Source organism: Chaetodon trifascialis, chromosome 12 (assembly GCF_039877785.1).
Source record: "Chaetodon trifascialis isolate fChaTrf1 chromosome 12, fChaTrf1.hap1, whole genome shotgun sequence".
Taxonomy (NCBI): domain Eukaryota; kingdom Metazoa; phylum Chordata; class Actinopteri; order Chaetodontiformes; family Chaetodontidae; genus Chaetodon; species Chaetodon trifascialis.
This window is the reverse complement of record NC_092067.1, coordinates 16,890,178-16,952,868: the sequence shown is the minus strand read 5'-3', so window position 1 is coordinate 16,952,868 and position 62,691 is coordinate 16,890,178. Positions and strand designations below refer to the sequence as shown.

The following is a 62,691-nucleotide window of genomic DNA, read 5'->3' as shown; positions in this document are numbered from 1 at the left end:
AAGATAGCCCTTACCAGCTCTCTTACAATGCTTTTTTATATTAAGAAACACACTTTCCTTGGAAAACAGGACTCAAGGAGCATAGGGATGGTTATCAAATCCTAGTACTTTGTAAGCCCTCACTAAATTGTAACTGTGTACAAAATGTACCAGAAGTTGGAACTGAATTCTGGTCAGGTCTGCCACGTCTCCAAACCTTTTGGCAAATCATTACATTTCGTCTTACAGCTCCAAAAGTCTGAATTCACTGAGGGATGGTTCGGTCATTCGATAAGAGAAATAACACTTTTTCTTTCAAGGTCTTCTGTGAAAAATCAAGGAGTTGTTATTCCAGCTAACCTTGAAAGGTCCCATGCTTCTGTTTAATTTACATATCAAAACCTCCCTTCACACATTTTTACCTTGTTTCACCTTCAACTTGACAACAACAGACATATTTTCTACACATGCTACAAGATTAGTTTCATCCTGTGGTCAGACAGAAAGTGAAATACATGTACTGGAAGCACATTGCGAGGAGATAAATGAAGCAAAAAGGGGAGAAACTTTAGTGAGCAACATACCGACCCCATACTTATGAATGAATTTACTGACTGAAGATTGTTGGGGTTCGCTGAATGTGTTGACTTGTTAACTGCGTGCATGCTGCATGTTTACTCTGTGAGCCAGCGGTAAAGGAGTGGAACCTACATGACCTGTGTGTGTATTTGCAAGTGTGTGTGTAGAGGTGCTGAAAACATCTGATGGATTTCCCTCATATAACATGTGTATGTGTAGAATAAAGACGACAGTGTTATCCTCTGATTTCCATTGAACCAGGAGTTGAAGCAAAATCACTGATGATCTCTAAACCCTCCACAATCCCTGGTGGAGCTAGAAAGTAAAAATGTTTAGTCCAGCGTTAGCAAGGATACCTTTATTTATATTCTACACTAGTCACTCATCTTCTGTAGTGTGCGCACGTGCATTTATAAATGAACGTGGGAAATGTTGTGTGTTCATGTCAGAGTAGAGTTCATACATGTAGCACTGCCCCTGCTTCTGTGCAAAAACATGTCTGCGTTGCACACATACACAGGCCTCACTGAAAATAACACCCCAGTCAACGTCTTCATTTGACTTCATTCACCATCAACAGCCTCATTTTACCTTACCATAATTATACCTCAACCAGCCTCCATTCCCCAGCAACAACATCTGCACTCCATTTCCATCAAGCATCTCAGCATTAACATTACATTGTCAGTGAACAAAACATCCATCGTGGGACTAATTTAGACATCTATATCATATTTCAATTTACCATGCTGACACCTGGAAATGACAGATTTCCTTGTGTTTTAATGTTGCTTTAAATAGAAAAAAAAGAGTTTATTGCAGCACAAGTATAGCACAGTTCTAAGAAACCTTGGGAACCCTACTTTTGGTCCAATTTTTGCTTGATCAGACAAAGTACAGTCACAGCATTGTAATGTATGCAGCCAAACGCGGCAGTGGCCCAAAAGGCAGAAGGAAATCAGCATAGCTGCTGCAGTGAACCGCAAAGCCTCATGGTGGGTAGCGTGAACTCAAAACATTTCCCACTTTCACTCCAAGCAGAAACACCCACTTATTTGTCCTGCAAAAATAATATCTTGGATTCAAGATTTTGTCTTTACAACTCCTTCAAAAATGTCAGGAAACAAGAGTGAAATCCATCACTTCATCAATACACCTTGACTGAGAAGAGGACCAAGCAATTTCTCATTTAAAATGTCATTTTCAAACTTCTGAGAGATGAAAGAAAAAGAAAAACAGGGAGCAAAATGTTGGCCCTTGTTAGGGATGGAAATTGAGCCGTAGACACAAATTACGCAGTAATATGTGTACGTACATGTAATTTAGTGCATATAGTAGTTTCCTGTAATGCACATTTAAGATTTGTGAATGCATACACTTTTGGCTCAGGTCAGCACATTGACCTGGATGAGAGGGCAGCAGTTTTTAGATGTGTGAGAGAAAGCAGAGTGAGATGATGTGAGAGCAAGAGAGGTTAAAAGAGAGACAGAAACAGGGAGACAGCGACGGACAGACCGAGAAATTAGGGGCTCTACTGACCAGAAACTGCTCTGACTCAGACAAAGTCAACATCTTTGCTGACATCACTGACCATCAGCTCCATCATTTCAACTTTAAATGCTTTGATGGCCCAAACAACCTTCATTTGTCTAAACCCACAAGGGTTTTACTACTGCCAGTGAGACAGGGGTAGCCCTGTAGCACTGTAAAAAAAAAAAAAAAAAAGCCATACAGTACCAGGTTTATGCTGCATCCAAACACATTAAAGGTTTTCAAGTCAAAAGATTTCACTGCACTGCAGAATTCTAATTTCAAGATATAGATATTGATCAACTCAAACAGTGAGTTTGGTATCTCTAAAAGATGGAAAAACATTTGCTAAATGTGTCATTTTTTTAGCAGTGGTTGCCTACTTGGAGAGCGGTGTTCTGAATAAGAGGACTGTAGTGTGAGATGAGAGGTAGACAACTGACCACAGGCGTCCTGCAGGCACCAGTCAAATATACACTGACTTAATTAACACTTGTAAACTCCTTTAACAAGGCTAACAATGTGATCCATGATAGGTTTCATATGAAATGTAACACTATGGAGAGAAGTAATTACGAACAGTATGGGTCTATGGATGTACAGACACATGGTTTTTCTGTTAGCAGTTGGTAGGAAAAACACCGAAGATGCAGCATGTTATGAGTGCAAGTTAGGTGATACTGAAGAATCAGAATCGGCTTTACTGTCCAAGTACGTGTGCACATACAAGGAATTTGACTCCACTTTAAAAGTCAGGGAGTATTTGATTTTGATTGCTAAATGCTGAGAAACTGCATCAAAATTAATAGGAAATAGTAAAACATGTTAGCAAGGAGCATGTTAACTAATGAAGACTGATCGCTGAGTCACACTGGACAGTGAACTATGTGTACATAGAATCTATTAGCCTTTAATGATATTCCCTTTTTAATCCCAACACATGTAATACAAGGAGGATGAAGACGGGTAAGAGGGAGTTTAGGATTTAAGGATGTGGCTTTCTGTATTGGGGGACGGGCAGGCAAGGGGAAAAAGGTGGGGGGTTCGGGGTTTCAAACCAGCAGCTTCTAATCCTGACACGCTGCCTCTGCCAATTATAAGGGCTTTAAACACGGCCGGTGGGAGGAAAAAACATGACCAGGGAGACCAGACTAGCGCCGGGGCGTATTTAGCAACATACAGGCAGACTGTAATTACATATATGGCCAACAGAGAGATTTAATGACTTTTTCCTCCTTCTAGTGATTGACAAGGCAGAAGGTGGGGGTGAGGGGGTGGTGTTGGATAAGAGATGGCAACAAGGGAGAAAGAGCAGGAGTCTGACTGTTTGATTTTGTTAAACAGGGTTTATTATTATATGATAGAAATTTATTGTAGCATGTGATCGATGAAAAAGAGTTTGCTATGAACTGATGGAGTATTTTTTTTTTCATGACCGCATCAACCCTGCTTTGATTCAAAATGATAGCAGTCAGCAGAAAAAGAGCAAATATGGCTATTTATGCAGACAAGACCGACGTTCCACATGCAGGTCGCCTGGTGACACCTGCCAGCTCCGTTCACTGATGAAGACCATGCACCAGCTGAACCATGCAAAAAGTTAGACAGTTGGACATGTGTAAACCTAAAGTCATCATAATATTCTAATTGTTTGGGTTCAAATCCAAAGACCACCTGACGTTGACAACCCAAAGACATCAGCAGAAAGTTGGTAGCTTCTCTGCTGATGCTCTGTCAGGTCTATGTGGATCTTGATTAGTAACGTGAACGTGGACACATCAGTGCAGTCTTGAATGTGTTTCGGGAGAGGGTTCCAGAGGGAGGGGGCAGCTAACGGAGAAGGCTGTCGCCCCAGGTCGGCTCCTAGGTTCTGTGTGGTGGAGACAAGAGGTGGGCATCAGACGAGTGGAAGCTACAGTATGGGAACCAGTGTGGTGGTGGTGGAGCAGGTCGGTGAGGTAGGAGGGAAGCCTGGTTACAGAGGGCTTTGTGAGTGAGAAGATGTGCTTTGATTTGGATCTGCTGCGGGACAGGGAGCCATTAGCGGTTCTGGAGGACAGGGGTGATGTGGTCAGGGGAGCTGGAGTGGGTGAGGAGGCGGACGATGTGTCATTAAGACTGCTGTTGCAGTGTGAGGAAGGCATGGATCAAAGCAGAGATGGAGAGTGATTTTCACCCTCAGGGGACCATGATGATCTATCTAATAGTTGTAGATTGTAGGTGTAGATGTCTACAAAAAAAAACAAAACATGCTAACATGCTCATAGTGACAGCGTTTAAATGCTGAGGTTTAACAGATAGGATGTCATCATGTTCAAGATCTTAGTTTAGCATGTTAGTATGCGTTTGCTAAATAGCACTAAACATGAAGTATGGCTGAGGCTGATGGAATATCATCAGGTTTTCTAGTATTTAAATCAATTTTGAACAAATTCCAATTTTTACGTGATAATGGCACTAGATGAAAAGTCAGGGGATCACCAAAGTTATTACAATCAGTCCTGAGGGCAACATGAGTGTCCGTACCACATTTTATTGCAACTCATCTGCTAATTGTTTAGACCTTTCAGTCAAAATCACAAATGTCAATGTCATGGTGCCACTACAGGAAAACTTTTGCCTCTCCATGTAATGAAGGCTGAGAACGAGGCTGAGTGAAAACTTTGATCTGCGAGAGGGTCTCAGGGTCTGTTGTACACTGGACATATCATAAAGCCCCCTTTTGCAAAATTTTGAGTTGTGATATTGGGCTGATATATCACAACTGTGATATATTCTATTCCATGAATAGAATTTACTTGACCAGTCGGTGGTGGTGCTACATTGGTCTTACAGAAGATTGAAAGTCTGGGGATCATCAAAGTAATGAGGAGTCATCCTCTGTGCACCGCCTGTATGAAATTTCATGGCAATCCATTGTTGTTTAGACATTTCATTAATGTGAACCTCATGGTGATGCTTGAAGAGAAGTCTGAGGAAATTCAGTTGCCTTCGCTCACTCTTTTTTCTTGTAGAAATGGTGCCTGAAATCTTTATATGATTGCTTTTATCTCTTGACTATAAAGATTTCTTAATCATTTAAGACCCACAGAAACATGATGTTTTCGTATGTAGTTTGTAGATAGCGTGCTGCTCTTGTTTACTCCCTTGCAAGCATCTTACATCATTACAACCGCAGCAACATAATAATAGCGTGCACTGCAGACACACACACACACACACACACACACACACACACACACACACACAAGAGCAGACATCCACACACACATACACCTCATCCCATCCTTTCATCGCACACCACATTCACACTTCCCATAAAAGCCTGGCTTCTTAAACGATGGGTCGGAAGCCAAGATAGGTCACAGCCCTACTTCCGGTGGGTTGCCACATGATTAAGAGCCCTCACATCATTTAATGAGGCTGCATCCTGGGCTATATTTCTCCTTTTGGCTTTAAAGGCAGAGGATGTGAAAGAAGTAGCCATAAACATCCCTTTATTGGTGATAGATCTCTCCAACCCCCCCATCTTTCCTCTATCCATCAAAACGTTCTGGTCTCCACCTTTAATTTCTGTCTTCGAATCTCTTTAATCTGTCTCTCCCAATACAACCACAACCTGTTACCATGGAGATGACTCAATCATTGTTCATTACACCAGGTAGGGTGTTACTGGACTGTGCACACCACAATTTCTCCCTTTTTCCATATATATATTTAAATTTACCAGCATATTATCCAGGTTTAGTCAGACAGGGTTTAGTTTGTCATTCGGCATTTTTTGGTGAACCAACAGGAATAATATTTCATCTGGTAACGTTTCCAATCAAGGAAGCGCTGCTTCTGAATCACTGGTTGAAAATGACTCAGGCTATGAGAAGTCCCTCTTGGTCCTTCTCTGAAAATGAGATAAGTAGATCAAAAGGATCTCAAGACCGCAGTATGTTAGCAGTGCAGTCAAACAGAACGAATGTGTGACTCTGTATTGTATAAATTTGTAAATATTTAGTCTGGCAAAAGGAAAATCATCCTAAAACGGTTTACAGGGAACGTATGTTATAAGGAAACACAACAAAGCCCTCACACAAACGTACACAACAAATGCATCCGTGGTAAGATGAGGACTCGAGCACAGTTTGATCTGTTATAAAAGTGAAGATTTGCTTTGACAAGCAGAACCTCAAAATGATTCAATTTAAAATGTCAGCACTGCTCAGTCTGAAGTCTCTTTTTCCCAAATGCTGCTTTTGTCCACACAAATTTGTCAAAATGATCTGAACAGGAATCACGCCCTGGGCAGAGCAACACTGTGGCTTTATATTGATAAAGTCAAGCGTTTAAAGGTGTCCTGAAGGGCAAGTAAAAAATGGAAGATCATGCGCCTTCAACTTACATTGAAACCACATCCTTTGTTTTAATGTATAACACTTAACCATGCAGCACTTGCGCTCCTGCCAATTACTGTCCAACAAGGCATATATCACTGCCTTCACCGCATCAGTTCCCGTCACTCGTCTCTTTGAAAGCTTTCTAGACAGATGAAGCTGCTCCAGCTCTGTACATCTGTAATTCTCCACATTCCCAGCCCCTCCGAATTATCCACCGTGCGCTCTGAACTAATTCAAAACATGGGGGCAGCATTCAAGAGATGGAGGAAGCTTTTCACTGTGAAAAGCTTTGCACAGAAACTTCAATATTACTGCAGAGTAGTCATTGGACAGGTAGGTGGGTAGTAACACTACTTCCAATGCAGCATCTTATCTTCTGTTTGTCAGCTACGTCAGTAGCAGTATATGTAGGAATGACGAAGCTTTCAATGTTAGACATGCTAACCTTAGCTTTTACTGCTAGCTCAATCAGCGGTAGGCTACTGCCTTATCTGAGATGAAGGCTAATTATTGAAAATGTGAACACGTAACAGAAATTTGTACCTTTGGGTACATACATCAAACATAGCGGCCTCAGGCATATTTCTTAATTGCTGTGTCAGTTATCTGAAGGAAAACTCAACGTAGAATTCACATAAAAGATATTTTTGAGCATTTTTTCAACATCAGCAGATAAGATATTATTCAAAAAACCAAACGTTACACTGCACCTTAGAAACTGTCTTTCAAGCTCTCATATTGAATATTTTTTCTCACTATCTCCTGCTATTTTGCTAACACTCAAACAGATCTGTAAACTTAAACAGGATGCCAGGGCAGTGTCCCTACATGCACATACTCTCTCTCTCTCTCTCACTCTCTCTCTCTCACACACACACACACACACTTACATACATCTTGCTCCCAGCAGATGTTTCGTCCACCGCTGCCTTCCCAGAAACCCACAAGTGAGCGTATTTTCCCGCCGCAGGGTCGGGGAGCAAAACCACTGAAGAAGACCGCTGCACCCCAACATAAAACAAAACACCAGAGGGAAAAAAATGTACAGAAAACCTTTCAAAAAGGAAAGGAAGGGAAAAAAGCAAAGGATTTTCTAATCCATCCTTTATTGAGGTGGCTGGTTTTCGGCAGCGCAACCTTTTTTATGTGTGAGAAGCCTGGCCTGTAATTTGGGTAGCCACGACGACCAGAGGGACTTGTAATAAAACGAGACTCTATTCTGGGATGCTCTGTAATAATGGACGCCACCATCCACTCCTCTTGTTAGAGATGGAAGGATGGATGGAGGGATGGAGATGGATGGACAGATGGATGGCAGCATCACATATGGACAGACTGAAAGGCAGATGGACAGTGGATGGACACGAGCGCTTTGTGAGTGAAGAAATCGGAATTAAATGCAAAAAGCTTAATTGATAGCCAGATAGAGTCCTGTCAGACAAATCAAACGATGGACTGGATGGACAGAATAGTGGACAAATGGATAGGTGGCTCAATGGATAAGCAAACTACCAAACAAAATCACTCACTCAAGCTCACACTAACTCCTTCACTCTCAGCTTCCTTCTCAAACACACCAATCTACCTGTTGTGATCAATACCTGCCAGAATATCTGAATGGCCAGTATGCCCTTCAGCACTGTTACAAGTCCCTGTGGTTGAATTTCTGCATTCAGACACCTCTCTATAATCTCCACGCCATGTTAACAGTCACCCATTATGCAAAGGCCATAATTAGGAAATCACATTGGCATATACATCCTGTCATTAGAAGTGTCTATTGCTATTGCATTGTAATTACATTTTAGTAGGTTGTTATTACACCATTTAGAAGCTGTCCGTCTTACCTCAATCTCCTCCTTAATTGGTTATGCTGGTCTGTCCCGCCCCCCGGGTCCGCCCACCTCTTTGACGGAACATTCCAGTGGTCTAAGCATTTTAAGCTGGAGAGTATTACAACTGAGTCTAATATGCCACAGAATGAAAGAAATGAAGGAGGAGAAAAAAAAGTGGGCATAGCGAGAGAGAGAGAGAGAGAGAGAGAGAGAGAGAGAGAGAGAGAGAGAGAGAGAGAGAGAATTTGGTGAAAGACAGAACTTGGGAAGAGGGGTAAAGAAAAAAGGGATGGAGAAGAAATGAGAGAGGGAAAAAAGGGTGAAAAACACAGTTTTCTTGTTGCATGACAGATTCCCTCCCAGCCAACCAAGGCTTGTCCTTTAATACCCAGAAGCCTTCATGTGGCTTCTCAACGATTGCACATGGGGCAAAGCTGACCACATCGCTGCCACGCTGCTTATTATACTACATTGCTCACACTCTGCATGTGCGTTTGCATGTGTGTGTGTGTGAGACAAAGTGGCCATATACAGTAAATGCGTACACATGCAAGTGTGCATGTGTAAGCTTGTTGGAAAGCAGCATCAGTCATGCAGAGAAGCATTCAATGAGACTTGCATGTCTTAATTTGTCAACACCCCGGTGATGGATGGCGGACAGGAAACCGAAATTTTAAAATGTGTGGGGAAACGGGAACGAGGAGACATAAGTGAGGAAAATTCATATTCAGTATTTCAACAGAAGGAAAGCTTCTAAAAATTAAAAGGATATGTGATCTGCTCTGTCATGCACTGTTGTTGACTGAGTCTTCCAATTCACATTTCACAAACTTGTAAAGCTGCTATGAGGGTAGAAATATCTAATGTGTTCATTGATGTGGGTGCTAGTGGAGGTTAGAATGAGGTCAGTTTGTGCAACATTAAGTTAAAATTCTCAAACGTAATCAGGTTGCTTATATTATAAAAACACGTAGAACTGTTCAAATAGAGGTTATTTGTCATTTTTTAAAAGATACAAATTCAAATGTACATACTCTCTGTGGTAAATTGGATGATTCCCATCATAAGTAAAAATAAACAATATCACACAGTACCAATGAGGCTTCACTTTATTACATACACATGTGTATACTGTACAGGCTCACCCACACAAATACAGGCCCACTGGACACACTGCATGAGTTTTCCACCAATGTCAAAGGCAAGAATAGATGGATGAATGAGAGGAAAATGAAGGACGGAGACTATGACATGAAGCAAAACATGTGTTCCTTTCTACTGACCGCAAGGACTTCCTCTTTATGACCTTCGTGACCAGCCTTGTACACAGCATGCACACACATACACACATAAACACGCATACAAAGTTCAACTTTCGGAAACGTACTGTGCGATCGGATATTTGATTTAAAAAATTGCATATTTGAATGTAGCTAATGCAATGATGGTGATTTTAAAAATGTAAAAAAAAATTTCAACCTGAAGAAAAAAAAGGAAAAAGAAAAAAAAAAAAGTTACACGGCAGGTTAGTTGGTTGCAAGGAGAAGGTATGAATAAAGTCTTCTAGTTTGCCCCTGAAAACTAGCCCTGAAGACATGACAAGACAGAAAGGTGTTAATCAGCAGCAATGAGACTCAACTTCAAAGAAAAAAAAAAGTTTTGTGCTCTTTTTCAAGTATTAAACTGTAAAACTGATGTTGAGTTAAGTCACACACGCAAATTACAGTACGTTCATTTGTATATTGTTAGTTATATTTACTAAAACAGGTTAATTGGTAATAGGTGATAGTATCATGATTGAGTGTGAAAGGGGCATCCTGGAAAGGTTCAGTTGTTCACAAGCAAGGATGGAGCGAGGTTCACCACTTTGTGAACACATGATTGCATAAAGTATTTTACTACATGGACTCAAGAACATTTTGTAAAACAGATGTTCGCAAACACAGTTTGTATGCAAATGACTTAATTCTGTTTTACCTACTTTTTGCACAGCGCCCCAACTTTTTGGGAATCGTGGTTGTACACTAAACCCACATATACTCAGAAGTGTTAACTTTATGCATTAATAATCATTTTAAACATTCATGTTAACATTAACAGCATATTTAATATTAGAATGGACCTCATTGCTGGATCTTGTCAAGCATATAATAATAAATAATAACATACAATAGCAGAAAGCCTTTCTCATGGAAGACATTTGACATGTCACAGATGGAAATGTTAATTAATAATGGCTGAATTCCATGCAGCTGCCTCAGTTTCATGCTCCTGGTACTGTAAATGCTGGCTTAGCGTCGCACTGTCGAGGCTTCTGGAAGCACTTTTATAGAGAGAGACATCGTTAATGTTATTATTTATGGTTGACTCCATTCTATTATAGTAACACGTGTGTTTTTCTTGCTATAATGAGTCAAAATGTCTGCTGTGAAAGAGACCTCTTATACCCATTCATATTCATATAGCGCTGTGCAGACTGATTCTGATTTTCAAACTGATGCCCTTGAGAGTGTTCAACATTTTTTGATGTTTGCTACCCTCTGCTGTTCGGCTGTCAAACTTCCACACACAGGGTAATCACTTTTGCCAACTAACAATAAAGGAAATAAATGATTAATTAAAAACAAACAAACAAAAAAAAACACATAATAATCAAATAAATAGTGAAGTGAAATATTTTTTGAGACAACAGGCTTGAGAAAACATGCATTAAAAGGACAGTCACATGTTTGAATATCTTTTGTAACACCAGTTTATTTGCGATTTTTTAAATGGTCTTTTTGTATGTAATATCCAGTTGATCAGTATTATTAGCAACAATCATTATTATTTGTTTGGTTTTTTTACAGGACTTATACATTAGATATCATGACTCAGTACATAATGTACACTTACCCATTTGAAATGTTGTCACTCAGCAGCTTCAGGTCAGAACTTCCAAATATAGACAAGACAGGAAGACACACACACACACACACACACACACACACACACACACACACACACACACACACACACACACACACACACACACACACACACTGCAGGCTGCATTATAGTAGCTCAGTGTTCAAGAACGTTTGTCAGAGAGTTCTAAAAAAGTTGTCAAATGGCCAATTACAGTCAGCCAAATAGGGTTAGAGGTGTGTGTGTGTGTGCATTTGTGTGTGTGTCTATGTGCCCGTGTGTGCGGACAGGAAGTGGTGGTGGCTGGTCTGAGGTCTGTGGCAGGAAAGAATGGTAACTATGCTGTTGCTGTGACTACGGCTGGTCACAGCGCAGGCTTTGGGTTTCCTGACACGCTGCAGCCCGAAACCGCATCCCACCATCAGTCCATTCATCCATCCATACCTGCTTCATCTGACTCATTGATCGTTTTATAATGAATCATTAGGCTAATTCATCTCACATTTAACCTTCTCTCCCCTTGTGTGCTGTGTTTTTGGCCTTTCTTTTTCTTATCCACCCTGCATCCCACAACACTCCGACACTCTACTCCATGCCCAGTGGCATCTATATAAAATGCTTCCTTACTAAATGCTGCTCCACCCTTCTCTTTAAACATTAAACGCTGCACAACAGCGTGACCACAGGAACTAAAAGGCCGTGTTTCTGTGCTGTTTACTAGCCTGAGGCATACCGCATCCCTCTCATTCACATCTGGGCCCACAACCATCTACAACCAATGAGAGAGGGACCAATGATATCAGTGAGGAAGTTCATCACTTATGGCACCTTTTCCTGAATTTTGTTTCCATTGATAAACGGTCATGCAATTTTGAATTTGTGTTATGTCTTTAATTCATGGTGTAAAGTCAAACACTTTTTTAATGATAAAACCCATATGGTCTTCATTTAACAGGGTATCTACGAGTGTATTCAAGCATCAATCTAGGATAAATGTTTATGCAGGGTATCACACTGTCTCCTGCTGTAAAAACTTGATGCTCTTAAGTGGAGAAAACACTTCGACTTCAGATTCTGCAAACTGAATCAATTGGCAGCAGGCATTTTCCGAATATTCAAGGCTCATTATTTTTTCCCAAAGTTGCCAAGAATAAGGAATCAAACAATATGAATGAAAGCATGGGCTCTGGGGACGCAATGGAAATAAACACATTCCAAACCAAGCTCCCACCAGCAGATGTCAGCCTTGCCAAAGGAAGGCATCAAAGAAGGTTGCAAAAGATAGAGGGTAATGGGTTCACCAATTCAGCACAGCTACATGGAAACTTTCAGAAGCCATCGTTTGAATAGCTTCAAATGCGCTCCAGTTTGACCCACCACCATGTTGCTTATCCCATGCATTCTGTCATACCTGCACAGGGGTATTACAATTTTGTTTATATGGTCACTTGCAATTTTAGAAGTAATGTTTCATTATTTGCACTCAGTTCATGTTACCTTTTAACTGCACTGTTGTATTTTACACAATTCAATTATAATGTAATTATATTATTGTATTTCATTTCAAATATTTGCAATTATATTGCATTGCATTTACTCTTCTTGAGAGCAGCACTTCTTCCTTTTTTTTAAATATCATTTTCTTATTTATTATTTTATTATACATTTTTATTCGTCCAGTCATTTATGATCTAATGAGCGTTGACCAATCTGCAATGCGCATGCGCAAAGCAGAGGAAACGCTCTGCCAGCTCAGCTGACAACAGCAGCTCCTCTGCAGCAGCCAGATGATGATGATGGCAGACTCTGGGAGTAGCGAAGAAGTAGCTGTGATCGGTAACACCGATATCACTTCAGCGGAATCCGAGAACAACATTATAAACACGGTCGTACTTTTTGTTATTCTCTACGACAAACATTTCTGGAGTTTACAAGCCTGCTTTCACTTGTGAAAACTTTCCCAATCAGGCCCAACGTTAATGTTATGTTAGCTAGTTAGGTGGAGGAAGTGTCATATGAGGCAGCGGGGACTTTTCCACTCATCTTTTCAAAAAGTTGCGGTCTGTTTTTTAGACTGTTAACCTGTTTTATAGTGTTAATGAAGTTTTCTGCACGACAACATGTCGTTAAAGTTGCAAAGTTAGCTAAAGTCGCTTTTGCTAACAGTGGTCCGAAGCTAGCTCACTTCGTAAACTTTGCTCCTGACGTTAGCTTACAAGCTAGCAAGTCTGAACGCTAAGCCTAAAGTTTGGTTTAAAGTCCTCTCTCTACCCCGCTAGTCCAGTCTTACTAACCGTGGTCTGTAGTGAGATTAGACAGCTTCTTTATACTTAGGCAACGATTTTGTAATACTTTGTTGGTGCTCGTACTGTCTAGTCTTGTGACCTGCACCCTCCTGTTATGAACCTGTGTAAAGGTTTGGTGTTACAGCAAAGCTATCTGTCTACCTGTCCTTCAATGTTCGTCTGGTTTCATGCTTATTGTCTGTCTTCTTGGCATAGACTTGGATATAATACACACTTATTGTCCACCAGAGGGGAAATGTTTCTTTATTATTGTTGTTTTTGTACTTGTATCTGCACCGCCCTGTCACCTGATGTCATTTTGTGTCCTTCTGATACCCCTCTTACATTTGTCTCATATGTTTTGTCTCTTTTCTTGTCCTCACACCTTATTTTTTCTTGGCGGTGCAGATGGTGGAGAGAGGGACAGCCTTGCTGAGGAAAATGGAGATAAGTGTGGCGGAGGCAGAGAAGAGAACAGGGAAGAACACGGTTAACATGCAGGAAACCTACACAGTCTACCTCATAGAAACACGGTAGGTCAGAAACTGGAGCATCAGTCACGCCTCATGCAAATAACTTAATGTTGGTGCAAATAAAAGAGCAGTGAGGTGGGGCCCCTCACACTTACATTCAGTATTAAAACCACACAGGACATATTTACTTTCTTATGCGAAATTTAGGATTTTGATTACTCATCACTAAACAAGACGTCAGCCGCTTTTCTTGACAATATTTTGAACCTTGACCAACGGATATTTGCAGTTGTCATATATTTGTGAGATAGAGTTTGTCCATAATGTCAAGTCCATTAACAGTACACTGAGCTCAGATATTGTCAGGGTTGATTAAAGATTTGCACACTTATTAGGATTGCATATTTAACCTGTGATGAGATTATTTTCCCCTCCCCTACTCAGAAAGGGTCATTTGCAAAGTTGGAGTTGGGTGTGATATGTTGCTCATTCTGTCTCAAGTTGCTTTGAACAAGAAGAACACCTTGAATGTCTCACCGCTGCTATGATAACATCTGAAAATTTCTTTTATTCCCATTCTTCTGTCTGCAGGCCAGCTGAAACTGTCCCAGAGGGAGGCATGCCTGCCACACCCGACACTTTGTGGAGACGCTACAGTGAGTTTGAACTCCTCAGAACATACCTCATGGTCGCCTTCCCCTACATCATCATCCCTCCACTGCCAGAGAAAAGGGTGAGTGACACACAGGTGGAAGGGGAAATATTAAGAATAGACTCATTACATGTAATTAATTTGCTGGGTTTAACTAAACCCTGTGATTGAGGAACAGACTTTTTGTGATAGAACGTCTTAATTTGTACTTGATTAATGACATTTTTTTAGTCTTTTTTTTTGTTTGTTTAGTAGATGATGTACACCTTTGTCTTTGTAGGTGGTACTCACTTTTCTAACTCCTTGTGTTGTGCCTCTTGTAGGCAGAGTTTGTGTGGCACAAGCTGTCAGCAGACAACCTCGACCCGGACTTTGTCGAGCGACGGAGAGTCGGCCTGGAAAACTTCTTGCTGCGCGTTGCATCACATCCTGTCCTCTCCAATGACAAAATCTTTTTCCTGTTTCTGACAGAGGTCAGCAACCCAGCTTGTTCTACATAATGTCCCATTGAAGTCCTCTGCCATAGATATATGCCAACATGCCCACACTCAGAGTCTAACACGGATTACGCGCTGACAGCGCTTTGATGGCGCTTTGGCAAAACAATGCAAGAGGCTGTGCTGGTGGGAGGACACAGACAGAGGAGAAGAAATGTGAAAAGGCAGTTGGAGTCAGAAGGAATATCACATTGCAGTGGAAAAAATAGAGGAAGAACCGGTTTTTTGTCACAGCCCTCTGCAATGACACCCTGCTGTACCAACGTGGTGATCTCATTGATATGAATGAGAGGGACTTTCTTCTTTTTTTTTTACCACAGAGCCATTACATGTACCCATCCCAGGTAGAATACAGAGTAGCAAAAGTCTTGTCATTTCATCTACCTTTTAAACTAAACTTCCACATTTGTTTTTCATCGTCTCCCCGTAGCCTGTACCAACATGCTCAGTCCAGCGCAGCCTCTTGTGGTGTGTTGTTGTCGGCTGGAAAGCCTCATTTTTACTCTCTGTGGTTGATAATCCTGTCTGTCATATTTCTGTCATCTGTCAATCATTGGTCCTCAGGAGAAGGGATGGAGGGAGGAGGTTTTGGACACAGGATTCCAAGACAAGGTAAACAGTTAGTTCATACTTCACATTTCAGTGGGATGGTGCCTCTGTTTTGCAAACATCCGTGAACTTCCTCTTCCTGATTTGCTTGACTGTGAATTTTGTTGTTCATTAACGTCTGCCTCATAGATTCTCCTGTATGCAAATTAAAAACCTGTTGGCGTGTGTGTAATTCTGTTCCCTGCCAGGTTGACTCCAGACTAAAGTCTCTGAGTGCCATGTTTAGAGTCAAGAACCCTGACAAGTAGGTGTTACTTTAGGGTGGCTTTTTCCAAAATGCTCATTTTACTTTGTATTAGTTCGCAAATGCAACATTTTGCTAGGATTTATACAAAGCAGGAGGTGAGATTACTGAATGGTTTCAGTCATCTAGTGGCAAAACAGGAGGTGAGAGGTATGGTAATTAGAGTTTCTCCAGGACGACGCAAATTGAAACACCACTATGTAGATTCAGCTAAACACTGTTTAAGTTCTAATGACTTTGTTCTGCTCTCCAGGCGATTCACTGCACTGAAACACTACAGCGATGAACTGAACACTGTCATCTCTCAGTTACTCAGGGTGCGAGCGGTGAGTTTTGGCATGTGCACACACACATTCATGGCTATATATAAGTGTCCGTCTGGGTCTGCCCAGTGGTTTTTTGCAGACTGTGTTGTGTAACATGCTCATCCATATTTCACTGACATTTAGTCTGTCAACTCCTGACAAAATTGTCTCGGTATTTAGCCTCCTGGAAGTTTTACTTCTTCCATCAGTTACTTGTACTCTCTGCAATTTAGTCTTGGGAGAGTAGTGCACAGTCAGCATGCGTGAGCTCCTGCGCTGTAAGCACTGCCTACGTTTTTTTATAACCAGTATTGTTCTGGATTTAATTTTCTGTCTACACATAGCTGTGAGTTAAAAGCAGCTTCAGACAGTAAGGCGTGATGACTGTCAGTGCCAATGTCAACAGTTGCAAGCCTTAAGAATATAAGTGTTTTAGATGGAGAATCATCTGGAGGGGAACCGTGTGTTCATAATGACTGTCTGAATTGTCTTTTCTCTAGAAAGTAGCAGACAGGCTGTACGGGGTTTACAAGGTCCATGGTAACTACGGCAGAGTCTTCAGGTGAGAAACACCCGTTCAGCTGTTCATTTCCGTATTAATGAAATCATAGTTTTGACCTGAAGAGGACACTAGATTTGCAAAATAAAGCATTAACAAGCTCTAAGTTAAAATTAAAAGACATTTGGTGCACTGTAGCTAGCTACTTTTGATCTACACTTAGACTTAGAGTTTTGTAAATACAAAAAGAATAATGCTTAGCACATTAATGAGCAAATGGTTGCACACAAAGCGCCATGTTTTTTTTTTTTTTTTGTCATTTTGATTTGAACGTCTGAATTGTTGTCTCCAGTGAGTGGAGTGCTATCGAAAAAGAGATGGGAGATGGACTTCAGAGTGCAGGCCACCACATGGACACGTGAGGAGCACATTAAAGATTAAACTACTGCCTTAGACGCATTCTCACACTTTCTTTTGCACTGGTGCGCTTATGAATGCGACCTTGTGTTTATGTGCACAGATACGCTGCATCAATAGATGACATTTTGGAGGAGGAAGAGCACTATGCAGACCAGCTGAAAGAGTACCTTTTCTACACCGACGCTGTCAGGTAAGCAGGTGTTGGCGTGTGTTTTAAACAGAGATAGACTTATGTATATCAGGTCAAACAAAACTGTCATGCAGTATTAGGGAATTTGATTAATGCTCTTATCAGGATTGAGAGATCATCAGAATAGATTGACGGTACTCAAATTAATATGTTGTATCGTTATGGTATATTAATCCTGCTGTGGTATTTTCTGATTGATTGTTATGTGGCTGACTCCGATCTCGAAGGCTGGACTCAAATTACATCAAGCTCAGAAGGAGATTATCCTTAATTTATCCAGAGCTGTAACGATTAGTTGAATAATCAGCTGAAAAATGAATCGTGAACTGTTTTTATCATTGATTTCTCATTTAAGTAATTTATTCAAAGCAGAAATACCAAACATTTGACAGTTCCAGGTTCTCAAATGTGAGAATTCACACAAAATCTTCACGCAAAACAAGACATTCGATGATGTCGCCTTGTGCTGTGTGTTGTTGCGGTTGACATTTTTTACTGTCGTATAGATCAAACTATAAATTAATTGATGATGACAATTGTTATTGCATCAGAAATTTGTATACCTCACCATCTATGCCTCCTCCTGGTTCAGGGCAGTGGTCAATGTTGATGTCAAAGGCAAAGGTAATGTGCGTGTTTACAGAGAGCTGTGTGTTTGCCAATGTTCTACATCTTCATTCTAAACAAAACATGCAGCAGCGCTAATGCAAATGCTGCTTTGCATATGTAAACCATTGTCTTTCAGCAGAGCGTAGAATACAGACCAGTTGTCAGCAGGCACTGATGTCAGGGCTCCTTGATTGGATGGACATCAGTCCCATCTTGCTTTATTATAAGCGGTGATGGAATTGTGATTTCTGAGTGTTGTAATTTTCGTGTCAGGATGCAGCAATGTAACAGGAGTACTCTGCATTTTTGGGTTTAAATTGCAATCAATTGCTATTTTATATCTGTGTGTGTGTCTGTGTGAATTAAGGTCGGTGTGTAGGAAACACGAGCTGATCCAGTATGAGTTGGAGATGGCAGCTCTGGACCTCAGCCACAAGAAGCAACAGAAAGAAGAGCTGGCCACCGGGGTAACACACTAGCACTCACACGCTGGCTCATCGTCTCTCACTTTCTCCTACACATCCTGGGCAAATACCCAAGTCCTACACACACACACACACACACACACACACACTCACTGTTTCAAGTCAGTTGTGAAAATTGTCAAACCTTATAAATTAATTAAAAGATTTAAGAGTGGTTTTAAAAACGTTTTGCGGTCTGATGTTTTTTTTGATAAAAACATCAGTTAATTTGGCTTAATTTTGCATGTGTCTGTGTGTGAATGTGCGTGCAGACGGTGCGCATCTTCTCTCTGAAGGGGATGACCAGTAAACTGTTCGGCCAGGAGAGCCAGGAGCAGAGGGAGAGCAAGTTGGCAGCTTTGGAGCAGAGCATCCAGGAGGGAGAGGAAGCGCTCAAGGAGAAGAACACGGAGTGCCTGTAAGCTCGACACCAGTCAATCAGTCCCTCATTTGAATAATGATGGTTTCAGTGTAGAATGATTAAAATGTATTACCAAAGCTTTGGAACAAAGGAGCTGTTGCAGCTGTTGAGACAGGTTCATCAATAACAGGAGAACAGATACCTGCACGAAGTGGTAAATGGAGCAACTCTCTTAAAGTTTGAGTCATTGGTCAGTTAGCCCAGAATCAAAAAAGTCCAAATCACTCTGTATGATTAAAAAGACATCAGTAGTTTCTTCAGTTGGTTTGAATACAAAAATCACATGTTTCAATAAAGAGAAGCAGAAGCTAGCACATACATAATGAAGAGCAAACCACTTAGCTCACTGTTTGATTCTTTTTCCTCCACCAACCCCGGTACATTTCATGTGGAGCTGATCGCTGCACCAGACTCCATTTAGAAAATAGCCATCAAGCTACATTGCTTGTTAGCAACTGGTCATATGGTAACATGGGAGGCAGTTTGGCCTCGTGTGCTCGTGTGATAAAATTGGCATGCAGGCAGCGCACCAGTCATCATTTTAATGACTGCTCAGTTCCTGGCATTTGCTACTGGTGTTCTTCACCGTTTCAGAAGAAGGAAATTACAGAAGCAACAGGTGAACCAGCTTAAAAGTGACCTTTTCTCTTTTTAAATAAGCACTGTGCAGCAGGTCTCATTAATGCCAATGTGAAGAGTGCTTCACGTGGATTTTAAAAAGCAACTGATAAATATTCTTGTGCAAGTCTACGTCGACATTTAAGTGTTTTTGAGAACAGAATTGGTGATGGCAGCTGGTAGAATGGGCCTTACCACCACGCCAAAGCAGCCTCCAAAAGGGAAACTGTGCCCCCCCCCCCCCCCCCCCCACTGTTTGCCACCCCCCCATACCTATTATTTTGCACACAAAATGACATTTGTCTCTCTTTGTGCTTGTGTCTTCAGAGAGTTTGTGCAAGCAGCCTGGGAAGACATCGAACATTTTAAGGAGCAGAAGGACAAAGATTTGCGTGAAGCACTAATCAGCTATGCCATTATGCAGATCAGCATGTGCAAGAAGGTATGGAGATCTGTGTTGTTTTTTCTCTCTTCTCCACGTTTGTTCTTGTGTACTTACCTACTTAACGACTGCAGGTGTTATGTTGATTTTTCAGAAATTCCAGTTTAGCTAAAAAGAATCGTTTTCGCTGTCTTTCCTCTCAAAATTGCTCTCGTTCTCTGTCACTCCTTCGCTGTCTCAGGGAATCCAGGTGTGGTCCAACGCCAAGGAGTGTTTCAACAAAATGTGAGCCACTTTTCAGCCGATTGCTGTCTCTCCCACACCAAAACCATAGTCAGTCAGATTGCTCAGAGCGAGACCATCAGCTGATCTTTGAACTGCAGTTCTATGGAGCTGGCCATGGGAGTCCAAATACTGCCTTCACTTTGCTCCGCTGAATCAAAGCTACTTAGACCGATTCTGTCTCCTTCTCTCTCTCTCTCTCTGTCTCTCTCATACGCATGTGCACACACACACTTACATAGAAAAATTCTCCAAGCGAGAGTCGTTTAGTGGATCCATGCCTTTCAAATCCAAGTGTCTTAACCGCTCTGTTCTGATAATCCAGATTTTCAATGCTTTCTCCTCGATTGCTGCGCAGCTGACAGCATGTCCAAGAGGAAAGTCCTGCACTTACAATGCATGAAAGTCGCGCGGTGCGAAGAGCTGCACAGTGTACTTCAGTTGTTACACTTCTCTTGAATTATCTCATGAGGGGATGCACATTTCACTTCACTCGCTTCAGGAAAATTTAAACAAACTATGTTTTGAGCTTTTCCATGCTTTACTTTAAGGGATTCTGCTTCCATGTAGGGGTTTCACATCATAATTCCAATTAGTTGCCTGATGGTAATATTTGAAATGGATCAAAAGTGACCAGCGTTGAGCTTATTTGGCCTATTTCACTCTTTTTTGAAATGATCTCTGCAAGAGCATCTAAATAAAAGGGCAGAAGTTGGGGAAGCAGAATTGGAATTGTTGACACGAATTAGCTTGAATCTATTCAATCAGCTTAAATTCTAGTTAATGAGATTATCACACTGTAAGACAAAGGGAACATGGACCTCTCTTTAGGAAGCCAGCACACTCACATTTCCTTCCTGCTTTTTTTTTTTTATTATGTTTTTCATATTTCATGCTGAAGTCAGTCTTTATGCTGTCATCGATCAGCTGACCAAAGTGCTTATGACCACGTGTGGGGAGCACACGAGAGGGGTAGACAAGCTTGCGGTAATTTTGGTCATTCATACTGATTTTTTTTTTTTTTATTTTGTGCCGAAAGCAAAGAGCCATGAGTATGATAGTCACGAAGGCCTTGCAGTTTTGGTTACAGTGGAGCCTTTGTTTCTTGAATTCCTTAATGGAGGCTTTTGGGACGACTGAAACATGGCGCCCACACAAACTACCTGATCTACCAAGTGCAACCATAAGTGCTGTTAAAAGCAGCACAGACCAATAATCGGAGCTTGTCTTTGCTTTCAAGCTTTATAGCCTTAATATGAACATTGGTCTTGTACCTCTCTGCCCACTGTCGATGTGCCTCACCACTTCTTCTGATAATGAGTCACTGCACTAAATGATCAACCTGAGTTCCAAGAGTGCCTCAGGTCAATGTTTCTGAAAGATACTGACCAAATAAAGGAAACTTTTAGCTACAGGTACGTTGAATCCTCAAAATCTGTCTCACTACATATTCTGTACATACACAATCCATTTGCTACTATTGCTTCCTTTATGATATCCTTCTGAGGAGGGACAATGTGTGCAAAATGAGTGTGACATGTAAAAAAAAAAAAAAAGTCCCATCAGCGAACCCTGCCTTCTTATAATAAACAATCCGTTTACTGGAATAATCCCAAATTGAGGCTTTATGTATGTTTTTATAATAAATGTGTTAAATGAGAAATTGTTTTTATGTTTATGTAATCATTGTGCTAAGACACTAATAAACATGTTTCTTTTTTTAAACTATTTTCATTGCATTTTTATGACAAATGATGCACAGAGGAGTCAGAGATGATGCTGAAAAGCAGGACGATTTGTGACACTGCTGCCCTCACTGCCTGTTTACAGATCACTGAACAGGGTGTTTGAAGTTTCAGGGTGTTTGTACAACACTTTTCATACTCATACTTTTCATGTATGCTAAATTGCGTACATGAAAAGTCATTTTGCTTGTCTTTGGAGCCAAAAATATGAAAGAAATGCTCTTTTAATGAGCTCATTGGAAAGGTCAGGCTGGTGATTCATCTGCTTCAGAGTAACACACAGCCTAACCCTTATGCAAAATTTGTCTATGTTTTCCATGACATCCTTATTGATGCTGTATGAAAATCTGTGTTGTGTGATGGCGTTGTATTAATGCCTGTGTCATCACTTCCTGCATGAACAGTCAAATCACACAAGTTATTTTGTAGTTTACTGAAACAGTAATAAAATCAAGTAACTTCCATAGTGGATGCGTGCATTGACTGTTATCCATAATTTTTCCTAACCTACATGCCTTCTTGTGATATAATAAAAGGTGATTTTAAGGTGTTATTGGAAATAAAAGATCCTCTGATGCATGACGTTCACTAAGGTTTCAGCCATAAAAAACATGAGGCTGTTAAAAATTCTTGAAAGTTGGTTCTTTCTGGTATTAAAGGATTTAATAGATGCACCCCTCTCTTCACCATTTTCCATTTTTCATGTACAGTAAGAAAGAAAAAGCAGTCGTGTATGTAATAAAATTGAAGAACAGGAACTACCTGTGGTGGTTTCAATGCAGTTTCAATGCAGTTATCCAGAACTGTCAGCAATGGCTTTTGAATATTTGTACATGTTTGAGCGCTTCATATGGAAAGATTGGTTAAAGGTGTAGTTCAAAGCTTCCCAAAGTGGGGCCAATGGGCCAACGTTGGCCTGCTGTAAGGTTTGATTTGGCCTTACCAAATAGATAACAATCAAAATTGATTAAAAAAATGGATCACTGTTTATGCTGTTTTATTTTTGTGAAGTAATGATTTTTTTTTTTTTCATAATGTGATCACGGTGGGCAGTGAGTGGCACTTTTTGCAGGAAGTCATTCAAATCTGGGAACTTGGGACCCATTTTGCATCTTAAATCAATAGGTGCTTGCTTTTGGCCAAGGCTCAACATTAAGTTTCAGTTTTGGCCCTCAAGGGGAAAAAGTTTGGGCACGCCAGGTGTGAACTGAGAAATTTGAATGAATGGCGCCACCTGCCGGTCAATACTGGTGTAAAAAAAGAAAAAAAAATCAATTTGGCACAGAAGCGGCTTAACAAATTGGTAGGGAACAGGAGAGGAGCCTGAGCAGAGGAAAAGAAAATTCTCTCTTTTTCAGATCCACCTACTTTCTGGTTTGCATGAGGTCATGTGTGGTTTTCTCAAATGGAAACCTAACATTAATTCAACATTAGAAACAGGCCAAAGCCTTAAATTTTCCAAATCCAGTCATTCAGTGTACCCTTCACAAACCTGATATTTTAATAAATCCAAGTAAACCACAGGCTTAATAGGCTGTAAGAAAGCAGTATAGACGACCTAAATCATAGCAAATGAATAACTTTATTTGGAAATGTTTTATAGGCCGAGGCATGCTGACAGGGAAGATGTCCTTCAATGCCTTCGGGTATCTTAACAAGTAGGATCTTTCAATCCTGGTCCAGTTCTTACAATGAAAGGGACACAATTACCTCCGTACCTTGGTGCAATTTGGAAGTTAAGACCCTGCAAAAGGTGAACACACATTCTATTGTTTAATCCCACTGAAAGGAAACAGTTGCTCTCATTATATGAAAGGACGACGGTTTGAATGAAAGAAAATGTCTCAGAAGGACTTCATAGATAACTGCGCTTTTTCTGGTACAAAGCGAGGTTTGCAAAGGCCAGTGGCAATCCAAATTGTTGGTAACAGTCACTGAATCGGAATGGTAATGGTAAAAACACTGCCGATTAGTGAGGGGAAGTAATGCCTTCACAGCACCGTACGCAGCCCTGCTGTCTGCCTGCCTGTATTTGGAAGAAGGGACCCGCCCACCTTAATAAGGACTGGACCTTCTCTCTTCCAATCCAGACAAAAGGAGAGGACGACAGATCCGCGGCGGCGCGCACTGAGCCGAGCATCTGAGCACCTTGGAGACGCCACGGGCTTGATCCGACGCGCAAGAACGCACCGGCACACCGACGCACACGCCCTCCAGACCCACCTGAAACCTCCCCGAGCCGGTTAATTGTCCAGTCTGAAGGCCGAGGAAAGGGAGTCTGAGCCCCGGTTCAATCGCAGCCAGAACACCGTGTTCCCATGATGTCATACCTGTGGATTCTGCTATTAGGAAGCCTGCTGGCCGCAAGCGCCACGGCACAAGGTAATGATTTATTTTCCAATTAATCCGGATCAGCCTTCAGCTGAGTGCATTTTTGTTCGCTTGCATCTATCTATCTATCTATCTATCTATCTATCTATCTATCTATCTATCTATCTATCTATCTATCTATCTATCTATCTATCTATCTGAATGTTGTATGTTAGTCATCTTCATCTCACTGTCTGCTTTCCCCTCATTCACATCCCGCTGGCTGTTTCTCTCCCTCTGTCTCCTCTCCCCTCTCCCTCTGCCAGTCTGCCTAATTTACTCATCCATACGCGTCTGTGTCTGTGGTTGTGTGTGAGTGAGTCTCTTTTGCCAGTCTGTCTGCCTCCCTGTCGGCATGCCAATTCAATTCACCTTTCGCTGTAGTCTGCTGGCTTTAATCTCTTCTGATCAAATGAATAAAAACAGCGCTGCACCCGTCATCCGTGCTGTGATTGTTCATGCCTCTGCAGCCCAGACATTATCAGTGAAATAGGTGTGTCATGTAATCTGGCCATATCTTTTTGGGTATGAGTTTTGGCCCACCAGGGTGTGGTGGACCCATTGTCCTTACATAAGTATTTCCCTCCTTCTTTCTCTCTTTTATCCCCCTGTTTATCAGCCTATTTGACCCCTGTTGCTCTTGAAATCTCTCCTCACCCCCCCCCCCTCTCAGTATCTTCATTCCTCATTATGTGCTCTCTCCTCTTCCTCTTCCCTCTTCTTCAGCTGGCCCACGGGCCCCTGCCCTTCCCCGCGGCACATGCAATGATTTCAGATTGTTCAAACGCGCAATAAAACTCAGAGGGAGAGACAGGGTGCATTGAGGAAAAACCCAGACATCAGAAGGATAGACGCAAAGTAGAGGAGAAGTTGGGCAAAGATAAAAGAGAAACGCTGTATCTGATTGAAATGGAAAACAGAGAGATATCCAAGGAAGGAAAGAGTGAGAGAGATACAGTAGAGTAACAGCGAGCTTCATCACCATTATGCAAACAAATTTTCAGTTGAACGTCGGTGCGCTGGGGATGTGATCTGGGTAATCTCACTCTACCGGTTCACTTTTTGTCAGCAGGCAAGAGAGAAAGCTCTTTCTCTTTCTCTCTCTTTCCCACACACACTTTTTCTCTAACTGCTCAACTGTAACCTCGCTGTAAACCACATGGATGCCGGTGTCTGGTGGCATGGGAGATCTCCACGAGTGATTGCGCTGAGCGTGCGCACCAGTTCATAGTTACCCTGAAAAAAGATGAGGTGTCAGGTCAGTCGCATGTGCGCTCATCATGATCGATGTGTGTGAGCTATAGGAGTGGATAGGGAGTGCCTCGGTAACTAGATCCAGCTCCAGCTGTAGACAACACCCAACACACACAACTACTTTCAGCGCCTTCGTCTCCCCAAGGGCCCTCAGCATCTGCGTGTGTGTGTGAGAGAGAGAGTGTGTGTGAGTGCGTGGGTGTGGGCTATAACTTTAAGGTACAGGGCTTGTGGGAGTATGGAAGCGCTTCATTAATGTGAGTGTGCATATAAGTCACTTATAGAACATGTGTGTCTCTTAGAAGCAGATGAAAGCAAGAAAGAGCTGTGTGATGTGTGCAGTGTGTGTGTGTGTGTGTGTGTGTGTGTGTGTGTGTGTGTGTGTGTGTGTGTGCGTGTGCGTGTGTGTGTGTGTGTGTGTGTGTGTGTGTGTGTGGACTTGTCTGTGTTTACACCTTCAACTACTAACACATAAATCACTCTTCTGTTGGATAAGAGAAGCACTCATACACACGCACACAGACACACACATACACACGCACACACACATACACACACACATACACACACACACACACACACACACACACACACACACACACACACACACACACATACACACTCTCCCTCTCCTCCCTGCTCCCATGGGGCTGTTTGAAGGTGTGCATGATTGGGGTAAACACAGCACTTTCTGTCCTACAAACACACAATAGAACCATACCTGACAGAACAATGCATTGTGGAGGTGCTGTTGTATCACCTGACACACACACACACACACACACAGAGTTTCTGGTGTACTCTTACGGGAAAAGGCTTGGTTACCGGTTACACACACATACATGTGCACACATTATTACTCATTCAAGCGCACACAACAGGCAACCTCACACGATCTCACGGCGGGAACCAGAGGAGTCCGAAAACGAAGTTCCTCTCCCTTTGGCATCGATAACAGGCCTCAGACTCCAGTTCATGTAATGTGGACTGTGCAGTTCTGTGTTACGTAACTACAAGTGCAGTGAATTCACTTGTTTGTTCTTTTGCAACTTCCTTAAAACCAAATGTCAATACGAATTAAATTGAAATCATTTTTTTATTGCATGTCCTACGAGGAAGCAGTATCAGGTGCCTTAGTAAACAGTTCTATCATATGTCACCCGTTGGATCATAAGCAGACATCAACACCATTAGAGCCCTAAAACTTCCATGAAGTGTGTGAAACCTGATATATATAACAGTTCAGGTGCAGCTCTTGGCTGTTGTCTCAGCAGCTCACGAACATGATGTAACTTGCTGAAAGCGCTTTCTTATTTCGTGTGAAATTGTTCATAAAATAGTCCGAATTGTCTAAAGTGTATGTATCACGTTTTACTATCACATATGTTTAAATGATTCACTGTGCATGTGTCTGTGTATGTGATTTCCACGTCCTGCTTGCTCAAACCGAAAGATCAGGGAAATATAAAATGATATTCACGATGGACGGTTTATAAGGCGTGTTTTCAATGTGTCAGCAAAAAAGTCACTTTTCTTCAGTCATGGAAACACTTTCCTTTTGCAGATTAAAACTACTCCCTTGACATCTGCACTACATTTAATAGAGGGAGAACGTCACACTCAGCTCTGAAAAAGCTTTGTGCTGTACTTTTTGGCATATATGTGCATCTTATTACACCATGAGGACATTTCTCGCTCATTAACCTTCACTTCAAGTTACAATTCAGCATGAGACATAGTGCTCAGTCAGTAAAATTTTAGGTTTTACAATATGTTTGTCTGCTGTGTCCACTGTTTTCCGACCACACCTACATAAAGTAGAATGGTTATGTTCAGGTCTGAGGGAATATTTCGACTTGAGACCCTTATTTTGCTCGTTTTTGGGACTTAGATGAGAAGATCGATATCTCTCTCATGTCCTTACTGTAAATATGAAGCTACCACCAGCAGTTGGTTAACTTAACTTGACTTTGCTTGGACTGAAAACAGGGGCAAAGAGCTAGCATGGCTCTGCCTAACGGTAACAAAATCCACCTGCCAGCACCTCTAAAACCCACAAGTTATATCTCATTTTATGTAATTTGTACAAAAGCCAAACTGTAAAAACGTCAATTTGTGGTTTTACGGAGGCTTATGTGCTGGACTACGTCTCGGCTAGGACCAGTCACGTCCAGGAACTGACAGTTGGGACAAAACCACAGGAAGTTAGAGGTACAGGAACTTCCCATGAGCCTTCAAATGAGATATAACATGTTAATTAGTGAGCTTTAGAGGTGCAGCTGGGTGGATTTTGTTACCTTTGAACTAAACCAGGCTCGCTCTTTCCCCCATTTTCAGTCATAATGCTAAGATAATCTGTTGCCATTTCATTAGGTTCTCATATAAAAAATAATCCAGAACAACAGATCAGCCATAAATTCAACCTTTACAAAGATAATATTGTTTAGTTTTTCAGCACTCTCAGGGGGGTGAAAGTTCTATATACTATATATGTACTATGTAGCCTCAGTGTTGTATGGGATAATGTAATAAAAAGAGCATATTTATTAATCCATCTAGCCTCTAACTAATTTTTAAAAGAACACCATGTAACCATCAGTGTGATGCTTTCCCACATGTGCAAACTGGTTTTACTTAAGAGTTTTCCTCTGGGGACCTTTTTGCCGTTTTAACCCAGCTTGCTGCACAGCCTCTTACAATAGCGTGCAGCCATGTCAGAGACACACAGATGACTCATCAGCCTCAAGGGAGAGCAGTGGCAAAGAAACAAAGGGAGTTAAGAGTTTGGGGGAGAGAGAGCGAGAGAGAGAGAGAGAGAGAGAGAGAGAGAGAGAGAGAGAGAGAGAGGAAGGGGGGATACAGACTTAAAGAAGGGAAGGGAAGGAGGGAGAGGGGCTTGGATGTGCAACAATTTGTCTCATTGCTGCACTAACACAAAACAGGACACAGCTCACTCAAAGTCTGAGAGGCAGTGTGAACTTGCCTTGCACATGAGCTTTACGTGTGTGTGAACATGTGGTTGTTTGTATGTTTGGACTGGAAGGGGAGGGGGAGGTGTTTTTATGAGTTTGCACACATGCGTGCGTGTGTGTGTGTGCTGTGGGTGGGGGGATGTATGGGAGTCTGTAGCAGAGGTAGTTTGAGGAGGAAGTGGCAAACTGATAGATGGGAACAGAATGTTCTATGGAGTGGCAAGAGAAAGACAGAGAGAGAGTTTGTGTGGGGCACACACACACACACACACACACACACACACACACACACACACACACACACACTGGAGTTGCCACATACCTCACACACACGTGCGTGTAAGCACATTGCCATGAAAAAAGGTACTCACTTATTTCCACATTTACTTTAAGTGAACAGAAACACCACACACACTCACACGCACACACCCACATATCATCAGAGATCCTGATCCGACATATTAATAATAAAAGGAGACAGTTAAAATGCACTGTTTGCAGTTTCGTCATATTTTTTTGTGTTTGATCACAAGCATGACAAGAGAGTAACAGGAACACACTCACCCACCACACCTGCCCTCACACATGCAGTTCTGTTTGTGAAGTGCTGAATGCTGGCCGTAAAAAGGCCACTGATTAATGTTGATCTTGGACACTAAGTTAGAGTGACATTCACAGGAAAGACAGGGATCGAGAGAAACAGAGCGCTTGTTTTTATCGCTGTCAAGAACCGTGCATCTGTGCATGAATGTCTGCGTGTCTCAGATTCATGTTTCTGTGCATGAATGTGTGTGTGTATGGATTTCATGTCTGATGCATGAATTTGCGTGTGTGTGCGAGGGGAGCCGGGGTGCCACCAGTGCTGCTCGCCTCTGAAGAATTTACGGTGTGATGGAAATACTTCAGATGTGTTCATGCCGCTCTCCCTCAAGGCTTCGCTGACTCTGATACTATCTCACCTGGCAAACTCAACGATCCTTCACTGGAAACTTGCTTGGCAGTGAGCAACTTCTGAAAAAGACGAGGAATTATCTTCTGTGAGCATATTAAAAGTAGAGAGTTGTGGAACTGAGCAGCCTGAGAAATCGTATTCCTTTCTGATATGTCTTCGTTTTTCAATCTGTCATTTTCAAGTGGCGTTTTGGCGCCTATCTTGCCTCCCTTTACGTTCCTTTTCCACATTTCCAATCCATTTTAATCACAGCTTTGCGAGAAAGGAGCCCAGCATCACTCGTGCATAATTTCTAGACGGCTGTATCTCTAAGTTAATGGTTGGGACTTGCATTTGGAAGGAGGCGCTGCCCAGATGAGCCAGCATCAGGACAGAGCACAGTTTGCTGTTTCAGCTTCTCGCATGCAGCAGGGGAATCTCACAGCGCTGGCTCAAACACACACGAACGGTGCGCTCGTCTCACACACCGCATGAGGAAGACGTGAAGACTCTTCGCGTTTTCTCATTAGTACAGAGCTGCAAAGTCAGTGCTGAGGTCGGGCCCTCATAACGACGTTGAAGCAGGTCAGATGTGATCGATGCGTCTGTCATCCAGTTGTGGCTGGAGTGTTACCATCAGGCACCAATCAGATCAGGGTGTGGCTCTGCTTGTGTGTGTGTGTGTGTGTGTGTGTGTGTGTGTGTGTGTGTGTGTGTGTGTGTGTGTGTGTGTGTGTGGGTGGTGATAGTCATGGTAGAGAATGTGTTGAATCCACAACATCTTAACGACCAATCAGACAGATGATTTTAATGGATTTAAATGATAACAGATGGATTTAGGCATGCAGTTTTTAATTAGCGATGGTTACACTAATCACAACCAGTTTTGTGTTCTACTGCTTCTATTTTAAGTTCCAATATTGCTTCTTATACGATACTGACTCAAAATATTGGTCAGTATCGTCAGTTTTAGGGATGCAGTGTTGTCAGGTTGCATTGGATGGATTTGGGGTTGCCATGTCTGCCTCCTTCCTTGTTTTCAAAAAGAAAATGATAGTAGTTCTGGCTTCTGTCAGTTGTATGGAATCAGAATGGCCATTTCCCCCCTGCTTTCTGAAATTGAAATGTTCTGATAATCAGTGCTTCACTGTGCTCTTTTCTTCATTTTTTCTATAACTTTCTTTCTTCACACATCTCTGTGTAGATGATGGAGATGCAGCAGCTCCTGGGATCACGGCCCCTGATGCAGATGCAGCGCCAGAGGTTGGAGGAGGTCCCAACACTGACGAGGAAACTCCTAAGGTGAAGAAATCTGTCGGTTGTGGAGGATGTTGATAGCGGAGAACTAGTTGTGTATCTAATTTTGTAACAACTGGATTTGAAAAACAGATACCTAAAAAGTGCAGGTCCAAATAATATGTGGGTATATATAGTTCAAAAAGGTATTTTCAAAGTTTGGGCAACTGCAATCTTGCCAGTCTTTAGCCCTTGTCCTCACTCCAAACTCAAACTCTTATCTTCTATAAGTAACAGCACGACTACGAGGGATTACTGCTGTACTGACACTATGAATACATATCTATAAACTCTAATCATTCAGAGTCCTCGACGAGCTCTGTCTCCATGTTTCATGGTAACAATACCTCTGTGTGACCCCCATCTAGTCAAGCTTACTGAGATCTGGGTAAAATCTGGTTCTAAATCCTCAGGCAGTCATTTGATAAGCCAAGAGGTATCAAATGGCTGAGAAACGTGCACCTCACGTTAGCTCTTTGTTGGGAATACAAAGTATGATTTTACAGGCTTCAAATGTCCTGGAAGCTCTGTGTCTCTGCCCTTTTCTCACTCACTTTTGTGTTTGTGTTACAGCAAAGCCCTCATGCTCAGGTGTGATTAGTACAAAAGAAATGGCTCGCCACTAACAAATTAGCTACAGTGATTTTAGAACCCCCAATCACCGGAGGGCCCTCTCAGCTGGATGTGTAGAGATTCATTTTCCTGGACAGCATCTTTATGTGAACGTGATTTTAAGAGATGCATGTGTTGTGCTGAATACAGGAGCCTGAGCCCGCTGCTGACCCTGAAGCCGGAGATGACAAACCAGACACTCCTGCAGGTGGAGATGCAGATCCAGAGGCTCCTGCAGGTGGGGACGCAGATCCAGATGCTCCTGCAGGTGGGGACGCAGATCCAGATGCTCCTGCAGGTGGGGACGCAGATCCAGACACTCCTGCGGGTGGAGACGCAGATCCAGACACTCCTGCGGGTGGGGACGCAGATCCAGACACTCCTGCAGGTGGAGATGCAGATCCAGACACTCCTGCGGGTGGGGACGCAGATCCAGACACTCCTGCGGGTGGAGATGCAGATCCAGACACTCCTGCAGGTGGAGACGCAGATCCAGACACTCCTGCGGGTGGAGACGCAGATCCAGATACTCCTGCGGGTGGAGATGCAGATCCAGACACTCCTGTGGGTGGAGACGCAGATCCAGACACTCCTGCGGGTGGAGACGCAGATCCAGACACTCCTGCAGCCGGGGACACAGATCCAGAGGCTCCTGCACCTGGGGACACAGATCCAGAGGCTCCTGGCGATGGAGACAAAGAGCCAGAGAATCCTGCAGCAGGTGATTAATAGGTGTTCAAACATTTTGTGGGCTTATCCCAGATGATTCTGACACAAATACAATACTGTAAATGTCCTAATTTTTCCAATTTTCTGTAAGAAAAGTAGAAAATATGCACTGTTCTCTCCCTCACAAAGTGATTTTTTATTCATTATTGCTGTGCAGTGTTTTCAATCAAGCCCTCGCTCTTAGAGCAGCAACCTGGAAAATAAGAATACTGCGCAGATTACTTTTTCCATTATATCTACTGTTTTTCCACCACTTTTATGTCACTCCCACACCAGCAGGACTGGTGATTCAGCACGAGACCAATCTCAAATCAGACCCCTCAAACTAAAACAATTTAAGAAATAAGGCTTCTAAGTTCTGTCTTTGTCCCTCAAATTTCACATTTCTAGGTATTACATGCTCCTTCCATGCACCACGTCAATGTGCCAAGGTGTGGCAAAATGCTTTTTCAGCCTCTCTGGTTTCGCTTGCAACCTGCATTAAACAGTGCAGTAACTCAAGCCATCACACCACATGCCATAGCACGCTGTAGAAATGGATGGCAGAAACATGTCAGTGATGTAATACTTGCCCTCCTCTCTGTGTCACTCTCCTGCACAGATCCTGCAGCTGCTCCTGATGTTAAGGATCCAGCAGCTAACGAAGAGGGAGATCCTTCCTCAAGCACTGATGCCGATCAGAAGGAGGTCAGTTGCAGTTTTAGAAAGTGTTAAACAATATCCTATTAAAACCTACTGTGACAGATTCGGTGTCTGCATTCCAGTTATAACACAGTGTATAGCACTGATATTACTCAGGAGCTGCTGTGCTAATGAGAAGTTAATGTGTCCTCTCTACATTTTTATTTGCTATATAATAATACATTGTTTGTAGACTGGAGGTGATGACATGAACCCACCAGAGACAGTTCCAGGTGCAGCAGATGATAAGGAGGACCCAGCTGATCCAGCTGCTGGTGCAGATCCACCAGGTGTTTCGGAAGAAATAGTACCAGACGTGAGAACAGGCGTCAAGGCCGATGCCCCCACAGGTAAGAATATGTAACCTATGTTTGGATGCTGCTCACTCTCGTACATGCAGTCACACCACGGATATGTGATTCGTGAAGAATACATATCGAAGACATAGTCAAGAGAAAGAGACAAACTTTGTTTCAGACAAGTCGACTGATGACAGAGAAACAGGAGAATTTGGGCAATTCTACATCAAATCGCAAATGACCAGATGACTCTGGTTGCTCCGTGTCCGCAAGTGATGATTCTAGTGAGGATTCTCTCTGACCAATCAGTGGTCTGCTATCTTTGAACTCATTTTACTATTAACTCAGCTCACGTGGAAGCCGATTCCAAAAAAAGACAACACGTGCCAGGTGCCGTCCAGAGCTTTTACCAATGAGGAACCAAAAAAGACGCGAGTCGAGTCATGCAGTGGAAAAAAGGCTTCATATGAACAATTAAACTGTGAAACCACAAATTCCTTTTGAGATGAATAAACACCATTTCCGCTTTTGTATTTGCATTAAAGATCAAAGGGATTAGTGTCCCACCGCTGTACTATGCTTGATAATGGTGCCACTGGCTTTGTCCATTTAACAAAAATCAGATTTTAGATGTTTTTCATCAAACTGTGATTCTGTTCTTGCAGGTAAAAAGTTTTTTTTAGTTAATTCTTCTCTCCTCTGTCATCTGAAACAAATTAGGCAGCCGCAACATATAAACCTCACCCATAGCTAAACAAACTACTACGGTGCACCACAAGTAATTGCTTATAAGTATGACTCAAAAGCTTTTCAAGCACACCAGGACAACAAAAATAAAACCAGTTTATTTCAGGAACTACAGGAACAATGAGTCCTCAAAGAAGCCGACCTGTTGCTTGATTGTCTTTCTGTTTGATTGTGAACTTCACTGACTTATTACTTCTGTTGTGTATTTCCCTCAAACTCTGAGCCTACTGCAACATTTCAAAACCTATTAGATCTCCACTGTGTCATCAGGAATACCCATCAAATTATTTCTGGCATCATTTTCTGTTATCAGTCATTTTAAAAAATGTACATGTGCTGCTTTCATCAGATATCATGTATCATTTTGCTGCAACTCCCTATTTTCTGGACAAATTAATGGAAAACAGATGTGCCTTTCACATCACAAAGCACAAATCACTGAGGAAGGTTATGAGGTGGGATTCGGGTCCCACTATTTTACCTCCTAGAATAAGGGTGGTATTGTTTGTGTGAGGAAAACTCCCAGATTACCTCAGGGTCATTTTATCACAGTCAAAGTATCACCCTCTATTATTTAACTTGTCACATAATGACAATCTCTCCTTTGTCAAATTTGTCCTCTTTCCCTTTTGGCTCATCTAATTTCTGCTTTTCCTGTTTTGTTTTTAGTGTTTTTACCTGCTTCAGAGCAGGATATCCTCCTTTCTGTCACTCAAGAGTAGTAATTTTATTGTTTGCGTCTCTAGAGGTGCTAACAACTAAGAAAGGGAAGTTGCTGTTGATTGTTCAGGAAATATTTGCTGTGGAGAGTTTCTTCATGTGCTAACAGGCGGGGGATCATTTACTCTCGTGGGTTAAAAAGGTGAAGAATTGTGAAATGGAAAGAGGGATAAAATATAGATACAGCCAGATGTAAAAACAAAAGGAGAGAGATAATGGGAGAATCAAGGGGGGAGAGAGGAGAGGAGAAGGTGGTGATGTTAATGAAAAGGTCAGTGGAGTATGAAAGAAGAGAGGAGGCTCAGTAGAGTTAGCACATAAGAATGAGAGTATCGGATTTAAACTTGGCTTAGCTCATGGTTTCGTTATGAACGGGGCCTTACAATCCTCACTCACGATGATTTAATGTCAGGGCTCTTCTGATGTGAAAGACTAGGTCACCTGATTGTGAGGGAATTTTCTATCACAGGCCTTCTGTACGGTTAGGCGCCCAAAAGTCTCAGGGTTGGACAACACAGAGTCCAACCTCATCACCTCGAGCACTCCTCCTTGACTTGGTCCGGTATCAGTCTATACAGCTTATCTGTAAGACCTTGGCTACCTCACGAGGAGAGACTTCCTATCTACTGTCTGCTAGAATGGCCTCCAAATATTATGTTAATGTGTCTCTGTCTGAGGCCTCTGTGTTGTCCAGCCCTGAGACTTTTGGGCGCCTAACCGTACAGAAGGCCTGCGATAGAAAATTCCCTCACACTGTTAATTTTGCCTCAGCCTTAAAATAATTCACTGCTCCTACCTCGCCCTGCGGGCTTCACTGTTTTGTACGCTCACACGTGTTGTAAATCACTAATAAATCACTTTCCCCCAAATGAACTTAGAGGCACTGTAAGGTGTTTCCTGGTTTCCTGGTGGTTCCTGGTACGGCTAGTTCACAAGATCACTGTCGCACCCTGCAGTTCCAGTTTCCTTATCAAAGACACCGCTGCAGACCATTCACCAGGGGCCACGAGGGACTGAAGTGGGGAGTGCTTCCACGATTAAATAGTTTAACTGGGGAGGGTGTAGTTAGTACAATGTGTTGGAGAGATGATATGTGTTTGGTGAACATCTGGAAGATATTCCTCAAGGGTGGGACGGTGAAAAGAGAATTTCCCCACTGGGATCAATAATACATTTCTGTCATCAGTGATGTCTAATTAATGTTTTAATTTTCAGATACAGGATTAAACTTGGAAGATGCACTGGACAACCCATCACAGCCTGGAAAGAGCAGAAGTTCAGGAACTGGGGGTTTGTAACTACCTAAAACAATTTCTGCTGATGTTATCCATGTAAACGATCACCTGTAATGACACAGGGATGCACATAAGAACCTTCGGGTAGCAGTACAAGCAGGCACTGATGAAGAGATAGTTCAGTTTAGGTGGAATTACGTAATCTTTCTGATTACAACATTCACGTGTAGGCCCTTTTTATCATTGCATGCAGTTTGGAACTCTGAGGAACAGTGAGATTAGCCTTGTTTAACCACAGTGACTGCATTTCTATGCTATCAGCAGCATCTCCTTTCTGAGGGACTGCATCACGTGTTCTCTGACATGAAGGGTTTAATACTTTGTGCTTGTTAGCCTAAACTAGATTCAAATATCATGTCAAATACATTGAAAATACTAAAAATTATTATTGGCATTCAGCATGTTCTACCTTCATGCAACCTTCTACCTTCATGCTGTAACTGGCATCAAGTCTTACTACTTCACATCAATGCTGCCTTACGAGCAATGACATCATGAGGCAGCCATCTTTTTGTCTGGCAACAAGACGACAAAGTTACACCTCTCCCAAATGTTTCGTAGCGTGAGGCCACTGAAAGTCAGTGTCTCATAACCGGAGCTTCAGAAACTCTTCTGGTGGATCTCTATGCTGCCAGAATAATTTAATGAGCTTTGTTCCCATGACAAAACAGCCAACTGGTTTTACCTCCTGGGTTGAGAAAGTTTAATCACTGGCCACAAAGCAATTTGACAGCAAAGTTTCAACACTGATTTATCTGCACCAGCTTCTCCCAGTGTTCACCCTTTATCCCCCATCTGAGAGCTGATTCATCTCGGTTGATATAATCATTATAATCTAGTGAAAGGCGCTCTTCTTTAGTGCTCTGTCATTAGCGGCTTTGTCGAGTTGAAGCAGGTAGAAGGCAGCCGTGATGTCACAGACGTATACAAACAGGCGGTGCAGAGGGAGATAACAAGGCTGTTTGCATATGGAATCAAAGATCAGAGAGAGACACGGAGGGTGTGTTTCTCCCTTAGATATTTTCTCTCTCTGGTATTATAAAAGCTTCTCCATGCATGCAGAGAACCGACACATCATGCAGAGTCATGTGTGTGCCTGGTTGGGACAGAAACCCGAGACCTCTTAATGCCTGCGAGGTGCAGACTACAAAGAGAATAATCTCGCTCTTCTCCTCTTTTTCTCTGCCGCCTCTGTCACAGTTCTAACTTGAAATGATGATTTCTTTTCTCACCATGTTCCTTTAATCGCTTTCTCTCTTTCTTTCTTTCTCTCTGTAGCACATGTCGCTGGCGCCTCAGCAGATGGTAAGACTTTTTTTTTTTTATGTGTCAAAATAGAAAAATAATCACTTCACGCCATCTTCAGTCCAAAACGCACAAATCCCAGTCAGATACGAGAGTAGCTTTGCGGCCACAGCAGCAGCAGTAGGGCTTATGTAGTTCTGAAACTTGGTGAAAAACACAGGATATTACTGGCATGCCTCTGACAATAAAAACAGGATACAAGTCTCAGCGGAAAATGCCTCTGCCCCATTGTTTTACCTCAAACAATGTTCAAAACTGGCCTTCTTTAAGAGTATTTTACTATGAATTCTCATAGCAGTAGCAGTCACGCTACATCTGTTGGAAGTGCTGCTTCTGAAGCGCTTCCGCAGTGGAAGTAACTTCTGTTCCTGTTTCTCAAACTGGAGAACAGACGCAACAGAACGACAGGTGCATGTTCGTGCCTCTTTAAATAAGCGGCTCCTCGTGTCTCTTTTAACGTAACTAACACTGTATTCATATGTAAATCATTTGCCTTCATCTCGGTCATTCCAAAGATGTCTGTGAATTTCCTTTAATGTGTGACTGTTCAACCAGTTTGTAAGTGGGGCAGTTTCATGTCACTAACTGTATTTATGTGTCCTCACGAAACAGCAGACAAACCTGAACCCCAAGGTGAGTTATCCTTCCTCTCTCTTTTTGTTTTGAACTCATTATCCCATCCACCCATGCTCTACCACAAACATACCTGCAGCGTAAGCATTCCCCTATAGCTTTTATTGCCTTGTGTCATGCAAAGAGCCTCAGGCAGGTGTGCTGTTGCGGCAGCTGTTGCATGATATTTTCCAGACTTCTTTTTTTTTTTTGCACTTGCACTTGCACTTGAACTTCAATAAGTATCCTTGTATAATTTCATGAATGGCAAAGTCACACAAAGGAGGCGTATAATGATGATTGTACAATGACTGAAAGGCTTAAGTCACCACTTCTGAAATTTGGAATGGTAATTATGTTAAAAACTCCCTAAAAATGCACATTAAAGGGAAGGTTGGTGGGAGTTGATGGTTAACAAGCCCTGTTTTGATTGTTGCATCTGTTTAAGTATTAAAAATCACTGCATGATGGCAGTAAGTCAAATGAAAGTGTTGCTTTACTATTTCAAAAACCATTCCCAAGAAATCCTACTATGTAAGTGACTGTATCTCATGACTGATGCAATTACAGAAACATACTTAAGTAATAACTTTTGTCACACTGATGAGCTCTAGCTACCAGATTTTTTTCTTTCAGCCATGTAGCAGACAGCCATACAGAAATGTGATAGGGGTTGCGGTTGCTGACCACATATATTTCCCGTAGATTTTTCTTTCCATTGACGCCGTACCTGTGCGTTTTTGACAAAGTGCTGTGTCGATGTCATGGGTTCTGCTTCTCTGCACATGCATGTTCACACACGTCTGCACCCACCTGTACTTCCTTTCCCTGACTCACTGCATGCCCCCGTATTATTCCACTTAATTTCACTGACTCATTCACATTTTGCAATTTTTCTCGAATCACGCGAGTCCTCTGACTCATGCCACTCCCATGTTTTTTTCTCAGCTTCTGGATTTACTGCACTCTTTGATTCTTTTTTTTTTGAGCACTTAAGTTGGTGACTCATCAATTACAGTACACCCCAACATCCCTTCTCCCCTCCACTGCTGTCTCTATTGTCACTGAAGCATATCCTGCCATTATTCCTCTGTGCTGGTGGAAGCCACTGCAGGGACAGTAAATAGCCATTTTTGTTTTTAAGAGAAGTTCATGAGAACAATGAGGAAGAGCAATTAATGGGAGACAATTTTACAGTCAATTCTGTGGCTTGTGTTTTTAGATCTGGATTTAATTTAGCTGTTTGTGCTGCCTTGTGATCTAGTCTGTAATCCTCTTTCAATAGCTCGCTCATTTAGAGTGATATATGGTGTTATTTACACTGGTGTTATCATCTTATGTCACAACCTCAATTCGATTAAAAAAACAAACAGAATGTGATCATTTAGCAGTGACTTAGTTGAAAACAGTCCAAAGACAATATATCTTATATTTTACCTCATCAGCTTCATTGATTTTTGTAAATACATGCTAACTCTGAATGCCTGAACTCTGATGCCAGCAACACATTTCAAACAAGTTGGTACAGGAGCATCAGAAGGTTGACTGGTGGCAGGTGATAGCATCATGATTGGGTATGAATGGGTGGGATATTACTACAGGGGCTCAGGAACAAATGATTGCATTCTGTTTTTATTTGTTTTACACAGCTTACCAACCTTTTGGAGTGTGGTTGTACATTTTACAAGTGCACTATGCTATAATTTTCTGATAATACTTCATTATTTTAAAAACCTAAATGCAGGGCTTTTACTTGTAGTGGACTATCTATAGCGTACTTTAACAGGATTTATCAATAATTATCATGGGCATCTTGACATTGTAGGTTGTCTGTGTGCCTTTAATCGGCAGTGAGAAGTTTTTACTGTATGCTGTGACACAGGATGAAAACGGTGTTGTCATAGTAACTGGGTTACAGGTGCAGACAAATGAATGCTGTCACTGTAAATGCTTTCAGAGGCCTAAATTATAGGAAAGGTGTGTAAAATGGGATCAGAAAATGCTGGAACGAGGTGATGCATCTCTCTCTGTCTGACACACACACACACTCATATGCGGGCACACATTATATCATCGAGCCTCGCTGCTGAATTGCCATTCATTATTCCAACTGCAAAATGGCACCCGGTGGTGACACTGAACATTACGATCTCCTTAAGTAGGTGTTACACAGTGCAGTCACGTTTGTGTCATAAAACCTGCTCAGCCTAATATGTTTAGGGTTCAAATGGTATTTGCAAACGATACTGACAAAGTTGACTGCACATTTGCAGCTCTGAGGCCTCGGTGTTGATCATCTTTCTTTTTGTTTTTCCTGCAGAGGCCAGCTCTGGCTCGTTAGCGGCCATCCTGACCACAGTCGGTGTGGCTTTAGTGGGAGCAGCAGTTGGATACTTCACCTATCAGAAGAAGAAACTGTGCTTCAGCAAAAGACAGGGTAATTATCTCGCTGGCTAATTAACAAACCAAAAATGAAATAACATGACACCTGCTGGGCATAAGGCTTGATACTGTATTTGACTGAACTTGAAGAAATTCCTTTAGACCATATTTTCTGAAACAATGATCTGCAACACAAGATTTTGCTTGTTTCGCTGTCGCCATCTCAGCCCTTCATCCAGCTACCAGCATCTTTAGCAACACTTTGTGTTAGCCGGGCCAAAGAGCGAGACGGGTGGGGTGGGCTTGTGTGTTTTGGAGGTCAGCAGTCTTTCTTTGAGGCACAGCAGACTCAGCTTTATCCCTTGGAAAGTGTTGTCGATTACACTCAACTCACACACATCCTGCATACTAATACTGCCAATTCAGCAAAGTTTTCATTTACAGTCAACATGAACAATAGGCCGTTCATTTTAAGCAACGTAGGCCAGAAGTCAGATTGAGAATAAGGATTATACTGTGAGCATTTAAAGTGATAGTATTAATCAGTGTTCTAAATTTGATTGATTTAATTTCATTTACCGTGTTTTTCCTCAAATTTCTAAGACAGGTCCATAAGTATTCATGAATAGGAATGATCCTCCGCAGAGAGCACAGATAATAAATGGCAATGTAATCAGCATGTACAGCCCGGAGCTGCTCCACAACAAATGGGAAGACTGAACCACTCAGACATGAGCAGTTTTGAGCTTGAAAACAAATGAGACAAATGTTCATGGTGGTGATAATAAGCAGTTAGAGCTGAGAAACGCTCGCATCCTCAGAAACTCCTCCTGGGTGCTTTTACTTTTATTCTTCATTTATGGTCAGTAAACGAAAGGCTGGCGAAATCCAGCGTGACGTGCGATGGCTTGTCTGCTTCATTTTATCTTTCTGTGTTTTTGCGTCTGTCTGACTTAGAAGCCGATCCAGAGGCTGCACGCAAAGCTGATGCAGCAGAGGCTCAGTCAGATCCCCAGGGTAGGACACACACACACACACACACACACACACACACACACACACACACACACACACACATAACCGCACAAAAAATGTATTTTAAGAAGATATGAACACACTGATCAAACACATCCAGTGCTCTGACCTTTTAATGTTTTTTTTTTTTCCTTTTCACAGTCCTTAGCAACCTGTTGAGCTCCTCCTAGACCAGCAATGATCACATGACTGCCTGGACCAACTACGGGCAAGCAAAGTGGCAATCTCACTGTTAGGCTCTATCTCCTGTAGAGCTGAATTACTGTGAGGCCCTAAAGCAGGGCTGTGTGTGTGTCTGTCTGTGTGTGTGTGTGTGTGTGTGTGTGTGTGTGTGTGTGTGTGTGTGTGTGTGTGTGTGTGTGTGTGTGTGTGTGTGTGTGTGTGTGTGTGTGTGTGTGTGTGTGTCTGTATGTGGGAGTGTGCATATGTGTGTTCATTCCTGTGTGTGCATATACGTGGGGAAAAATGAGTCAGATAGGAAAAAAGCAACTAGATATATGTGAACCTTAGGGCTTTTATGATTGTAACAACATAGGAATTTATTCAAGTGATTGGTCAAACTTTCTACTTTAAACCAAAATCAAACAGCTTTTTGTAAGAGTGGACATTAAAGAAATTAAATCTCACATAATTATGACCATGAGATGGCTAAATTACACACCTACCTTTTTTTATTTTATTTTTATGGCGACCATCCAGCTCTAGTAATTCGGTGTGAATATGAAACAGTGACAGTTATTGATGTTGTAGACGTTTAACATTGTACTGAACTCTGAAAAGTGTTTTTTTTTCCTTTCTTTTTTAAATTCTGTCATTGTTTGAGCCAGCCATATGATTTAGAAAATCCACTGGCACTGTTAAATACAACATATTTGACTTTTTCATTGTCATTTCCTGCAGTGCAGTTGCAGGACAGTTGGGCAACAGGGGGCTTCAATAACTACCACTGTATTTCCTGGATTCTGGCTTGGAAAAATAGTACCAGATTATAATCCTAGGATTCCGGGGATGCTGTTACATGGTCCAATGCATGTTCGGTGGACCGCTAATGTCACTGTACGCGTGTGTGTTTGTGTTTGTGTCTTTTCTGATTGGTGAAGGGGCTTCGTTTTAAATGCTACTGGGTGACTACCACTTCACTACCACCTCAGTTCAATAAACTAAATTAAGATGAGTCTAATTTCCGATTAAACACAAAAGATATCAATTAATTTGGCAATATTATCTCCCCTCTTTCGGACATTTAAAGAATATGTACATATTTTGAAATGTGCTGAGGTGAGTTGAAGTGAAGTCAGTCCAACCCCGTCCCTGTCAATGGATGAATGCTCACCTGACATGGGCAAATTCAAAGGAGGTCATGTAGAAATGTATTAGACATTGTTCTGATGTACAGTAGTATGTGTCAGTCTAGTTGTGATGCAGTAATTTCTCCTCTATAGTGCCTTTTACTGACGCAGCCTGGCTTGACCAACCTACAGGAACACAGGGAAGAGAGCTCAGACAATGAAAGTGAAAAAAAAAATAGATGAATGTGTCAAAATATATGAGAGAGAAAGTTGAGGAATGGGTGATTTTAATTATTTCAGACATCATTTCAGTGGTTGCTCATATATGTGAAACGTTAGCATTACAGCTGCTGTGTGTGTGCTCACATTAGTCTGGTTTGCTGTTTCATTTCCAGGACTTTTTTTCCCCAATAATAATACTTTCAGCAGCCGTGAAACTCTCTTCATTGTGTCTCTTTAGTTGAGCAGGCCAGTTGCTGTCACAGTGTTTTTGTATCATTCATATTTCCATTCACCTGTGATTTTTATATGAATTTTACATTTAGCAGTGGAGCCTCGGAGCTGACACAGATAGTTGTTAGTCAACTTGTTTGCTGTGGTATTTTGTGATTACTATTGTGAAATGCCTCGGAGGCAGCGCTACAGCATTAAAAATAAAAAAGGCCCAACAGTTTTTTTTTTTGTTTTGTTTTATTTTTCCACTGTAGCACAAATATTAACTTCTGAATGTCTTTTTGTTGCCTTGCAGTTTTGTACTTGCTCTGCTCCCTTTAAACTTTGAAATGGGGTGATAGCGGTTGCATAGTGCTGCAGTTCATGTAAACTGTGTTACTTGTAAAGCACCATATAGCTGCAATACAGGACAGAGACTGTTGCTAACAGCCTAGCCTCAAGATGAGAAATATTAATAATCTGTGATGTCACATATTGATTAATCCTACTGTATAAACTGTGGGCTGGACGCCGGGTCAAAGCTCTGTTTGAAATGCCTTCTTATCCTGTGTGATAGACTGAGTTTCTGAACAACACACTGAACAAGTGTGTGTGAAATCTGTCACAGCATCTGCTACAACGGCATGGTGTGATAATGCACAAAATACCCGTCAAATAGTACAAGCTTTCAGATACAGCCACCGATGCCTTCAAAACAGAAAATCCTCCTTTTATTGCAGTACCCGGCCACTTTGTGCACTCCAGAAGTGCAATAGGAATCAACAAAAGCACTCTGCCGATCCTGCAGTGCACATTCAAAAACCTTCCTGGGACTGATTTGATGTAAAGGAGACTGGAACAATAACAAATCCCTAAAAATGGAGCATGGCCTGCTTGTGTTTTGAGCATTACTGTCCACTCTACATTTAGTCCCAAGCCAGTCAGATTCCTTGTAAACACAAATGATCGGAGCACAGCATCCAAACCAGAATGTAAAGCGGGGAAACCGCTGACTTATTGGGTCCTGAAGTGCACTTTCCAGACAACGCTAGGGCATCAATCATTGCGCTGACCAGTCCTGCCTTATGTCACCTCCTGAATATTCCAGAGAGGAAAACAATGTCATCCTGAGAAAGAAAGATTGAAACAAGCAGAGATGTTTTGCAGGTGATTTTAATAACACAATCTCTATGGGAGAAGCACTTTCCTATCCTGTATACATCTTGATTCATTCAGCATATTTAGACAATTCATTTTTTGATGTAGACTAGTGACTCTTCCTTTTTATTTAAATGTTCTGTGTTTTCATTTTGTGTAGGAACTGTCTCCTTCATTTTTGTCATCTGGCACGTGTTGTTCTTCTGGAATTGTGTAAATAATGTTTGAGGAGTCAATTAAACAGTTTTCGTGGGAGTCGGTGTTTTATTTCCCTGACAGATATCTTTGTCTGGTGTGTGTATGTGTGTGTGTGTTTTTATTATAATGTTATCATATCATAATGAAATGACCTTATTTAACTTGACAAATCTTTGTTACGGTAGGCTGTTTTTACTATTACATAATACATTTTTTTTTTCCACCTTTATATTAAGTGAACGCAGATGTGTGAGCCGGCCTTCCTCTTTGTTTATGACTTTTGTTCTGCCTGTGAGCTGTTGCAGTTAAGGAAGTACAGGGAGACCAAAACAAACAGTTGTCATAAGATGTGACTTACAATGCTTGATATGTCAGGTATTTACAGAAGGGAGCTCATACACGTAGTTTCGAGCCGTGAGAATGATTGATGGTGACAGGTCCATAAAGATGCACCGGAGGCCCTCAGAAGTAGAAATGTGGGAACCTGCGTTGGCGTTTTTCGCCAGGTGTATACAAACTTAATTCCTGTACACATAGTCGTTTCATGGCCAGCAGCTATTACAGCCACACCAGCTGTAAACCATCTAATTAAAACCAGCACTGCCAGCAGCTTTGATGACTCACTCTTGACTCAATAATGGAGTTGATCAGATTCCAAGTGAATCAGATCTAAATTATCTTTCATGGTTGGAGCTGGAAAACTCAACATGTGTTTGTGTCTGCAAGAGAAACAAACTTGTAAAAATACCAGAAATGGAAAATGTGTTCAGACCATTTACTCAAGTAAAAGTATCTAAACTCCCCGTATATTGTAATACTACATTACAAGTAAAAGGGGTAAAGTTATCCAGAATGTCATTGTTTTACTGGAATATCACAGCAGTTTAAGTTTAAGTCCTAATGGACAGTTATTAGTTTGTTTAAATCAGTTGTCTCCAACCTGGAGATCAGGGATCCCCAAGGGTTCGCAAGAAGGGTCATGAGATGGTTCACAAAACAAGAAAGAAGACAATGTGACTTATATACAAAATTTTATTCAGTCATTTTCAGCTCTTTGATTTTTAACTCATCAGAGCTCCAAAATCAATTAAAATAAATCAATATGAAAATGTGCTCACAACTCACGGACAGCCTGTGATGAGAGCTCAACAGTATTGTGCTGCCAAGGCAAAAAGGTTGGGAATCAGTGGTTTAAACTACGGTAATGAGCAATTCATCGTGTTTTATGATGTATGTTAAGTCTTGATCTGCAAAGTAACCACTGACATCCATCCAGAAATCATATATAGGACTAAAATGTTATGGAGTAAACACCACAGTTAATGCGTATTCGTGCACAAGAGAGGTTTTCGCTCTTGTCTCTTTAACCCACTGTTTTATAGTAGAACTTTTCCTGTGCGCATTTACTCTCCACATTAAGGTATAGGTGTCAGGGAGGTGGGTCTTACGGCAGACGAGGAAATGAGTGACATACTAGTAGTTTTATGAATCTGTGCATTGTGCAGGTATGAGGTGAGTCCCTTTGCCATTTTAAAACGGCACATGCAGTGTCTCTTGACAAAGTTACCTTAAAAACCAGCTGAAAGAAAAAAAAAAAAAAAGTCTGTCGTCGACGGTTTTGCTTTCAAGGCTTTGCAGACTGTGTCCACACTTGTCCTCTCTGCCACATGCAACGATTAGCTGGGTATAAACTTCCAAGCCTTATTTACTTAAACAGCGCGCATCCATTTCCCGGCCGCACAACGCAGGGCCCAGTTTGTGGATCAGCCGGTCGTGCTGTGAAATGCAAAAAAGTTCATGCAATATTTCTTGAGATACGTCCTTGGATCAGTGTGCCACACTGTTCAGTGAAAGGGAACCAGTTTGACTTCAAGTACATCCTTGTATTTTGCATGTGAAGAGGATCCTTCCAACTAGTGTAAATACCAGAAAGAAGTTAGGATCAGTTATGATGGAATTGCTTGAAAGCGCAGTAAACAGGTAGGAAACAGCTGTGGGCCAAGCTGGGGAGACAATGCAAACAGATTTTTATAATCCTGTCATTCTGTGTTGAAATGTTTGGAGCCAGTGAATGTTGGATATTTTTTGCTGAATGAGTGACAAAAAGGCGGTGAGAGGATTCAGATCCTTAAGTACTAACACTACACTGAAAATACTACAAGCAAAAATGCAGCATTCAAAACCTTAATTAGAAGTATGTAAGTATTAACAGCAATATTAACTTGAAATGTCCAAAGTTAAAGTAATCATCGTGCAGGTAACTGGTCCCTGTCAGTGTTTTACTGTTTATTTAATGTTTTTGCATGAAGACATTACTGCTGAATGAACGCGTGTGTTGTAGTATATTAATCCACTGCAAAGCATCAGAGAGTTACGTATCTCTAAAAAGTCAGCTCATCTCTAGATAAACAGTTCAGCTTTGTGCACGCTCCATCTCTAAACCCATAAACTAACATGTAGCGCTACAGGTTATCAGAAAAATTGGAATTCAAACTCACATTTGATAAGATAAGATAAGATAAGACTTTATTGATGCCACACTGGTAAATTTAGTTGTTACAGCCAGCAAGTATTACAAAGAGCAAGTACAGCGGCATAAAGAGGTCGAAATATAAACAGTATACAGGGTTCAAAATAGAAAAACAACTATGTATTTGTACATTTGTACAGATTATAGAAAAAATAGTAAACACCATAAGAAGGGAGGTGGAGGTGGAGGTGGAGGTGCATTGTTTTCACTGGACAGGAAGGGTAGTAGAAGAAGTAGTAGAAGTATAATGTTGCATAAAATAGTCGTGTAATTCTTTGTTTTTCATTTATAGTCAAATTAAACAGCAAACATCACTCTTAATCGTTCACCCTCAGGTCTCCCCTGTCAGCACATCTTCTCCTCTCCCTGCTGCTGCTAGCAGGGAATGATGCCACAGGGGAGGAGGTGGGCAGGAAGCCCAACATCGTCCTGATGATGGTGGACGACCTGGGCATCGGTGATGTAGGATGCTACGGTAATGATACCATCAGGTCAGTCCTAACAAGTGTGTCAGTGTGTCTCTTTCTGCCTCCCTCTATTCTCCCTATTTTCTGACTTATCTTATCTCTCAGTCTCTATTCCACCTTTTTCACACCCCGTCTGTCCCTGTAGGACTCCTAACATAGACAGACTTGCCTCTGAAGGGGTAAAGTTGACTCAGCACATTACTGCTGCTCCTCTCTGCACCCCGAGCCGGGCAGCTTTTATGACGGGGCGCTACGCCTTCCGCTCAGGTAACAGATGCTCATTAAACTTATTCACTGAGTGCAAGTAGGAAGAACATCCTGCTCATATTTGTACAGCAGTATTTGACAGTATGTTCCATATTTTTTTATTCATTTTAATTTGCATATATATGTGTGTGTGTGTCTGTTGACTAGGAATGGGCAGCACAGGCAGCACGCAGGTGCTGCTGTTCCTTGCAGGTTCAGGGGGGCTGCCACCCAGTGAGACCACCTTCGCCAAGAGGCTGCAGCAGCAAGGATACACAACCGGCTTAGTGGGTGAGATAATGTGACTCATTGTGAAAATTCTCCTGACCCATCTCCAGGCAGCTGTCAGCAGGTCAGATGTTCGGACTGGCACTTACATGAGGTTAGGTGTGTGCATTTAGAGCTTGGATCTGTCTCTGCTCGACTTTTCTTGGTCTTCTACTTGTGTGTGTGTTTTAGAAAGGATGAGCATGGATGTCGGGCACTTGCAGCAGGCACAAACCATATGGTGTTTGCATTTGGCATACACTGTTCTGTGTATGTAAGTAGGAGAAAGATGCCCAGATGTGTGGAGGATATTGAAGTGAAACAGTTTTGCAAACTGAAGGGCTGACATGTACTCCCATCCCTGTCTCTCGTCCTTGTTTCTCTGCAGGTAAGTGGCACTTGGGGGTGAACTGTGAGCACAGAGGGGACCACTGCCACCATCCCAACCAGCATGGCTTCAGTTACTTCTACGGCCTGCCGTTCACCCTGTTCAATGACTGTATGCCCGGACAGGGCAGTGATGTCTTGGTAGACCTCCAGCACACCCTCCGAAATCTCACCATGCTGCTTGGGGTTGGACTTTTCACACTGGTAAGAGTGATTTTGTGTCATTTTAGCCTTTATTTAGCTCTCCTTTTGAAACAGTCACACAAAGGTGCAGCTGAAAATGACAGACACTTAAACATGAGCTGTGTGGTCGAAAAAAAGGCTGGGAACTGCAATTGTGAAATTCATAGTCACGCCAGCCAGAAACCTGTTTTAGGAGAAAGCAATGTCAAGACTAAGGTAAAGCAAACAAAGACGCATAAAACAAACGATTGTTCTTAAGAATAAAAAGTACAAAATAGAGACAGTAAGTCACAGGATTATCCAAATTAAGATAATTACATAAAGTATGTACATGAACAGAAGGCTTGGTGGAACTAAATATCTAACCTTGGTGGTTTGTGACATCACCTAGTGGCTAAATCGTGCTATTGCATCACAACCCAATATCAAGTTCAAGGCCACAGTATTACATGTCCACTGCAACAGCCCAGCAATAAATCCATTGTGGAGGTGATAATGTTAAATATTGGTACATTATCAGATGTCAGATTGACACTTCATTGAAACCAAAGTGTCTTACCCACAGGCACCTTTATTCATACTTTATCTGGCTATCAAGTTTAAAGGGACTTCAACTTGCATTTCACATACATCTCTGCATCATAAAATGATAAACAAATGATCCTTGTACATTGTACTTTGGGGCAGTGCTCTGATTTATTGCACTTGCTCACCTTCCAAACCCACTAGGTGTGTGATTTTTCAGGTGTGTGTCCGTGTGTGTGGCCTCCTTGACGTCAGCCTGCGGCTCCTGGTGGCGCTTTTTCTTCTCGCTGTCCTAGCAACCGCCGTGTGGTACACGCCCTTCAAACTCCTGTCGACCTGGAACTGCATCATCATGAGGAACCAAGAAGTGATCGAGCAGCCAATGGCCCTGGAGACGCTGCCCCAGAGGTTGCTGGGAGAAGCACAAAGTTTCATAAAGAGGTAGGAATGCAGGGGCGAAATACTACGTCATCACCATAAACCCCTCTGGGTAGCTTTTGCAGTCGGATCAAAGCAGCTTCATATTTTACATACATCTGTGGTGTCACTGATTGACTAGACTTGCCCATAATACAGAGACAGCGTGTGTGAAATGTTACTGAGTGACGCTCAGTTCATTGCATGCGTGCAGCTGGTTAATCGGCTCAGTGATTCTAATTTTCATTTTCTGTGGTGAGAAAATTGACTTGAGGCTTTAAAAGTATGTCTTGAATAATAAGGATGGAGTGAGTCTCTGTTTCTCTTACTGTCATCAAAGTGATGAATCGCCTAAATCAACAATGTGCAGGTCTGTCTCTCAGTGCTTTCAGACTTTCTTACTAGACTAGACTTTCTAGTTCATGGTGCTCAGTCCACTATTATTATTTCCACTGAAGACATAAATATTTAAATTGGGCCAAAAATATATTGTTTCGTCAATTCAAGCAATTTCCATAAACAGCTGGGCGTTGTACTATGTTCAGCTGTGCATGAATAAACATGCAGTGCGCCACTGTTTACTGCACCATACCGGTAATGCTCATGTTTATGTCGATATGTGGCTCATTAATGTGTTTGTTGGTTGATGTGGTTGTTTGTCGTCAGGCATCAGTGGAGGTTTATTGTATCTAGGAATGAGCCTCTCATATCAGGTGTCAGCTACCCAGGGAGTGTCGCCTTATCCTTTATCAAAGCAACATTACGGCTGATATTCGAAATGACCCTCACGGCTGATCTGAGACTTCCTCACGTTCCTCCTTCCTGTTATTGTCCTCTCCTCTCCTCTTCTTCAGGAATGTTGATCATCCATTCCTCCTCTTCTTTTCATTGGCCCATATCCACACGCCGCTCTTCAGAAACCCCGCCTTTACTGGCAAAAGTCGCCATGGTCTCTATGGTGACAATTTAGAAGAAATGGACTGGATGATCGGTGAGTGAGGGCGTCGCACACTCTGGCTCCATATGCATTTCCTTTATTAGAAGACGTTTCGGCCCCTCAGGCCTTTTCAAGATCCACAGTCATAGTAGGACCCAGTCACTGGTATGTTAAATAGGCCACACCCCAGTAGCACATCTGATGTGACTCCATTATCACGTTCCACCATTCAGAGACATCATCAAGAGGCCTTGAGGGAATCAAAATAGTTTTTCTTAAAAAAAATAAACCAGCAGTGACAGGAGCTACAGTCAATCACAAACAAAGAGACAGAGATTATGTCTCATACATAATGTGGAGATTTAAATATAAAAAAACATACATTTCACATAGATTTCTGAGAGATATACAGAAGTTACTTCTCTACTGTGCAACATTAGAAACTGGCCTGTAGTTTGAGGGTGCCAAGACCCAAGTTGTAATAAACCAGAATTGTCTTTTAACCATCAGGAAAGTCAGTCTCAACCATCTCTTATGCTGTATTATTATGCTTTCTAGGTAAAGTGACAGAGACGGTAGACTCCCTCGGCTTAGCCAACAATACTTTGTTGTACTTTACCTCAGACCATGGTGGGCACCTGGAGGATGCTGACGCAGAAATCGGGCAGAAAGGAGGCTGGAACGGCATCTATAAAGGTAGACATCGCAAAGATTTCAGCGCTGGTCGGTTCAGAACAAATGTACTTTAATACTACGGGTCAAATAGTTCTGGGGCCAGCAAAACAAACTGCTGTCATTTTAATAAGGAAGTCAGGCTGAAGTGTTTGTTATCTTTCTGAGTTGAGTTGGAGGTTTGCAGCCTGTCGCCTGCAGCTCACTGTGGCTGCTCCTTCCTGTTCCATTACGTCCTGCAATATTTCAAACCAATCAGGAGTCAAGAAATGCTGAAAATGACGATTGTCTTGTTTTGCAGACACGGCATTTTTGTGAGTACCTCACAGCTGTGGGGGGGGGGGGGGGGGGGGGGGTGACTGACACTGGGTGGTCACCACTCCTCAACCGCACGAGGTATTTTAAGAAGTTGAGCAGCCAAATTCACAATTTTAAAGCATTTCTAGATAAAAACCAATTCAATAATCAATCAGCTTCCAGACATCACAGCCTAAATCGAGAGACCAAACCTTACCGGGGTCTTTGGGGATCTACCCCCCAAAAATTGTTAATTTGAGAGACTGTTTTCCTGCATTCTGGTGAATTTATGGAGTAATTTTGTTGTCAGAATGTGGGGTCTGGAGGACATGAAGGGAGGGGGCATTGAAAATTGTGACTCTCAAGAGAAATTGCAGAGTTGGCAAGTAGCTGCATCTACAAACAGTGCAGTTGCATAAGGAGTAAATGAAACACATTGTTCAAAGTTCAGTCCAGAAAACAAACAAACTGGAATTTAATAAAGCCAGAAGGAGAGAGAGAAATAGCTTTTTAGCTGAACTGTTTTGTTTGGATTTGTAATATTTTTCTTATTGATTATGTCAGAGGTGCTTTCACACACATTTCGTGTGACTACAAGACTGCAAAAAGCAATTCATCTGAGACCCAGGCAGATAAATTAAGCTACTGACTAATAGTACTGTCTGATAAATTAAGAGCTAGGATAAATACCAATGCGCAGTGCAGCATAATGGATTCATTAGATTGGTGGACTTTAACTTGCCTAAATGATTTGCTGCAGCAAAGCTCTCATTTGGCTCATGGCTGCTAGATGTTCAGACTTTGTCCTGTGTGCAGAGAAAGAAAGCCTGTTTATGTAACATATTATATACAGAAAGCCTCTGACTTTGAGGCTTCCTCTTACTCGGCAGGAGATTTGTTCAGGCAGAGTAAGAGCATGTTGGCAACCCTGTATAATGTGAACCAAAAATGTAAAATTATGTTAGTATTCAGGAGAGCGACAAGGCACATAGCTCTCTCCTGCCTGTACAGTGTGAGAGGAGAGTCAGGGACGCTGTGCTGCTCCGGCAGCGTCCTGTTTCCCTGCTGCGATGTTATCGGTTATAAAGGTGTTTTTGAGAAAATGGATGTGTGGGGTGAGATCGTGTGAACGGTGTCCATCGCGGGTCTGTGCATGAAAGTTGGCAGCCCTGTTGGGCCATAGGCCATTGTGTTACCTCATTCACTAATAGTGACTTAACAAACATGTATTTAAATGAAAATTATAATTAAAGATTATAACTTTAACTGCCATCTCTGATGTTGTACGCTGTAGGAAGTTATATTTTTAAAGATTTGTCTTGTGTGGTTTCTCACCTATAGGAGGGAAAGCTATGGGGGGCTGGGAGGGGGGGATCAGGGTGCCTGCTATTTTCCGCTGGCCGGGCAGACTGGCAGCTGGAAGAGTAGTGGACGAACCCACTAGCCTCATGGACCTGTATCCAACACTGAAATATCTGGCCAAGGACACACAACCAGACAGGTAAAGACTGTCTGATATGGGTGCTTTGTATTGTGTGTGAGTCTCATTCGTCTCCCCAGAGTTTTATTCTTGGAAAGGCTGAAAAGCTTCTGTTATTTTGAGATCAGTTACTCTAAACTTGAGCTTAATAATTCAAGCTTTTTGTAAGCCAGATGTTCTCAGTGTGGCTCCACAAGTACAGCACTTCATTATCTGTAAACACCGCAGCTTTTGTTCTGGAGATTCTGCTTTGTGCACACTGATATCAGCTAATTTAGCAAGTGTCATGGATGACAACTGACGTACGTATCGATCCTGACATATCAGGCATCACCAAGATAATTAGTTTTCCTAATATGGTAGTTATAATTTGATGATTGAGATAGAATGAAAGGTCAGAAGTCTTGAGTCTCTGTCTGCATGAAATGCTGCGGTAATGCTTTCTCCCTTGGTTTGAAAGCACGATCATATTTCACCTTCACCCTCTTCTCTCTTTTGTCTCCTAGACAAGTAGATGGCTATAACCTCATGCCACTGCTGGAAGGGAAGGTAGAGCGATCAGAGCATGAATTTATGTTCCACTACTGTGGAATCTACCTGAATGCATTACGCTGGCACCCACCCGGAAGTAAGCTCACACCTGTAGACACAGATGCATGTATTCATCTTAGCAGACAAATATTTGCGCTTACACTTACATTGAAGTGAAATTAAAGTGTCCTCTACTTCCAGACATATAAAGATAGAGTTACCATAGAACAAACCTTCAATTAATTAATAATGTCGTACTCAAGAACAAGCTTAAACTTAGGACGAGCTCTTAAACTGCATATATTACCAAATGTGCGTGTGTGAATGAGCTCAGCATGAAGGGGACACTCTGTCACACTGCAGCGTTTTTCTCTTTTTCTTGCTTTCGTAAAACCTTTTCGGGTGAAATTGAAAATCTGTCCACATCCTTGCTGAACGTGTGAATGTAACTGAGAAATATGATGAGGGATGGCTGTTATTTAGATTTGACCTATTGCAATTCCAGCTCTGCTCATCATTTCCAATTCTTATTGACTCCTTCGTCGGATTCACGGCATATTATTTGAGCAGAGGAGACACCAAATTATGCTGAAAGGAAGAATAAGCCTTTATGTCCAGCAGAAAGATGCATAAAAATATATCCATATATACATACAGCATGTAACAAGGTATTTTGTGATTCTTTTCAGCTAAAAGATAAATAAAAATATTCTGTTCTGACACTGAATATTTACTTATTTTGAGGTTTCATTCAGACTCACATGTTCCCTGGTGTGCGTGTCCATCCAGGTGACTCCATCTTCAAGGTGCACTTTTTCACCCCCAACTTTTCTCCCCCGGACGCCGGTGGTTGCTATGACACTAAGGTCTGTATGTGTCATGGAGAACATGTGACGCACCACAACCCGCCGCTGCTGTATGACCTCTTCCACGACCCCTCAGAGTCCCGCCCTCTGACCCCTGATACTGAGCCGCGATACGCTGAAATCCTTGAGCAGGCTGCCAAAGCTGTGGAGAGACATCGAAGCACCCTGGCGTCTGATGACACTGGTTCACAGCCCGACGACGCCGTTCAAAGCCAGATGACATGGGACAAGATTCTGTGGAGACCCTGGCTTCAGCCGTGCTGTGGGACTTTTCCATTCTGCGGCTGCAAAGAGGACACAACAAGTATTTAAGGCAAAAATCCACCAGCTAGTCTTGTGAAGCTTTGGCTTTGCAAAGCTCTTCTGGATTCTGTGGCAGGGTAAATAATATAATACTGTACTTTTTGTGGTTTGGCCTTTAGGCTTGCTGTAAAAACCCTCCTCCAACAAGTCACTACTTGTAATTTTCTTTTAAGCTTTTCTCTCATTGAAAATTTTAATTGATTTTACAAAACTGAAGCAAATCTTAAAGTGAATTCAAAGAACAGTGTATTGACTGCAGGAAGCCTGTGGTCAGTGTGTTATTATACTATACATATTTACAATAAAGCCAAAACAGATGCATCATTTGCATGCATGAAGGAAAAGTTCACTTGTCATGTGTATCATTCATTATGTAAGTAAGAAAAAAACAGCGCTTTAAGTACATGACTTAAAAAAAAACACAACTGCGTTTCTGTCTTATTGAATACATAATTTAATCACTTCGCCTTGAATTCTGTGAAGCCCTTTGTTTGCCTTTGAGTCACTCTGCTCACCTCCTGGCTGATAGTGAGGTTTTCAGACCTATCATTGTGCTGAGGATGACGTCTTTCTCAGACGTAGCTTTGTCAGTCTGAGGTTTCAGTTAAGTAGGACCGTAAATAGACGTGAATTCCTCCAGAGGGTAATTTAGAACATGTGCCATTAGAGGGCAGAGTCAGACTGTGTTTGGATCATAGTTAACTGTGCTGTGTGTTTGCATGAGAGTGGGCGGGGGGCTGATTTCAGCTCTGTTCTGTCACTGTGGGCTCTTGTGCTGTGTGGTATGATTTATGCTTAAAATATTATATTTTCAGGGCCAAACATGTACACAAACACATGAGCACTATGCAAAGCACATAGCATTTGGATGTTGCTGTAACATACTGTAATATTGCATCAGGAGTGATCAGCTGGAGGTTAGAAATCCAGTCTTTTATGCATTTTTGTTTGTTTCTCACTCAGAAAAATGCCTCGAAATAATCAGTTTTGATTTGTGATTCTCCGCTCTTGATTCACTTTAAATTCCCTCCTGCTGCTTTTCTCTTCCCTCCCTGCTCATCCAAATTGTCTTGGGGACAAATCAATACTTTTTGATCCCGGAAAGGAGGTTTTCTTTTCGCTCGCTCTCCTTCAGGAAGATCAGAGCACAGTGTCAGCTGCGGGACAGCACTGCTCAAGGGCACTGAGACAGGGTGGATGCTGTCCAGCCGGGTGTCCTCGTTCGACCACAAGGACACCCCGTGGCACCGCAGATCTTCAGTAATAAAAGCCCTCAAAGACCACATGAGCTTCTCCATCATCAGTGTCATCATCATTGATTATCATCACCATCAACGCTCAGACCGTCTCCCTCCAGCAGTGGCTGGCTGTCAAAACATCAAAGTTTGCTGCAGCAGAAGCTTGTAATTGCTCTCCTTCCTTCCTCCACTCTCTGTTTCCTCTTCCTCCCATCTCCTCAAACTGCTTTCTTCCTCTCCTCCTTGTTGTTCTCCCCTCCTGCTCCTCCTCTGCCTCCACAAATTTCACACGCATCTGCAAGGGAGGAGGGGCATTTCATCATCATCATCATCATCAACACTGTAATCGTTGCCATCACAGTTGTAGTGTTTACTTCTCTCCCTCCAGCAGAGACCCGTACATCAAACACTCGGCAAGTTCATTACAGTAGCCACTCCATTATATCTCTAACAGTAAATCATGCAGTCGACCATACATAACGACATTTGGCTGTACATCAAAGTTAATGATGGCTGGTGGGATAGAATGTTACTGGCTGTACATCATGTCACACGTAACCATGTGCACACGTAACGCTCGCACACACACATGCACACAGTAGATCATGTTGTTTTGAACAGATCGGTGGTTCTCTGTAAAGGTCAGTGTTTCGGGAACTGCCATAAAGCATTTTTACAACGCTCTGTTTGACACACAAACACACACAAACAGCCCGAAAAGATGGGAATATTGCGTGGCAGCTTAAACACGCTGGAAATAGCTCTCCTGTATCAAGCATGATAGACCATCACTAACAGCTAAGGGGGTGTTGTTGCACTCTTTTTGGATTTAGTTGTGTGTTTGTGCCTTTTGTTTTGGATGATGCCGAGAATAGAGGTCATTATAGACCGGAGATTGTTTTTAAAATTAACACAGTCCATCACATGTGGCAGAATATCTCTGTTGTGGGAAATCTGTCTCCGCAATTCGCTGCCATTTAAATTCACTGGCAATGTCAAGCCTGGAAAATGTGTCCACTTATAAAAACACTGTGATGCTCACCGTTTAAATGTCAAATACAGACACAAACCACAATGGTTCAGTCAATTGTTCTGCTTTTGAATGACAGCAAACAAGTGCTGTAACCTTCTGCCTCCTGGCGAGCATCTTCCCCCGTCCCTCTGTCTGCTCAGATTACTTCCGCTGAACTGCTGCTTCACATTCGTAGTATGTGAGTATGCACAGCAACCTCATTATAAACCTCTAATAGAATAGTTTAACATTTTGGGAAATATGCTTATTTGCTTTCTTTTTTGAGTGCAGTGACTTCCTCTTGTCCTCAGGTGAGGTTGCCAGGTGTGATGCCTGTTCAGAGGTCTGTACTGTATCCTGTGCTTCGAGGCCATAACTGGCAACCTGTGACCAGGGCTGCTGTACAGAAGTGCTAGGCAGATCAATAAACTATTGTTCTTCTAGAAATAGTTGGCAATTTCCCCTAAAAGCATCAATTGTTTCTGTTTGTGTATGGAAAACTCAAGATACAGTGCCCTTCATTCAGCTACAGCAGACGAATCATCTGCCCGATTTAGCTCCAAACATGACACACAGATCTCAAGTAACTCCCCAAAGACAACGAATAATTATATTTCCTAAAATGCTGAACTGTAGCTTTCATGTCAGACGCACATGAGGTAGTTGTAGTCTGTAGTTCCTGTAAGCGGTCTCCTGTAAGTCTCTGTAAATCAGTTTTGCCACTAAATGAAATATAAGAATTTTGTGTGTTTTACAGCTGATAACTTCAAATGCTAACAACCTCTCCTCCTTGAGAGCACATCCTGTGCCTGTTTTATCCCCAGCAGTGTCACTGTGAGAAGACACATGAGATAATTGGAGACCTACAAACACAGTAGCTGTTTGTTTGCTGAGGAAGTGTGGGAAGAAAAGAAGAAGGAAATCTATTTATACACATGAAAATGAGGGCAGAGTCAAAGTCAGTAGCCATATTACTATTCTGTTCCGCTGAGGTTTTGTTAAAACCACCACTGACCTCTGTGGTAAAGCCATCAGATACCATTACAATCTGCAGCCCAACATAGCGTGCACTCTTTGCCCTCTTATGCCTTTTATTATTTCCTCAAAATTAAAGTTAACATTGTCTGCAGTGGGTTGAAAGGCCCGGGGCTACATGACAAGGGAACTAGATAAAAAAAAATACAATGTTAAAAAGTTGATGCATTAAGGGCGAGACCAGGGAGAGGGTTTCACAGATGCAGGGTTTCTGCAGAAATCCACCACTTAATTCTTTCCTGACCAGCCAGTCCAAGAAGAAGACCCATATTGCTCCATCAATCAGTGCTGACTATCTATTTGTCCATCTGCTTCTCTTTCTGCTTCTTATCTAAGGTGCTCTCACTGACCACAATAGCTTGCTGTGGCAAAGCAGCAATTACACGCACATTACAAGTCTATTACATTAGGAAGAACGGAAAATGTGTGTGATGGAGAGAGAGAGAGAGAGAGAGAGAGAGAGAGAGAGAGAGAGAGAGAGAGAGAGAGTTAGTCTGTGTCAGGTTTGTCAATGAATGAGGCTTTTAGAGAGTGGGACGGAGGTGTTTACGCTGCTGTTAGTGCCAACTGGATTTGTGTGTGCGTGTGCCTGTGGAGTATATGTCTTTATGTGTCAGGACACGGTGCAGAGAGGAGACTGTATCTGCATGTGTAGCCGTATGCTTAAAAGTCAGTGCAGCAGAGGACGTTTTTTTGTGCATGTACATATTAGTGTGTGAGATTATGTGTGTGCGTGTTTCCAGCAGCACTGGGCCAAATTGTTACCGTGTGAGATAGGCTCGAGGGGATGAAATGTTGTCTCTGCTGGGGAGCTTTCACTGCACACACACACACACACACACACAGACACACACACACACACACACACTCGAACTGACTCTAAGCCTTTCTCAGTCTCTGCATGTCTGTACTCTGCCCTTGCCCTCTAAATGTAGATCTCATTCTGAACCCTGAGACCTGCAGGGGAGTCGTACTGCACCAGACCGTGTTGTGTTTTGTGTGTATTTGTGTGTTCGGTGTGGCACAGTGTTTGAGTATGTGTCATGTTGTGTAACATATGGTCAAAATTACCCGACACGGGACAGAGCTTCAGGCAGGGAAAAGGGCATTTGGACTGGCGTGTCGGCACAAACACAAACAAGTGCTCTGTGCACACATAATTAAACTTAAACAATATGCACAAGCACACACACACATTCTCACTAAAACACACGTGCACATCACAAACTGACAATCCCCCCCCCCCCCCCCCAAAAAAAAAAAGGTTTAACATTCAGTCCCTGCTGTGTGGAAGGAAGTGTTTAGTGTGGTGGGGTTTGATGAACAACAGATAGCTAAATAACTAGGCTAATGGTACAATGGTACCATAATGGCTAATGGTAACCTATCATACACACACATAGGGACTGTGCTTAACCTCTCCTCCTGTCCATATGCCTCCTCCACTGACAGACTTTGGCTCCGACACTCTCATCTGTTTTTCAGTTTAGCTCTCGAGAGCAGCAGCTCTCAGGCTTTTTGTTGCCGAGGCACACTTCGATTCAGAGGTGAAAAAAGGAGAGCAACTGCAGCAAAATGTGAAACTACTCCCAGTGAGTTAAACGCGTCAGAGCAGTGTGTGTAATTAAAGAGAATTATAGTTTTCAAAGAAAGACCCACTCCCATATCTGACACCTCAGGCTGCATGCACAAACACACACACGTGCCGCATGAGTCTACCTCAACTCTGCAGATGTCACAGTGATGTCAGCCCAGGTGTATGACAGGCTCCCTGAAACTACACGTATGTCCTGCATATGTTCGCTCATCCTGCTTAGAGGTTACAGCAACCACTGAGTACAACTAACTGTTGTCAGGTTTTGCGTTTTGTTGTTCAGTATTTTCTTTGCTGTGCAGCACACTTAGTTTGATCTGACATAAATTAGGTCAAAAAATACCACATGGCTGGTGGATCACTGAGTGCCATCATTGGGACTTTAGGCACAAGTTTTAACATGAAAACCCAAACCAGCTTTTTTACACTAAATAGCAATAATCATCATTGTTGTTTAAACTGTATTTAAACTAAATCCATGTGGATTTCCATGTTTGAACTCTGAAAATGTGGCATTGAAAGAGAGGGAGAAGAATAAAATTACTGACCAACCACACCACCTTAGGAAATACATACAGTCATATTCAGAAATGTATGACACTAATTATTATAACGAAACTCGGTTAGCACTTCAGGAAGCACACGCTCAGTTAAGGAAGACGGAAATTTAATTACAGAAATTAAACAAGAGGAGGAACTGGAAGTGGCTGCAGGAGGGAAGAAGCAAACAGGTTACCAATTCAAAGCAATCTAATCTAAGAATCTATTGGTTTGTTCTATTAGGGGTATTTATTGTAAACAAATTCATAAGAATTCCCAAAAATACGCATATTTTAATATTACTGCAACAAATGGGAAGTCGCCTCCCCAACCAGCCAACAGATTCAGGTCATGAAATCAACTCCACAGGAAAACGAGCAACGGAAAACACACTGCTAATAAGAAAAGCCTACAATTCCAGACAAATTGTTAAACATTTTTAGACCCTTTGTGCCAACAATATGTAAATAAATACAGCTGAAACCATTTTGTATCAGTAGGACCAGATATTCCTTCTGTAATTCTTCATGACAGAGTCTGGCCTGGTGAGGAGCAGAGGGACAGGACACAGAGCAGGAATGAATAATGGAAAAATGGTGTGATGGTCAGTGAAGGAGGGAGGGGTGATATGTGATGGAACGAATGATTGTGGGACAGACACTGCAGGCATACCAATAGGAGAAGTGCTGGAGGTGTGACCAACATGATACAGACTGGCTGATGACAAATTGAACAGAAACTCTCTTTTTTTCCCCCACAGGAGGGTTAGAGGAGAGGAAGAGAGAGATGGAGCAAAATCATTCTTGAGGAAGGAGACTGGCTTTGGTCATACTCTTTCATGTAAATGAGAGGCTGACAGAGAGATGAACAGGTGGTGCAAGTGAGAAAAGCACTCTTATCATAATGACTGGGGAAGAAAATAGGAGGAGACAGGCTGAAGTACAGAGGAGAGAAAGAAAATAATTGCAAGACGCTGATCAAAACCTTGAGGGTCTCACTCTAGGGGTGAAGTCGAAATGAAAAAGCGCCATGGCAGCGGGGAGAAGAGGATGCTTTTGGAGATTGGCTGAAAAAGTTTATCTCTCCAAAAGCGGAAAGGAGCTTTGGAGATCCTGTCTGTCCCACAAGCAAGGAACAGAGATGAGAGAGAAGCATATAGGGAAGCAAGAGGCAGAGGGAGGTGTCACAGCTAAAATGCGATACAATAGGGCCAAAAGTATATGGACACCTCTGGTCCAGCAAGTCTTGTGTACTACAGTTCTAGGACTGTCTTTCATGGTTTGGGACAGTGGTGGAAAGTAACTAATTACATTTACTGAACTACTGTTCAGTTCAGTACAATTTTGAGGTGTGTGCTCTGAGTGTTTTCATCTTATGCTACTTTATTTGATCAATTTAATTCCTCTTTACTTTGCCGATTCTTGTCATCAACAAATGAATTATGATCTAAGACATCCATGTGTGGAAATACTACCACCCAGCAGTACCTAGCAAGTCATACATGTTAATGCATTCATAATTATAATTCAGTAATATAATACAATACAAGGCCATTCTGCATAATGAATATGTCTTATTTTTGGTATTGCTGTGTATACTTTTAATTAAATAAAAGATCTGAGTGCTTCTCTCACCGCTGGTTTAGGCTAAGCCTTTCATTTCCAACAAAGGGAAATTTTAATGCTGCTCCATTCTGTAATATTTTAGACAATACTGTCCAATGGTGCAACTTTGTAGCAATAGTTTGAGGAAGATCTTTTCTTGTTCTAATATTACAATGCCCCCGTGTGCACAACAAGGTATAAAAGTGTTATTTTTGTGTAGAGGGCCTTGACTGGCCCAACCTCACTAAAGCTCTTGTGTTGGAAAGGGAGGAAATATCTGCAGACACAGTTCCAAAAACTGAAAGCCCTCCTAGAAGATTTGAGGCTGTTATTCAAGATGTTCAAAAAGCACTTACTGCATGGGTGTCCGTTAACTTTTGGCCATGTAGTGTAGAAGTGTGTGTCACCCTGTCTAGGGAAAATGAAAGAACAGAGAGAAGAGAACAGACATCTCATCTTGAAGGAGAAAGAGAGATGACACAAAAGACTGAGGGAGCAAGAAGGAGAGGCGACGTTCTAGAGAGATGTCTGAAGACTGATAGAAGTATTTGTCATCAGAGGAGAGATGAGAAGAGGAGAGTAACACGAACCGAGGAATGAGAGAGAGAAAGAGAGACAGAGTGAAGGGGAGAGGAGAAGGGACGTGAGAGAGATGGAGAGGGGTTCAGGGGGCATAATAATGACAAAATGACAAGAGGATGATCGAAGCATGGGTCATGTTTACCCACAGGAGAGGGAGAGTGAGAGAGATGGCAAAGAGTCTGCAGGCGGAGAGACGACGGCAGACTGAAGGGTCACTCTGTTTACGGGGAGAAGGAGAGATTGAGGGATATTGATGTGAGCAGAGAGGAGGGAGATGAGGAGAGACAGCTCGGGATGGAGAGAGGGCCTCTGGCTCTGAAAAGAGAAAGGGATGACGAAGCGAAGGAGGGACAGAAATGATGAGAGCCTGAGATGGGAAACACAGTCACAGAGGGGAGAGATGAAGGGAGGAAAAGAAGGATAGTTGAGGGGGAAACAGAGAGAGAGAGGCTGAAATCCAATGAGACTATAGACTCCACGGCGCAGAGGCAGGTCTTTGATGTTCTGGGAAAATGCAGGAGACATGAGGGGTCCAGTCTGTAGCAAATGTACTGTTTTTTATCCAGATGAGGGAGTCTGCGGGGATTGAAAGAAGAGAAGCATGAGGGATTTTTCTGTGTTAGAAGGGAGATGTACAGTCAGAGGGAGAGATTTGGTTGCAAAGCTATGAATGTTCTGGCCGGAGTTGAAAAAGAAAACGATGAAGGCATCATCTGCAAAAGACCTGGACTGTGGACTGGGAGACGAC

At 42.1% G+C, this 62,691-nt stretch overlaps 3 protein-coding genes across 3 annotated transcripts; all 3 read left to right on the top strand.

Annotated features, from left to right (window-relative positions):
• Window positions 1–12,978: 12,978 nt before the first annotated feature.
• Window positions 12,979–21,893, top strand: LOC139340796 (sorting nexin-4-like). The gene is made up of 14 exons (XM_070976790.1): window positions 12,979–13,104; window positions 13,912–14,036; window positions 14,568–14,709; window positions 14,952–15,101; window positions 15,690–15,737; window positions 15,923–15,978; window positions 16,232–16,304; window positions 16,784–16,845; window positions 17,135–17,200; window positions 17,303–17,392; window positions 18,369–18,468; window positions 18,738–18,883; window positions 19,832–19,946; window positions 20,128–21,893. Exons 1-14 carry the CDS (start codon window positions 13,006–13,008, stop codon window positions 20,173–20,175), a joined length of 1,320 nt encoding a protein of 439 aa, XP_070832891.1. The 5' UTR covers window positions 12,979–13,005; the 3' UTR covers window positions 20,176–21,893.
• Window positions 21,894–24,010: 2,117 nt separating this feature from the next.
• On the top strand, window positions 24,011–44,281 carry LOC139340295 (serine-aspartate repeat-containing protein I). Its single transcript, XM_070976053.1, has 11 exons — window positions 24,011–24,295; window positions 30,645–30,742; window positions 31,499–32,069; window positions 32,679–32,764; window positions 32,952–33,108; window positions 35,740–35,814; window positions 37,098–37,124; window positions 37,737–37,757; window positions 40,057–40,173; window positions 41,076–41,135; window positions 41,295–44,281. The coding sequence occupies exons 1-11, from the start codon at window positions 24,232–24,234 to the stop codon at window positions 41,321–41,323; spliced, it is 1,305 nt and encodes a 434-aa protein (XP_070832154.1). The 5' UTR covers window positions 24,011–24,231; the 3' UTR covers window positions 41,324–44,281.
• Window positions 44,282–45,696: 1,415 nt separating this feature from the next.
• Window positions 45,697–54,364, top strand: arsh (arylsulfatase H). The gene is made up of 11 exons (XM_070976052.1): window positions 45,697–45,742; window positions 47,096–47,251; window positions 47,373–47,494; window positions 47,642–47,764; window positions 48,129–48,331; window positions 49,056–49,276; window positions 50,107–50,243; window positions 50,748–50,885; window positions 52,500–52,659; window positions 53,145–53,266; window positions 53,959–54,364. Exons 1-11 carry the CDS (start codon window positions 45,738–45,740, stop codon window positions 54,345–54,347), a joined length of 1,776 nt encoding a protein of 591 aa, XP_070832153.1. The 5' UTR covers window positions 45,697–45,737; the 3' UTR covers window positions 54,348–54,364.
• Window positions 54,365–62,691: the final 8,327 nt, after the last annotated feature.

Excerpts from the sequence above, each read along its gene's own strand:
- LOC139340295 (XM_070976053.1), top strand. The coding sequence starts at position 24,232 with ATGATGTCATACCTGTGGATTCTGCTATTAGGAAGCCTGCTGGCCGCA. Across the intron at positions 24,296-30,644 it reads CGCAAGCGCCACGGCACAAG|ATGATGGAGATGCAGCAGCT; the intron begins GTAATGATTTAT and ends ATCTCTGTGTAG. Across the intron at positions 40,174-41,075 it reads GTGCTTCAGCAAAAGACAGG|AAGCCGATCCAGAGGCTGCA; the intron begins GTAATTATCTCG and ends TGTCTGACTTAG.
- arsh (XM_070976052.1), top strand. Across the intron at positions 47,765-48,128 it reads ATACACAACCGGCTTAGTGG|GTAAGTGGCACTTGGGGGTG; the intron begins GTGAGATAATGT and ends GTTTCTCTGCAG. Across the intron at positions 50,244-50,747 it reads AGAAATGGACTGGATGATCG|GTAAAGTGACAGAGACGGTA; the intron begins GTGAGTGAGGGC and ends TATGCTTTCTAG.
- LOC139340796 (XM_070976790.1), top strand. The coding sequence starts at position 13,006 with ATGATGATGATGGCAGACTCTGGGAGTAGCGAAGAAGTAGCTGTGATC. Across the intron at positions 15,738-15,922 it reads ACACAGGATTCCAAGACAAG|GTTGACTCCAGACTAAAGTC; the intron begins GTAAACAGTTAG and ends GTTCCCTGCCAG. Across the intron at positions 17,201-17,302 it reads GCAGGCCACCACATGGACAC|ATACGCTGCATCAATAGATG; the intron begins GTGAGGAGCACA and ends TTATGTGCACAG.